General features: G+C 45.0%; 3 protein-coding genes across 6 annotated transcripts in view; 1 reads left to right on the top strand and 2 right to left on the bottom strand.

The window, feature by feature from the left end:
- Positions 1–5,291: 5,291 nt before the first annotated feature.
- On the bottom strand, positions 5,292–31,916 carry Erp27 (endoplasmic reticulum protein 27). The gene is made up of 7 exons (XM_004664441.2): positions 31,823–31,916; positions 31,198–31,298; positions 29,132–29,269; positions 14,652–14,768; positions 9,016–9,141; positions 6,871–7,068; positions 5,292–5,400 (listed from the first exon to the last, which is right to left on the bottom strand). The coding sequence occupies exons 1-7, from the start codon at positions 31,914–31,916 to the stop codon at positions 5,353–5,355; spliced, it is 822 nt and encodes a 273-aa protein (XP_004664498.2). The 3' UTR covers positions 5,292–5,352.
- A 1,157-nt stretch (positions 31,917–33,073) lies between these two features.
- On the bottom strand, positions 33,074–55,914 carry Arhgdib (Rho GDP dissociation inhibitor beta). 4 transcript variants are annotated; one of them, XM_045139504.1, is made up of 6 exons: positions 55,791–55,914; positions 45,496–45,679; positions 44,834–44,917; positions 41,088–41,164; positions 37,889–37,952; positions 33,074–33,743 (listed from the first exon to the last, which is right to left on the bottom strand). In XM_045139504.1, the coding sequence occupies exons 2-6, from the start codon at positions 45,671–45,673 to the stop codon at positions 33,544–33,546; spliced, it is 603 nt and encodes a 200-aa protein (XP_044995439.1). In that variant the 5' UTR covers positions 45,674–45,679; positions 55,791–55,914; the 3' UTR covers positions 33,074–33,543. The 4 variants fall into 4 exon arrangements, with proteins under 4 accessions (XP_044995439.1, XP_044995437.1, XP_044995436.1 ...); XM_045139502.1 differs by having other exon boundaries at positions 55,672–55,810; XM_045139501.1 differs by having other exon boundaries at positions 45,496–45,685; positions 55,791–55,808.
- Positions 55,915–70,842: 14,928 nt separating this feature from the next.
- Positions 70,843–71,145, top strand: part of Pde6h (phosphodiesterase 6H) — a 12,651-nt gene continuing 12,348 nt past the window's right edge. The window contains exon 1 of the mRNA XM_004664443.2: positions 70,843–70,893. The gene's annotated coding sequence lies outside the window, so the exon portion shown is untranslated. The remainder of the gene's footprint in view (positions 70,894–71,145) is intronic.

Raw genomic sequence — 71,145 nt, forward strand, 5'->3', positions numbered from 1 at the left:
CAGCCCCTGAAAGTTGTCTTACATAGCACCCATCCTACCTTTTTGAAGGCTTGATGAACACAGACTCACTTTGCAGCATCACCCAATAAGGTGAACGGGGAGAGGAGCTCTACGGTAAGTGAGTGTTAGGGTCATTGTGTGAATCATGTGTTCATTACACCTTTACTTCTGGGACCTCACTGACTTTTTTTTTTAATTTATTTTATTTATTTTTTATTTATTTATATTTATTTATTTGAGAGCGACAGACATAGAGAGAAAGACAGATAGAGAGAGAGGGTGGGCGCACCAGGGCTTCCAGCCTCTGCAAACGAACTCCAGACGCGTGCGCCCCCTTGTGCATCTGGCTAACGTGGGACCTGGGGAACCAAGCCTCGAACCGGGGTCCTTAGGTTTCACAGGCAAGTGCTCAACTGCTAAGCCATCTCTCCAGCCCGCTCACTGACTTTTGACTGTCTACTACTCTCAGTGCCATGGGTAGGCAGAGGCAGGGAACAATGAAATATAAATGTAATCTGATGGTTACAGCCTCATCTATGGATAGGCTACATAACATCCTGCTCTTGTACTCAGCCGAGCTATCTGGGGGAATTAGCTCTGTTTTTGCAGGAAGATTACCTGTGCTCCGTGTGGGGCCCTGAGACTGAATTCAGCCAAGCTTCCATTAACGTCTCAACTTACTTGCTGTTTAATGCATGTGTCTCCTCTCAGATCTCTATGTTGGTTCTGAAAGTTCAATGCTAGGTCAAATCATTGCTTCTTTCTTGGATCCAGAAATGTCTTCCCATTTCCCAGAAAACTCCACATTTAACCCTGTGGGATTCGCACAAGATGTCTTTTCCAACCTGTGAAGTCTTTTCCTTCCAACCATGGAGAGTTAGGGACACTCGGCTGCTCCCCAGGTACCCTGTACACCCTGGGAGAGTGGCTTGTGCCTTTGTTGTGATAAATCTGCTTCTACTTCTGACTCTGGTGTCTGTTGTCTCAGGAGACCAAGAACCTCAGGGACAACTGAGTATGACACCAAGAATAGCCAGCTATTAGAGACAGCAAACAAGCCACCTACAGCACCTATTTCCCAAGCAAATGAAGGCACCTAGAGCCCTTGCCACGCCTACTTGACCTGTGGGATCTTGTATTCTGGACACCATTCAGCCACCCTGATCACCCCAGGGCCGGGGTCCAGGAAATTCAGAACAGCTCCCATTCTCCAGAGCCTGAGCATATTAGTCAGCACAAGCAGATACAAGCTTCTTGCCTTTCCCCACCTGCTCCTTCCCATGCAAACCACAGTGATGAATGGAGGCTTTTGTCCTCATTTTTGTGGTGCATCTTCTGCCACCTGAGTGACAGTGATGTTCCCTCCATGGCCCCCATGGCATGGCATAGCACAGTCCCTTGTGAGTAGTGGGAAACTCATGATCTCTCTCCAATGGCAGTGTTTCCTGATCTGCGGGGCCTCACTACACTTGAGCAATAGCCAAAGTTAGATTTAAAAGCAGTCATCTTGGGCCAAAGAGATGGCTTAGTGGTTAAAGGCGCTTGCCTGCAAAGCCTGATGACCTGGGTTCAATTTCCCAGTACTCACACAAAGCCAGATACACAAAGTGGAGCATGCAGCTGGAGTTTGTTTGCAGCAACCAAAGGTCCTGGTGTGCCCATTCTCTCTCCTTCTGCTTGCAAATAAACAATAAGATGTTTAAAGTCATCAAAAATTAATTTCCAGTACAACTATAAAGTCCCTAATGCTAATTCATTTAAGAAAGACCCTAAAGGGGGCCCCCTTTCCCATCAGTTCTGACAATTGGAGAAATGACATTATTCAAAAAAGGCGTGTTGCATTAATTTTGAAAACTTGACTTATCATCACTCTATGGTCTCAAAATGTCCTATATGCATTACTTTATTACCCTCAATAAAGTGAAGTTCAAAGGTACACTATGGTTTTCTCAAGGTCATATACACAGAAATAAAACTCAAATTTGAGTTTCCCTGTCACTGTTTTGTCCTATGCTATTACTCGATTTGTTTTTTCAAGGTAGGGTCTCACTCTGGTCCAAGCTAACCTGTAATTAACTATGTGGTCTCAGGGTGGCCTCGAACTCACAGCGATCCTCTGACCTCTGCCTCCTGAGTGCACCACCATGCCCGACCTATTCCCTCTTTTATAGTCCTCCAAATTTTCAACATCATTTCCTAATTCTACTGCCCAGCCTCACATTGCCTTAATATCTTAAATAAAGTGTATGACAGCTTTACTAGTGAAAGCCAAGGAGTGATTCTGTCACACAAAACATCTGAGATATTTCTAGATACTCGAACACCAGGTGATGGAGAAGGGAGTGCATGCTGGGAAAGGCCACTCTCACCTTCTGGTGAATGAATGCAGTCTGTTGGGAAGAGATTACCCAACACTAGAAAGGATCCAGAAACTGCAGCAGTCTTTAGTGAATGGTCATGAGCACCTTTAGAAATTTCTTCCTTTGCTAGACATGGTGTTGCAAGCCTGTAATTTTGGGTACTTGGGAGGCAGAGGCAGAAGCTCTAGAGTTTAAGGCCAGTTGGTTACACAGCGAAGGAGGATTTGTCTCAAAAACCAAGTCTCTTATTTATTTATTTATTTATTTATTTATTTGAAAGTGACAGAGAGAGAGAGAAGAGGCAGAGAGAGAAAGAATGGGTGCGCCAGGTCCTCCAGCCACTACAAACGAACTCCGGACATGTGCGTCCGCTTGTTCATCTGGCTAACGTGGGTCCTGGGGAATCAAGCCTCAAACCGGGATACTTGGGCATCATAGGCAAGCGCTTAACCATTAAGCCATCTCTCCAGCCCAAGTCTCTTATTTCTAAAGAAGTTCCCCTCTTTGGTATTGATCTCCAGAGCTACACAAAACAGAATTGACATTGAAGAAGACAGGGGTATGTACCTGAAAGTTTGGAAGACGCACAGACTTTGGGAAAATAATTCAATTGACATCATGAAGATGCAAACATAAGGCTATGTAACATTGATATATTAATCAATCAAATAGCAGAATAGACTGCAAAGGTGTTAAGCCCTGTGGACTCAGTGCTGGCTCTCGACATGGGGGGGCACTATAAATAAAACAATTGAAAAATTGATGCCGTATTAAACTAGACATAGTTCATGGGTCCTCCTAAGGTATGGGTCACTGCCATTTTAAGCTAGACAAAGGGTAAGTTGAGAAAAGTGAAAGTAAGTGAATGAAATGACTTAAATTAAAATAATGATACAAGTTTGGGTTATCTGGAGACTGGACAGGGAGCGGAAGAGCAGTCAGAAAACTGGCTGTGGGGAGAGCTCAGTGGCAGAGTGTTTGCCTGGCATGTATGGGGCCCCAGGTTCAATTCCCAGCAGTACCACAGCAGAGCGGGCAGGGTTAAGCGTTCATGGAGAGTGGCAAGGAGAAATAGCTTGTGTGGCCAGAGAGAGAGGCAGCTGGGCCTCTGGGAGAATTCCTGACTGGAAATGCCAAGTCTTCTGGGAGGCGCCCATCCTGTGCTCTTGCCCTGGGCTGGACCTGATGACCCCTGAGATGCCGCACATGGTGGAGAGGGACACTGTACACAGCTGGTTTCCCGGTGCCCTGTCAGCTGCCAGCCTTGCCCAGGGGCTGTGGTGTTTGCCCTGAGAGAGGAACAAGCAGGCCTTTCATGAGCTGTTTCGCCCTTGGATGGCCCTCCACACACATCTGTGGGTTAATTTTTGAGCTCTTCAGCACTTAGGCACTTTTCTTCAGCGCCGAGGACCTCTTGGGGACAATGCAGCATCTGTGTGCTGACAGTAGCAGCACTGTGGGCCAGCGACTCCCGGCCAAACCCTTCCTGCGTCCACAGAGCTGGATCGCACAGCTCACCTGCAGTAACTGCAGCCCGGCCAGCCTCAGCCTGCCCTGGCTCAGGACGCCCTCCACCCCCCGCACCCTTCCCCAGTCCATTGCCTATCATCTCCCGACCTTTTACCCAAATGGCTTTGTGGCTCCTTTGCCACATTTGTACCAGTCCTCACGCAGGACGGTCTGGACCCACCGCCCATCCCACCCACGGAGGCAACAATAACCCAGCGGTGGTTCACGGCCACCAGTAAGCAGAGAGCCCCAAGGGGTAGGGTACGAACTGCCCAGCCAGGCAACTGAGTATTTACAAAATGTTTGCCTCCCTCCCTGCTGGTTATGAAATGGGTTCTTGGTGCACATGGGAAACCGGGATTGCGAAACCAGCCTGGAGTCTTTACGTAGTTGTCCTTACCCAGCATGCGCTTCCTTCTCCGTCACCTGAGAGTGACCTTACCCAGCAAGCACTCCCTTCTCCATCGCCTGAGAGTGGCCTTATCCAGCAAGCACTCCCTTCTCCATCACCTGAGAGTGGCCTTATACAGCATGCACTCCCTTCTCCATCACCTGAGAGTGGCCTTATCCAGCAAGCACTCCCTTCTCCATCACCTGAGAGTGGCCTTATACAGCAAGCACTCCCTTCTCCATCACCTGAGAGTGACCTTACCCAGCATGCACTCCCTTCTCCATCACCTGAGAGTGACCTTACCCAGCATGCACTCCCTTCTCCATCACCTGAGAGTGGCCTTATACAGCATGCACTCCCTTCTCCATCACCTGAGAGTGACCTTACCCAGCATGCACTCCCTTCTCCATCACCTGAGAGTGGCCTTACCCAGCAAGCATTCCCTTCTCCGTCACCTGAGAGTGACCTTACCCAGCATGCACTCCCTTCTCCATCACCTGAGAGTGGCCTTATACAGCATGCACTCCCTTCTCCATCACCTGAGAGTGACCTTACCCAGCATGCACTCCCTTCTCCGTCACCTGAGAGTGACCTTACCCAGCATGCACTCCCTTCTCCATCACCTGAGAGTGACCTTACCCAGCAAGCATTCCCTTCTCCGTCACCTGAGAGTGACCTTACCCAGCATGCACTCCCTTCTCCATCACCTGAGAGTGGCCTTATCCAGCAAGCACTCCCTTCTCCGTCACCTGAGAGTGACCTTATACAGCATGCACTCCCTTCTCCATCGCCTGAGAGTGACCTTACCCAGCATGCACTCCCTTCTCCATCACTCGACTATGGTTTTACCCAGCATGCATTGCCAATAGGAAATCATGTTTGGGAAAGAGAGAGTATGGGAAGTTGAAATGAAAGGAGGAGAGAGAATGAAATTTTCAGAAATAAAATGAAACACATGGATCTCTCTTCCCACCCCAACCTTCTCTGGGGTTGGAACACCTGACGGTCTTTTGTCATATTTCCCAGATGTGAATTGCCCCCTTTTATTCAGCACAAAGTAGATAAACAGAGTAAACAAAAGTATTGGGGGCATCAGAGCTCTTCCTTTGGAGTATTTTCTTCTGACTTATGATCTTCTCTCTAAAAGAAAACAATCATAAGCTTGAAGTTATGGAGCACATACCAATTTTCAACTCATGAGCAGCCATTTGATTATGCCTGAAAACCTTAAATCCACTTTCAATTTTTATCTCACCAATTTTGTTGTTGTTTTGAGAATGTCTTTCTATGTAGCCCTGGCTGATGTCAAATTTGCAGCAAGGATGGATTTATGGGGCTGGAGAGATGGCTTAGTGGTTAAGCCACTTGCCTGCAAAGCCTGAAGACCCACCTCTTCAGATCCCACCTAAGCCAGACACACAAAGGTGAGGCAAGCGCAAGGTCTCACATGCCCACTAGGTGGAGTAAGCGTCTGGAGTTTGAATGCAGTGGCTGAGGCACCAATTCTCTCTCTTTTTCTCTTTCTGTTTCTCTCTTGCTCATTCTCTCTCTCTCAAAAATAAAAATAAAAAGAATGGAGAAATGAAAGAAATCTCAAATTCAGCTTCTTTGAATCTGCAAGCCCTTCCCAAATACATTGTCTAGTTCTGTCCTCAGAACTACATGCTCACCAGCATCCACATCTGAACACCCCACCTGCATAGCCCTTTGTTCCTACTAATCCACTGAGGCTATAGAATTCTCGTTGTCTGGTACAGCTGGGGGAGACAACTCACTGGTCGAGTCCTTGCCCCACAAGCATATGAGAACCTCAGTTCAAGCCTCAGAACCCATGTAAAAATATGGGACATGGTGGCATGCTCTTGTAAAACCAGCTTGGGGACGTGGAGACAGAAGGCTCTCCTGGGCTCACTGAGCAGCTAGTCTAGCCTCACTGGTGAGCTCCAGGCCAATGAGAGATGCTGTATCTAAAACGGTGGATGGGTTGGGATGGAGAGATGGCTTAGTGGTTAAGGCACTTGCCTGCAAAGCATAAGGTCCTAGGTTTAACTCCTCAGAACCCTCACAAGCCAGATGCACATGGTGGCGCATGCATCTGGAGTTCATTTGCTGTGGCTAGAGGCCCTGGCATGCCCATTCTCTCCTTTTCTCTCTCTCTCTCATAAATAAATAAAATAAAATAATTTTTTAAATTTCTTTTGTTTATTTTTTTATTTATTGATTTGAGAGCGATAGACAGAGAGAGAAAGAGGCAGAGAGAGAGAATGGGCACACCAGGGCCTCCAGCCACTGCAAACGAACTCCAGACGGATGCGCCCCCTTGTGCATCTGGCTACGTGGGTCCTGGAGAATCGAGCCTTGAACCAGGGTCCTTAGGCTTCACAGGCAAGCGCTTAACCGCTAAGCCATCTCTCCAGCCCTAAAATAATTTTTTAAAAGGTGAATGGCATTCCTGAAGATGCCGTCTGAGGGCGTTGTCACATTTATGCATCTGCACACACACACACACACACACACACACACACACACACACACACACACACTGAATACAAATGAAGGGAAACGGACATAGGAGGAAACAAGCACCCTTTAGCTCTAAGTCACACTTACCAACAACCTCCCCTGTAGGAATCCATCACAAAAGCCTTTCACTTGTTCCACTGTCACCTCTGTTATGGACAGTGTGTCCCACTTGTCATCCAGAGTTTGGTAAATGGCCAAAGCTGGCAGCTGAGACTCCTTTAGTTTGAAATAGGATATCACTTTTCCATTCTCCCTTTTGCCACTGTCCACAAAAACAAACAGAATCTGCAGGTGGAGAAATTCGAAGGAAAAATATGTACCTGTGGCTCTGGGGGTAAAGACACTTGTGGTTGGTAAGTTACATTGATTGGAGGTATAGTATGTGCCACGTAATTCAAACCTCAATTGTGGTCAGGATTGACAATCCTAGCGCTTAGGAGATGAGGCATGCAACATTAAGCTCACTTTCATAACAAGTTCGAGTCTAACTTGGGCTACAAAAGACCCTGTCTCAAAAACAAATTCAACTGAATTAAATAAATTTTTATCGTCCTTTGTTGCTTTGACAATTTCTCCCTGTTGTAAAATTTACTTAATTAGAAGAACTTGGAGGCAGAGGTAGAAGGACTGCCGTGAGTTGAAGGCCAGCCTGAGAATAGAGAGTGGATTCTATGTCCGCTTGGGCTAGAGTGAGACTCTTTTTCAAACACAACAAAACCAGAAAAACTTGGAATTGGAAAATATTTTAGCAAGGTTCTCAATGAGGTCATGTAGCCCAGCGATTAAAGGCAGAGAATGAGTGCCTCTGATATGTCCCAGCTTTGAGCACATTACTCAGTTTCTCTGAGGCTTTTTTTTTTTTTTATTTTAGAGAGAGAGATAGAGACTTGGCATGTTAGGGCCTCAGCCACTGAAATTGAACTCTGGATGCTTGCGCCCCCTAGTGGGCATGTGTGACCTTGCGCTTGCCTCACCTTTGTGTGTCTGGCTTACCTGGGATCTGGAGAGTCGAACATGGGTACTTATGTCCTTCACAGGCACCTTAACCACTGAGCCATCTCCCCAGCCCTCTGAGGCTCATTTTTAACATTGGCACTTTTTCTGTGCACAGAGGGTGATTAAATGAGGTGGTGCTTTAGCAATTTTAGTACTGTCTTAGGCATGGAGTAAGGACTTGGTTAATGCTACTTTATGGACATATTCTAACACCCCCAGGGGCTGCATGGAACCACGGGCAGTACTATTTTTCTTCTGCACATGCATGCTTCTACAACAATAGCTAACAATAAAATAAGGTGACTATAATAACACGTTGCAGTCAAAGTTATCTAAAGCTTATGAACTGTTCATTTCTGGAATTTCCTAATTCCTATTTTAAGAGTGTGGTTGACCATGAGTAACTGAAATTATGGCACAGAGTAAAAACATTGTGGCTAACAGGTGATTTTAGTCACTGTATCTTTAAACAGTTTATTTTTGTTTCTATTTATTAGAGACAAAGAGAGGGAGGGAGAGAGAGACAGAAAGAGAGAGAGAGAGAAAAAAAAATGGGCATGCCAGGGCCTCCAGCCACTGCCAATGAACTCCAGAAACATGCACCACCTTGTGCATCTGGCTTATGTGAGACCTGGAGAATCGAACCTGGGTCCTTACACTTCACAGGCAGGCGTGTTAACTGCTAGGCCCTCTCTCCAGTCCTAGTCTCTGCATCTTTGTTTATATTTCCTCTCTGCCTATCCATGTGAAAGCAACTGAGTGAGCAAAGCAAGTAAGAAACCCCTCAGCCAGCGCTGGCAGACACCACTACACAAGCCTTCATGTTGCCAATGCCTACTTTAATGTTAAGTATTATGACTTAAGGTATTCCAGTTCTTACTTTGTAACCTCTTTTTTTGTTTTGTTTTGTTTTTGAGGTTAGGTCTTTCACCTGGAAATTCACTATGTACTCTCAGGGTGGCCTGGAACTCTCAGCGATCCTCCTACCTTTGCCTCCCGAGTCTCCCAAGTGCTTGGATTAAAGGTGTGCACCACCACGCCTGGCCACTTTGTAACCTATTAATCATGCTTATTTTATTTTCCTTTTTCGTGACAACTTCCATAAACATAGACAACATACCATTGATGATAAGGCCCTCCCACCATCCCCCGTTATTTTCCTTCTTTAACTCTACTTCTTAGCCCCACCTTCCATGGTAAAGTGATGGTGGGTATATTTAAACTTTCCCAACTCACCTCTCCCTGGAATAGCTCAGCCACCTGCCGGTATCTGCTCATGCTCTCTTCATACTCCGCGGAAGCCTTGTTCATCACCAGGAGAAGATGGCGCTCGATCATGGAGTTAAAGAGGCCAAGAACGGTCTGGCCCATTGACATGTGTTATAGAACGGGCAGAGGAATAGAGGGAGGGAGAGGACATTGGTGACAATCCATGACCAGGAGACATGAAACACAAAACACAGTGACATGGGCGCGATTAGCCTCCAAGACGGGGCTTGAAGAAATGCGGAGGCCACAGAGAACTCAACGCTGACGCTGCTAACAGACACTCCAAGGTTCAGGGACTGTTGCAGAAGATGAGGCTGGAAGACGGTAAGAGCCCCAGGGTGGGCAGAAACATCCTCCCAAACGGAGACTGACCGAGGCCTTAATTTACCCCACAGTGAACACCAGAAACCCCACGGAGGAGGGTGCTCAGAGAAACGGGAACCGGGGGAGAGGGGATGTAAGACTATAACCTACGTAAAAAACAGAGATAAACTTCCAAAAAAGATGGTTCAAAAGTTTCACTATCTTGTTTTCAGGTAGCCGTGTAGTCCTCTTTCATGATGCAGGACTGTCCTGGGTGGCACGAGGCTACTGTGGCAATGATGGAGTGTGAATTCTAAGATCAACTCGCAAGACATCGTGGCTTTGGCCTTGCTGACTCTGGGGACAGTCAGCCCAGTGCAGCGCAGTCAGGCAGCCTTAATGATGTTGCACAATCACGTTGCACAATCAGGACTGATCAGCCGCGTAGATCAAAGCCCCTTGAGAGTGGGTCCTCCAGTTCCAGCAGAGATTTCAAGCTTGCACCCTGACTAACTTGCAGAGTCCCTAAAGCAGACATACCCAGCCATGATTTGCCCCCAGGCACTACGTGAGGGGAGCAGTGTTTCCTGTGTAACGGGACAGTCTGTTATGCGCACCAGACCGCTGACTCGCCACAAAGCCTATCACTCATGGTGAAGCCCAGTTGGCAACACTCAGATTTGTCTGTGATCACATAGGGTTCAAACATGCTTCCTGTCTAGGGGCAAGGGACTGTTCTCAGCTGTTCACACATCATGACTGACCAAGTCGCCACAGTCTCGGGTTCTTCAAATGTAGAAACTGAGGCACCAGGTAGAGGCACTGTCAAGATGGCACAAACGAGACTCCCATCAGGCAGAGCCCACGCTTAACCATCTGCCTTGTACAGTGGCTGACCCTGCAAGGTCAGCAACAAGGTGACCTCTAGGACACTAGAAACATGGGCCCTTTTTGGTGATCATAGCTGATAATTGCCTATGAAGTTGACAATGAATGACTCAGAGCATGGGAACAGATGTGGGCCAGAGTGAAGAGAGGGTTTCTTTCCTCCTTCCTTCCTTCCTTCCTTCCTTCCTTCCCTCACACCACCTTGCACATCTGGCTTATGTGGGTCCTGGGGAATTGAACCTGGTTCCTTAGGCTTCACAGGCAAGTGCCTTAACCACTAAGCCATATCTCCAGCCCCAAAAGTCTACTTTCAACAAACCCTATGGCTTTCCACCTCTCCTTCTAAATACAGAAAGCACTATTGTATGGTCTGATGTATTGTGCTAGAGAGACTGAGGAAGTCATTGTTTCGCAGGATGCGGGGCAGAGACGGCTAAGCAGGATTCCTCCTAAAGCCCCACTCTATTCTGTGGAGATTCTCCAGCCCTGCTGGCACCGGGGGTCAATAGGCAAGGGAGGAGAGATTAGGGTGTTTCCTAAAGACTTTGCCTTGAAGTTAACATTAGATTTTACATTAGGGACCCTGGGTGGTAAGCAACTGAGTCTTGTCACTATGAATAATTATTATAATGAACATGGCTGTAATTGACTCATGCTACTTACTATTAGGGTGAGATCCACTCTGCTAAAACATGGGCAATTCTTGGGAAGAATGAAGAGATACCTAAAGAGTCGAGCCAGGCATGGCGGCCCACGCCTTTAATCCCAGCACTCAGGAAGCAGAGGTAGGAGGACCGCTGAGAGTCCGAGGCCACCCTGAGACTACACAGTGAATTCCAGATCAGCCTGGACTAGAGTGAGATCCTACCTCAAAAAACAAAACAAAACAAAACAAACAAACAAACAAAAACAAGAAAAAAAACTAAGGAGTTAAAAGATAAAGCTACGGCTTAGTGTCTGTGTGTGTGTTCACACACATGTGCGTGTATGTACGTGTGTATGCACATGTGTGTGCAGGTCAAAAGAACACCTTGGGGGTTTTTCCCCGGGTGCTGTCTACCTTTATTGGAAGTCTCTTACTGATCTACGACTCTCCAATTAGGCTGGACTGGCTAGCCAACAAGCCCGAGGCCTCCATCTGTCTTCCCCTTTACCATCTCAGATTACAAACACACACTAACTTGCCTGACCTTTTAATGCGGGTTCTGGAGAATGAACTCAGGGTGCCATACTTGCAACCCAGGCAATTGACCAACTGAGTAACCCCTAGCCTGTGGATACTTTAACTTAACAGACACAGCCATATAGTGTGTACATTAAAAATGCATAACAGGAGGCTGGAGAGATGGCTTAGAGGTTAAGGCACTTGTCTGCAAAGCCTAAGGACCCATGTCACTCTCCAGATCCCCCGAAAGCTAGACACACAAAGGTGAGACAAGCGCAAGGTCGTACATGCCCACTAGGTGGCGCAAGCGTCTGGAGTTGGCCCTGAAAATTCTCACGCTCTCTGTCTCTCTCTAAAAAAAATGCAGGTCAAGTGCATGACTGTGATTTTTTTTTCTGCCTAGGTGTTACTGGTACAAATTTCCGCACCAGCAACTGTAAGAAACAACTATAGTTGAATGAGCAGCTCTCCAAATGAGAAAAATGTTATGTAAAGAGCCCCAATAAAAATTGAACCTGAGCCGGGCGTGGTGGCCCACACCTTCAATCCCAGCACTCGGGAGGCAGAGGTAGGAGGATCACCATGAGTTCGAGGACAACCTGAGACTCCATAGTGAATTCCAGGTCAGCCTGGGCTAGAGTGAGACCCTACCTCAAAACCCGCCCCTCTCCCAAAAAATAAAATAAAATAAAATAAATGAACCTGGTTCTCTAAGGAAATTATTATCGGGTTTCTTCTAGATGTGACTTGCCTTCACTAGTAATGTGGAACTTAGAAAAGATGCATCCTCATTCTGTAAGATGAGAGCTTAAGAGCTCAGAATGGCGTGTCCTTGCCCTGACTTGGCTGGCCTCTCTGATACCCGAGCCATGTCTGCAGGGAACATGAGACTATTGTTGTTTTTTGTTTGTTTGTTTTTTAGCCTGGTGAGCTCCTGCTACCACCACGGACACAGTGACCAGAATGATGCTGACTGGGTGGAGAAGGTCACCAGGAGTGACCAGCATCATCAACTCGATGGGATTTAGAGTCACGCAGGAGCTGCACACCTTTGGGCGTGTCTGTAAAAACCTTTTCGGACCCACCTTAGAGGTGGATGGCTGGAGTCCTAGGCTGAATAAAAACAAGCAAAGACGAAAGCAAGCTGAGAACCAACATCCATCTTTCTCTCTCTCTCTCTGCTTCCAGACTGGAGATGCAATGTGACCATCACGCCTCCTCCTCCACCATGATGAACTGTAAAAAACAAACCCTCCCTGCCTTACGTTGCTTCTGTCAGGTCATTTTGTCACAGCAACAAGAAGAGCGACTGTCACAACAGCCTTCTTGGGTATGGCTTCCAGCAGCCCAAGGTGGGCACGCTTGGCATCCTGCTCAGAGTGGCAGTGGAATTAGCGCTCTGATGAGAGAGAGAGGATGTGAGGAAAGGGTAGGAATTTTGTCAACAGGACGAGGGGTGTTTTCTAAGGAGGCTGTTTGGAGCAATCGAAAAACCACAAGGTTCAGGTACACAGACCAGTCATGAAAAAATAAAAATAAATAAATAAAACAAACCCCACAGGGTTCAGGCAGACTGACCAGTCATGAAGAAAGCAGGGAAGGTCAGGTGCCCAGGCCGTATCTGCAGGCCCTTAGCTGTCTGAGCTCCCAGTTCCTCTATTATGAAAAGAAAGCAGGGCAGACGGACTAATGTCGCAACAGCTCACTATTGTCACCTAAGTTACTCCTTTATTATTGGCTCCCTGTGTGGGTTAGAATAAGGCCACCTGGTTCTTGAATGCTTTCCCCTATAAAATGGACATCATATTTCCTCCCTCCACAAAGCCCATGTGAGCATTGCACCGGAGAATGAGTGTGACAGGGCTGTGTAAATTCTAGAACAATCACAGTCTGCATGTCAAGTACCGTTACTGGCGGAGGCGGGGGAACTCTTAAGCTGCTTTGGATCACAACAATTTCATATCCCATCAGAAGCTGGATGTCCCACTCCACTGTGGCAGAGTGTGGGAAGCTCAGAGATCATCAGAACGGGGGGTGGGGTGGGGTGGGGGGGGAGGGTACAGCTTCTTGCCTCCGAGGAGGAGAGACCCGGACAGGAACCGAGACACCGTGAGGTGTTAGGCACAGGCGAATCAAGACATATTTTGTGTTTGTTTCCAAACCAGTGACTGTTACTGAGCCACAAGGAAATACATGGAGAAAATGGGACCAGATGTTAAATGTTTGTCGAAATTTTACAACGTTGTGACAATCTAAGGAAGTAATCAGTGCATTTTATTTATGAAAATTTCCTTTTCATAATAATTTATCTGTATTGTATAATTTTTTTGTTTTTTTTTTTGAGATAGGGTCTCACTCTAGCCCAGGCTGACCTGGAATTCAGTATGGAGTCTCAGGGTGGCCTCGAACTCACGGCGATCCTCCTACCTCTGCCTCCCGAGTGCTGGGATTAAAGGCATGAGCCACCACACCCGACTGTATTGTATTTTTTTTTTTCAGGCAAGTCCAATAGACTGACCTTTTCTTATGTGATACAGTGAGAGTGAGAGCGAGAGAGTGCATGAGAGAGAGAGAAAGAGAGAGAGAGAGAGAGAGAGAGAGAGAGAGAGAGAGAGAGAGGGAGGGAGGGAGGGAGAGAGCATGCCAGTACCTCCAGCCACTGCAATCAAACTCCAGACGCATGTGCCACCTGATGCCCATGTGTAACCTTATGCACTTGCATCCCCTTACACGGCTGGCTTACGTGGGCCTTGAAGAGTAAAACATGGGCCCTTAGGCTTTGCAGGCAAGCACCTGCACCGCTAAGCCATCTCTCCAGCCCCTGTATGGTATTGTATAAAAGTATCGGCGACTGACATGTTAGAGGGGAAAATAAACAGCTTCAATATTGACTGCAATCCAGCTTGAGAAATGTGGTCCAGAGCTTTCTCAGGGAAACAGTGATCGTCACTGAGTATACGCACATAGCAAAACACTGGAAATTTTTGCACCAGGTATCTTACGTTTGCGTTTTGGCTCTCTCCCTCTCTGTCTCTCTTTTTTATGAGTTGTGTGATAAGTCTTTGTGAAATTTTCTGTCCCTGTGTCTCTCCTTGTCAAATCAGGACAAGTCAGCTGTCCTTAAAGGGTCACATAACACACGAGGCATGCAACGAAGGACGGTTACTGACAGTGAGGAGCTAGCTGTCTGCTGAAGTCCCTCCTTGACAAAGGGACTTAAGGCGCTGGTCACAGAGACCCTGTTTACCATCGGGCTGTACTCGGTCACCAAGCGGAGGCTGTTGGTCTCAATGAAACGGCTTAGTTTCGAGGTGTCCATGTTCTCAAGGTCTTCGCCTTCTATTCGTAGCTGTTCGTTATCAACCTGGGAAGCAAAAACCTAGTGGTGAGCAACTAAGTAGAAGACTTTGTCTTTCTGCGGTCACCCACACACGCTATTCCATTACCGTGTGGTAGGCACTGACCATAGCTCCAAAGACAGACAGATGACGAACGTTTCCTGTCCTGGAGCCATGCTTGTGTTTTATAAAAGAGTTATTTAAATTTTATTTGTGCACACGCGTGTGCATGTGTGTGCAGACATGCCATGCCAGGGATTCCTGCCACTGCAAACACACACTCACACTTGTACCACGTTTTTGCATCTGGCTTACGTGGGTGGCTTGGGAATTGGAACCTGGGCCAACAGGCTTTGCAAGCAAGCACTTTAACTGCTGAGCCACCTCCTCAAACCCCAACTTATTGTTTGTGTAATGTAATTACTGATATGTATAATGATGCCTTTTCCATGGGTGGTGCCTGTTCCAAATTCCAGTTTTCTTCATTTTTGGCCCATTTTTTAGTTGGTTATTTCTTACCATTCCTTTTTCCCTCCTTTGACTCTTTTGGCTGAGAAATTCCACAAGAGTTAAATATTCCCTTAGGGATTACATTATATAACATGCAAAAAATTTTTTGTTGTGTTTTTGATTTTTTTAAGGTAGAGTCTCATTCTAGCCCAGGCTGAGCTGGAATTCACTCTGTAGTTTCAGGGTGGCCTCGAACACATGGCAACCTTCCTACCTCTGCCTCCTGAGTGCTGGGATTAAAGGCGTGCGCCACCATCCCCAGCTTAACATGCAATTTTTAATTTACCAGAATCTAGTCATATTAGTTGGCAATTTGACCCTCTTTGTGGACCTTTAAACATTCTAACTCTGTTTATGTGTTAAGGCCAGCTCTTCCCTTACCCCGTACTCAAGACTTGTGGGTGATTATTCTTGAGTCTTAATAGTAAATCTCAGAAGCCATTGCTATTATTGTTATTTAGTCAGCATATGCTTACATTTACAAACACTTTAGCTACTGTTCATTCTTTAGTAATGTATGAATTAGCTCTATTAAATGACAAAATTCTCTGTTTGGCTGTTTATATTTAATTCAGTTTTCTTTTCAAAATGTCTTTTAAAAATATTTTACTTATTTATTTGAGTGAGAGAGAGCAAAGAAAGTACAGAGAGAGACAGAAACAGAGAATTTTCACATCAGGGCCTCTAACCACTTCAATAGAACTCCAGACACTTGTGCCACCTAGTGGGCATGTGCAACCTTGCACTTAGTGCATCTGACTTACATGGGATCTGGATAGTTGAACATGAGTCTGTAGGCTTTGCAGGGAAGCACCTTAACCACTAAGCCATCTCTCCAGCCCTCAATCCACTTTTGCTCATGATACAAGATAATGCTACTAAAACCATGGCAATTGTACCTATAGCTAAAATTATCAGAGCCAACTCTGGAACAATTTTGTCCATTTTCTGTAATACTTTGGAATGATTTTGAGATCCTTGGTCATCTCCTTATCCAGTCTTCCTTACATCTACTATCATATGTCGGCATTACCTAATCGGATTTGCCTTGGATCATATGCTTTTTATATTCAACATACTGTCTCCCATGCTACCTAGCAAAATCAAAGGTAAATCTCATTTTGGTTTATGTAGGAAAAGGTAAATTAAAATCACATACAGTGCTGGAGAGATGGCTTAGTGGTTAAGTGCTTGCCTGTGAAGCCTAAGGATCCTGGCTTGAGGCTCGATTCCCCAGGACCCAAGTAAGCCAGATGCACAAGGAGGCGCATGCGTCTGTAGTTCATTTGCAGTGGCTGAAGGCCCTGGCGCACCCATTCTCTCTCTCTCTCTCTCTCTCTCTCTGTGTCACTCTCAAATAAATAAATAAAAATAAACACAAAATTTAAAACAAATAAATAAATAAATTTGAATCACCAAAAAGCTCAATAAATTCCTTGGTTTAATTGTATTAATCCTGGACATATCTAGCCCCCTCCCCATTCTCTCTCTTCTGCACTCAGTTTTTTTTTTTTTCCCTTACTGCCCTCCTTCTATTACTCTTTCCCTCTCTAGGAGACAGGCACTTCTACTGAAGTTCAGGGCAGCCTGGTCTTGAAATCACGATCCTTCTGCTATAGAATCAAGTGTTGGGACTACATGTGCACACTGTTCAAACCTTTGAGGCATTCTTTTAAAGGTATTTATTGTTATTTTGCTTACATGCACATGACCCTGTGGCACCCCTTTTGCTAGCCTGTAGTGGGTGCCATTTGCTGGTGGTGGGCTGGAGGGGGACTTGGAGTACCCATGCCACCCTCTTTCACCTGCTGTTTTCTTTCTTAAAATAGTTTACTTATTTATTTTGAGGTAGGGTCTTGCTCTAAACAAGACTAGCCTGGAATTCACTATGCAATATCAGGGTGGCCTCAAACTCACAGCAGTCCTCCTACCTCCGCTCCCAAGTGCTGGGATTAAAGGTGTGTGCTACCACACCCAGCTTATTTATTTTTAGAGAGGGTGAGAGAGAGAGAGAGAGAGAGGAGGGGGGGGGAGAGAGAGAGAGAGAGAGAGAGAGAGAGAGAGAGAGAGAGAGAGAGAGAGAGAGAGAGAAAGTGCATGCCAGGGCTTCTAGCCACTGAAAACCAGCTCCAGATGCACATGACACCTTGTGCATCTGCCTTCGTGGGTACTGGGGAATGGGTACTGGGAACCTAGGTCTCTAGGCTTCACAAATAAATGCAACTGCTAAACCATCTCTCCAGCCTCCCTGGTCTTGTTTGGAGCCTGAGTCTCTTTTTATTGCTGGGGTCTCCAGAAGATTCTCCATTCTCTGATCCCCTACTGCACTGAGGCCATGTCCAGTTATTTTACTTGGGATCTGGAGATTTTTTTAAACATATTTTTAAATGTTTATTTATTTATTTGAGAGAGAAAGAGACAGAGATTATATATATGTGTGTGTGTATATATATATACACACACACACACACACATGTATATGTATGTATGTATGGAGAGAGAAAGGGGGGAGGGAGAGAATGGGCGCATCAGAGCCTCCAGCTACTGCAGATAAACTCCAGATGCATGTGCCACTTTATGCATCTGGCTTACATGGGTACTGAGGAATCAAATCTGGGCCCCTAGGCTTCACAGGCAAGCACCTTACCTGATAAGCCATCTCTCTAGCCGGATCTGGAGATTTGAACTGGTGGTCTTAGACTCCCTCAGGGCCTGAGCCATATCTCCAGCCCCAGTCACTCTCTTACAATCCGTTTGTTCAAGGATTATTTGTTGAGCTCCTGTTACATTCTCCAAGCACTGAGGCAGCCAAGCATTGCCATTTAGACACTTGGCATTGTAAATGCTCCTTGAGACTATTTTACAAGTTAATTTATGCAGTAAATAAGGGCCAAGGTACAGAAAATATTTGTGTTTCTAAATAAGAATTTTGAAAAAAAATTTCCAAACCACTAGCTAGTTTGTTATTTTTATTTATTTATTTATTAGAACGAGAGGGAGGGAAGGAGGGAGAGAGAGAGAGAGAATGGGCACGCCAGGGCTTGTAGCCACTGTAAATGAACTCCAGACCCATGTACCACTTTGAGCTTACGTAGGTTCTGGGGAATCAAATTTGGGTCCTTAGGCTTCACAGGCAAGCACCTTAACTGCTAAGCCATCTCTCCAGCCCTAGACCACTGGCTATTTTGAAATGTGAAGTTCTTTGGTGTATATAATTGCTTTCAATCCACAGTGTTCTCAGTAAGAGACTATTTGGGAAAGAAATATAAGAAGAAACCAGGCGTGGTGGCGCACGCCTTTAATCCCAGCACTTGGGAGGCAGAGGTAGGAGGATCTCCGAGAGTTCGAGGCCACCCTGAGACTACATAGTGAATTCCAGGTCAGCTTGGGCTAGAGTGAGACCCTACCTTGAAAAACAAAACAAAGCAAACAAGAAAAGAAATGTAAGCAGAGAAGTTGTATGTGGGGGGGGGGGGTCCCTGCTTTCTGTTCCACTCTTCACCCCAACTTAGTAAGCATGAGTAAAAGGCAGTCAGTTGTTGGGGGGGGGGGTGCATGCCCATAATGCCAGCCCCCAGCAGGAGAAGGCAGCAGGATGGCTAGGAGCTCCAGGCTAGCCCAGGAAACAGAGGGAGACTTTGTCTCAAATAAAGAAAAAAAAAAAAAAATCAGAAGGAGTACACAAGTGAACACTTGGAGCAACTGCTGTCCTTCTGTAACATTATGGCTGCCAAAGGCCTGCCTGCCAACTGGCACGTCTCTCCCATGCCTCAGGCTTTGCTACTTCGTCACAGCCAGGGCTCTGGCTGATCGCTTTTCTAGGAACACTGAAACCTGAAACCCGGCACCTTGGCACAGCTGACCCGGAAGCACCCTCCTGCAGGCATGCCAGGCGGCCGGGGAGTTTCCCAGAAGGAGAACAGGAAGTGCCCGCGGCGCCGGTGTTCCCGGAACTCGGCCAGCGGATGTGCAGCAGCGATAAGGTTCCTCCCGGCAGCGAGGGCGCGGGCAGAAACCGACCCCCTTCCTGTGCTCTCTTCCCAGGAAACCCACCGATTCTCTCATTATTCCTTAAACTATTCAACTCTCCTGTCTGGGGGTTCCTGGAGGCCACATTTGAACAGGAAATCTGCCTTCCGTGGAGGAGGTCATTCGGGTAATGTCCTGGGAAGAAAATCCCACCCTGGAACCGAGACTTTGGAACTTTTTTTTTTAAGAAAATATATTTAGGGAGTTTTTGGAAAGGATTTTACTTTAGATATCCTCTTATTTCTCCCAAGGAAAGAGACACTGGGGGGGGGGGGAGCAAAAGGGTAGTTGGGAAGGATTGTCACTTCAAATTTCCCCCAAGTTACCTAAAGTGATTTTTGTTTAAGACACTATATTATTCCAAGAGATTCCACCACACATTTTCTGCTCTTTACTGTTTAAGCAATATTGTTTTTTGAATTCCCATAGATTCTCTAAAAACTGAGTTTTTTCAGAAAATGTGTTAAAACTCATCTTAGTTTTCTTATTTATTTTTATTTAATTGATTTTTTTTGTTGTTTGTGTGTGGTAGGGTCTTGCTTTAGCCTAGGCTGACCTGGAACTCACTCAGTAGCTCCAAGCTAGCCTAGAACTCACAGTGATTCCCCCTACCTCTACCTCCTGAGTGCTGGGATTAAAGGCTTGGATCATCACACATGGCTTTATTATTTATTTTTCATGCAGTTATCTCATGAAACCCAGGTTGGCCTCCAATCTGTTATGTAGCTGAAGATAACCTTGAACTCCTGATGCTCCTGCCTCCACCTCCTAAGTGCTAGGATTATGGAGGTACACCACCACACTTAGGCAATCTTAGCGTACATGACAGCTTTAAAACTATAGTTATGACAGTAACTATATTAGGTAGCATGGAGTAATCATTTTTCAAACAATTGCCCATCTCCCCCCCTCTCTCTCCTGTGTGTGTGTGTACTGCTCAGTCTCCACATATTTGCTAATACATTATTTAGTTTTTTTTAAATTATTTTGATTTTGAGACAGTGAGAAAGAGACAAAGAGGGAGAGAGAGAGAGAGAAAGAATGGGTGTTCCTGGACCTTCAGCCTGCTGTGAATTAACTCTTGATGCACGCGCCCCCTCATGTGCATGTGCGACACTGCATGCTTGGGTCCCTGTGCGTCTGGCTACATGGCACCTGGAGATTTGAACATGAGTTCTTAAGCTTCGCAGGCAAGTGCTTTAATTGCTAAGCTGTCTCTACATCCCACATTATTTAGGTTTTTTTTTTAATATTTTTTGTTCATTTTTTATTTATTTATTTGAGAGTGACAGACAGAGAGAAAGACAGATAGAGGGGGAGAGAGAGAATGGGCGAGTCAGGGCTTCCAGCCACTGCAAACGAACTCCAGATGCGTACGCCCCCTTGTGCATCTGGCTAACGTGGGACCTGGGGAACCGAGCCTCGAACCGGGGTCCTTAGGCTTCACAGGCAAGCGCTTAACCACTAAGCCATCTCTCCAGCCCATTATTTAGTTTTTTGAGATGCTGTCTCATGCAGTCCCGACTGGCTTTGAATTTCCTGTGTAACTGAGGATGACCTTGGAACTCCTGATCCTCTTGCCACAGTCTCCAAAGTTCTAGGATTTCAGACATGCACAATGACCACACCCAACTAAATACATTCATAAAAATGTTTTAATAATTTGACACATATTGCTTCTTGCATTTCCTTTTTAAATTTTTTTTTAAATTAAAAAAATTTTTTTTTGTTCATTCTTATTTATTTATTTGAGAGTGACAGAGAGAGAAAGAGGCAGATAGAGAGAGAGAATGGGTGCGCCAGGGCCTCCAGCCACTGCAAACGAGCTCCAGACGCGTGTGCCCCCTTGTGCATCTGGCTAACGTGGGTCCTGGGGAATCAAGCCTTGAACCAGGGTCCTTAGGCTTCACAGGCAAGCGCTTAACCGCTAAGCCATCTCTCCAGCCAGCTTCTTGCATTTCTTATCAGTTTATTTTACATATTGATTTTTTTTCTGATTCTCTGTGTCTGGTAAGTGTGTTTCTTATAATACACAGCGAAAAATAACTGTACAGAGGGTAAACAATGACTTACTGTGTTTCTATGACTATCCTGTTGGGTCAAAGTTAGGCTAACTATATTTCTTAAAATAGAAGTGACTGGGGAAACCCAAAATAGGATAAACATTCAAATAATATCTAAAATGCCATTTCAGGACAGGCACATGGTTTATTTATCCTGAGAATTATATCCCTTTTAGGATAGCAATAAGCCTATTAGAGAATGTGGAAGTTTTCCCTGCTGTTATACCCACAAAGACAGGCTATGTCCTCAATAGCCACATTGTTATAAGCAATTTATTACTGTTCCCCAAATTTTACTTAAAGTCTTCCTGAAAAAATGTACATATATATGAAATCAGTCTGTGTTATTTTCAGAGAATATGTTCCATACACACAAACTCAGTGTTTGCTGGTCCTTTAATCCTTTAACATTTCAAGCACTCAGTAATAAGAAGTCATTATTTCATAATATTTCTAAATATGTCCTTACTATTGAAAATCCAGGAAGCCTAACTTCTGGAATTTCTCTACAAAAATCAATATTGCGTAGATTGTCTTGAGATATAAGGTTTGATTGATTAATACCCAAGGAAGTGGTTTAGCATAAAGTTTTTTTTTTAATTTAGGCTTCAGAATAAGGAGTATTAAATAAATGAACCTAATGTAAAAAGTAAAGCATCTCTTTGGGTTAAGTGCTTTAGAAATCCACTGTTATTCAGTAGAAAGGATAGGATTTCGGGTCAATTATATGCTGGGTATGAAATCAGACATACATTACTTCATAGTTTTGAAAATTTGTATACTTCAGTCAATCCAATGGAATTGTATTTTCCTCATTGAAAATGCAGGTGTTGGAGCCCCATTCCATGGCAGGAGTCCAGCAGCCACCTGGACTACACCCTGGACTACACCCTTTCTTTCTGCATTAGCAAGAGGAAGGGGGAAAGCATTCCCAAGCATTCCCAGTATTGTCACGTGAACTGTTGACACCACGCTATGGATAATGTCCAAAAGGTTCCCAACATATTTCCCAACCATAACAAACTGGTTTTCACTTTGCTGTTTTTAAGGCGCAGTCATCTTGTTTTTAGGTCGTAATGCTCTTGTTTTTGAAGTGCTTACTAAATCCCCAGTGGACACTGACATGAGACACAGACAAAAAAGTAGCTGTATCCTAATGCACCTTTCACATGTAAACTTGTTAACCATTTCCTTATGTGTCTCTTAATAAAAACACCGTGCTGGGGCTGAGAGGCAGAGGCATTCCCCCATAATGGCCTCTCCCCAGCCGGCCTTTCTACTGACATGTCTTCAATAAGCTGAGGCCACTTCTCCTTTTCCTGTGCTGTGCAAGGCAAGTGTGCTTTCTGAGATGTGCACGGGCAATATTCATTTCATCTCACTTTTGTGAGAATTATAGTGCTAATAATAATTGAGGCACACACACACACACACACACACACACACACACACCCAGCAAGTGTTCACACACAGCTACCTGTGGATTAGAGTGAAAGGAAGGTTTCAGAACGTTTGCAGTAGGTTCATGTTTCCCAATGCTAAACACTTTTTTAAGAATCTTTTTTGGCTTGTCGAGATAGGGTCTCATTCTGTAGCCCAGGCTGACCTGGAATTCACTATGTAGTCTCAGGGTGGACTCGAACTCATGGTGATCCTCCTACCTCTGCCTCCTGAGTGCTGGGATTAAAGGCGTGCGCCACCACGCCTGGCGCTAAGCACATTTTTAAAATACATCCTTTAAAAGCTATTATGAACTCCTGAAATAATAACCTTATTAAAATATGTACCAAACTTTGTGAGAATGTAAACTGAGAAAAATGTTTATCTACTAGCTGGCGAAAGAAACTTGAGCCTCTCCCAGCCCTGCCAATAAAGTGGCTCAGGAACAGGTCTGTTTTTCTGGTATGGCCCATAAATGATCAGGTCCACACAAGTCCCAAGGGTTCATTCAGAGTAGGTCTGTCTCAATGGGTAAACAAAAACAAACCTAAGGAAGGTTGAAAAGCTCAGAGAAGCCTTCAGCAAGGCTTACACAGAATAAATAAATAAATAAATCATAAGCAATGTTACATGAAGGCTTACTAAGCCTGCAGAGGCACTGAAAGCAACAGCCTGGTGTTTCTTCCTCTCGCTCGCTGTGTCTTGGTTGTACTAAGACTGTTGAGTTAGTCTCTTAAGATCTACAAACAGGGCTGGAGAGATGGCTTAGCGGTTAAACGCTTGCCTGTGAAGCCTAAGGACCCCGGTTCGAGGCTCGGTTCCCCAGGTCCCACGTTAGCCAGATGCACAAGGGGGCGCACGCATCTGGAGTTCGTTTGCAGAGGCTGGAAGCCCTGGCGTGCCCATTCTCTCTCTCTCCCTCTACCTGTCTTTCTCTCTGTGTCTGTCACTCTCAAATAAATAAATAAATAATAATAAAAAAAAAGATCTACAAACAGCAATCAGGGAAAGAACATATGTGGAGCTGCAGGTGATTGAAACTTTTTTATTGTATTGTATTGTATTTTTGTTTTTTCGAGGTAAGGTCGTGCTCTAGCTCAGGCTGACCTGGAATTCACTTTGTAGTCTCAGGGTGGCCTCGAACTCATGGCGATCCTCCTACCTCTGCCTCCCGAGTGCTGAGATTAAAGGCGTGTGCCACCATGCCTGGTCCTTGTTTAAGGTTTTGGTTTTTATGTTTTTTGTTTGTTTGTGTTTTGTTTTTCAAGGTAGAGTTTCACTTTAGCCAAGGCTGACCTGGAATTCACTATGGAGTCTCAGGGTGGCCTCGAACTCATGGCAACCCTTCTACTTCTGCCTCCGAGTGCTGGGATTAAAGGCGTGCGTCACCACACCTGACTTTATTTTTATGTATTTTTTAGAGAGAGAGTGTACATGCAAGAGAGAGAGAGAGAGAGAGAGAGCAAGAGAGAGCAAGAGAGAGAGAATTGGTGTGCCAGGACCTCAGCCACTGAAGTCAAACTCATGTCATTTAGTAGTCATGTATGACCTGTACTTGCTTTACCTTTGTGTGTTTGGCTTACATGGGATCTGGAGAGAGATCCAACCTGGGTCCTTAGGCTTCCCAAGCAAGTGCCTTAACTGCTAACCCATCTCTCCAGCCCTGATGAGAACTTCTGTACCAAACAATGGGTGTGAAGGAAGTTCCACGAACCTTCCCCGTCTTTCAAAGCGAAGCTTTCCACAGAAAGGCCCATCTCAGTTCTATTTCCCAACTGTGAACACTCACCAGGGCACTGTGGCGCCGGGGGTGGGGGGGGGCTGGGGGTGGGGAAGAATTACTGAAAGGAACGCCCACCTCAGACACATTTGGGGAGGTGATCTCAGCTTTCCACACACTTTGTGTGTGCCCTCTAGTTGCCAGACATGGTGCTGATTTGGGGAGTGCAAAAATGAATGGGCTGTGGTGCTTGACCTTGAACAGGTCATGTTGCAACAGGGCAGCCAATGAGAGAGACACATGAGTACATGACATCACTCTAAAGAGGTTAGTGTAATGGACATAGTGAGACATGTCTAGGCCAGTTTGGGGGTCCCCATGAGGCCTTGTAGTGGTGCCTAGACCTAACACTGGGGTATATGCAGGCAGTGAGGTGGCCGATCCTGGGGGCAAAGAGGGCATGGAGGACTGTGGCATTCTGAGCAGAGGGGCAGCCTGGGGAGGATCATGGGACTGGATGACAGTCATGTGGAGAGTTGGCTGCAGGGAAGGAGCAAAGGCCAGGTGGAAACCTTCTGGGAAGAAGACCAGAGAAGCGGGTAGAGTGACTAGGTCACGAGAGACTGTATGCGATGCTAAATGCTTGGTGTTGACGGAGGCTTAAGAGAGAATTTCCCTGCTCAAGCTTCCACTTGAAATGCATCAGGGTGCCTCTAGCCTAGAAAACGCTATGAAGTGGTAGGAGATTACTTAGGAAGCAGTTGAAACAGCATGTGCAATGATGCCAAGAGCCTAAATGAGGAGAGGATAGAAAGAGTGAAGGGAGAAATATTCAAGATAGGAGGCGCAACTGGCAAAAAGTGACAAAGATTAATGCCGACAACTATTCTGTCGAAGTGAGTGCTAGATAGAGGGAAAATGATTCAGCAGGTAAGATAAGAAATTCAGTTTTATTTTTCAATTGTTTTTGTCTATTTTTATTTATTTATTTGAGAGTGACAGAGAGAGAAAGAGGGAGGGAGAGAGAGAGAGAATATGCGCACCAGGGCCTCCAGCCACTGCAAATGAACTCCAGACATGTGCACTCCCTTGTGTATCTGGCTAACGTGGGTCTTGGGGAATCGAGCCTCGAACTGGGGTTCTTAGCCTTCACAGGCAAGCGCTTAACCACTAAGCCATCTCTTCAGCCCAAGAAATTCAGTTTTGAACATGTTAAGATTGTAGTGCTTATGATGGTATGAACACAATCATCTCCAGGAAGCATTTGAATCAAGCGAGAAATCCAGGCTATAGGTAAACTATTCCAAATCCTCAAAAAGCAGATAGCAGTTTAACATGGGGGATGGGGGAGAGACTTAAGCAGTGGCTTAAGGAGAGCTCATCTGTTCGTCCACCCATTTGCACATTCGTTCTCAGCAGTTGCTTCCTGAGCACTCATCATGGGCTGCTTCATGGCAGACCCTGCTCGAGGCTCTGTGGGATTATGCTCTCTGCCTACCCCGCGTGGGTTTTACAGCATGCACGGAGATGTGCACTGAGCTAGGTGGTAATGTAGAGAAAAACAGGGCCTCAGAAAGACTAAGAAAGCCAGAAGAGGGTCAGGAGACACAGGCACTTCGAATACAAGAAAAGAGAAGCCAGGTGTAGTGGTACACCCATGCCTTCCCAGGACTTGAGAGGTAGAAGCAGGGAGAGAAAGAGAGAGAGAGGGAGAGGAAAGAGAGAGGAGAGGATGAATGAATTACAGACAATATTAATTCACACCATCAAATATGGCAGAGGTTGAGTAAAATAAGATCCACAAAACATTCTTTGGGCTCAGGAATGCAAAAACTTGGTGACCCGAATGAACGCAGCTATAATGAAGCAAGTCGCAAGCTGGGTAAGTGTCTACTGCAAAGGAAGCTTGAGACTTAAATGCACTTAAAAATGGGGCTGGAAAGATAGCTTTGTGGTTAAGACGCTTGCCTGCAAAGCCTAAGGACCCAGGTTCAATTATCCAGGACCCACTTAAGCCAGATACACATGGTGGCACATGCATCTGGAGTTTGTTTTCAGTGACTGGAGGTCCTGGTGTGCCCATTCTCACATTCTGTGTCCCAAATAAATAAATCAGAAAAAAAACTGAAGAGGGGCTGGAGAGAGGGCTTAGTGGAATAAAGCACTGTGTAAGCATGAGGACTTGAGAACACAGGTTCCCTCGCCCTGCATAAAGGCTTGAAGGTGCTGTAATCCCAGCACACCTGTGGCGAGATGGGAGGAGGAGACAGGAGACTCCAGCAGCAGCTCACTGACCAGCTGGCCCAGACAACACAGCAGTGGACAGTGGTGAATAAGAGACCACGGCTCAGACGAGATAGAAGGCGAGGGTGGTCCTGGAAGTTGTCTCTGACCCCTATATGCATGCAAGTTCTCTCTCTCACACATACATACATACAAAGACAGCAAGTGAGAGAAAGAAAGATGATATGGACTCTAAGGGAAAGGATGAACCTTTGCTCTTTTTCAGCCATGTGCTGTTGATATCTTTATTGTTCTGCCAACAATTAAAACTCAACAACCAACAATTTCTGTTTCTGCAATGTTCTCACCATTCTTAGACGCCCTGGCCTTAAACTTTATTCCCTTTCCATAATTTTGATGTCTGATACTTGCTAATCATTTAACTCTTGTATTTTTTTTATTATTTATTAGAGACAGAGAGAGAGGGAGAGAGAGAGAGAGAATGGGCATGCCAAGGCTTCTAGCCACTGCAAACAAACTCCAGATGCATGCATCACTTTGTGCAGCTGGCTACGTGGGACCTGGAGAATCAAACCTGGGTCCTTAAGCTTCATAGGCAAGCACCTTAACCACTAAACCATCTTTCTTTAGCTTAATTTAACTATTCTAATCATCGATCTACCTTTTTTTCTTTTTATTTTCCTCCCTCCCTCCCTCCCTCCCTCCCTCCCTCCCTCCCTCCCTCCCTCCCTCCCTCCCTTCCTTTCTTTCTTTCTTTTAGACACAACCACTGAAGTCCAGGCTGTCCTTGAAATCCCAGATGTCCAGCCTCAAGCTTCTTGACTGCCAGGAGGACAAGCCTGCGTCACCAAGTCCAGATGCTCTGCCCTTTCATTTGTATTGCTGCCTCTCCACCACAGACTTACAACTTGGTAACTTCCACATCATCTGTCCTGCCTCCTTAGCAAAAGCTCTTCTCATGTTTGTGGCTAATAACCCATCTTACTCTCTGTTTCCAAAACAGTCTTGCTACAATGCATTTCTGTTCATGCCATCCCCACTGATCTCAACGCTCTGGGGGCTTCCCCGTGTCTCTCGAATTAAGCAGAGAGCTATGCTGGCAGTACTCTGCTTTCTGTGCAGTTGGCTCCAATCAAGCCTCTCTGGCTTACATCGCCCCTTCCCGGTAACATGGACTCTGGGATCCAGAGGAACTGGCATGCGCATTGATTGCTAACTAGAATCATCTTCTCACCCCAGCCATGATGCTTGCTCACACTTCCAACTTTTACTTCACCTTTGCTTTATAACTTAGTGGTCTTTTTCACATCCCCTCCTGCAGAATTCCAGCCCATTTTTATCCCCTGAATACTTTCCCTTCATGAATTCTCTCTGTAATGCAGACATTAGCACATCATGTTTGTAGTTTCTGATGAATTTTAAGATCTATGGGAGCAGAGAATTTATTTTTTTCAGGGTAGGGTCTCACTCTAGCCAAAGCTGACTGGGAACTTACTCTATAGTTCCAAGCTGGCCTTGAACTTACAGCGATCCTCCTTCCTCTGGCTCAGGTGTTGGAATTAAAGGTGTGTGCCACCCTGCCCAGGTCAGAGAATAGATTTTTCACAATGTTTTTTTTTTTTGAATACTCTGCATAGGACATACAGCAGTTGGATAATTTATAAAATGTTTGATAAACATACCTCCCCAATATGTAAAAATACAAAATTGCAGGACTAGAATAGTATACTTGTCCAGCATGGGTGGGGGCAGTGCACACATCTCTAATGCCAGCACTTGAGAAACAAAGGCAAAAAGATCAGAAGGTCAAGATCATCTTTAGTTACATAGTGGGTTAGAAGCAAGCTTTGAGATCCTGTCTCAAATGCAAACACACACACACACACAAACACACACATACACACACACACACACACAAATGCACATATATGTATATATTACAGATACACATACACAAATGCACATATATGTATATATTATATACACATATGGATACACATACACATGTATGTCTATATGTATGGCTGGTAGTGCTTTAAATGATCTTAGAGATAATATGGCCTCATCCTTTATTTTGAAAGTATTAGAACTAATTGAATTGAAGCTAATAAGCTCTATGTGACTTGGCCAGCCTCCCTTGGTGGTTAAGGGAACAAACAGCACCTATGGTCCCACAGCCTGGCTCTCAATTCCTGCCTGTCTCCACTGCATCCAGGCACCTGTTTGGCCAGCCTGGCTTGAGTCATCATCCTTGTCAACAATGTCCCTGAACTTGGCTGCAGCACTTGTGTCACAGACACAAAGTTCTTTCCAGTCTCGCAAGTTTATGAGTCTGCAACACAAGGCAAAACTAGAGAGGGCTGCCGTTTCCCACCCAACATACCAGACGGAAGAGGCAAATGGTGTTGCTGGTGATGTTGTAGTGGGCCAGGACTTCAGAACTGTTGCTGATCCCAAAAAACACGTCCTGGAAATGCTGCGCCATGCTGTGAAATATGGACACTATTGGTCTTTCTAAATCCTACAAAACAAGAGAAAAAAACCCACAGACATAATTTTTGAGGGAAGAGACATGGAATGGAGAAGAGAAACATGCCCACTGACACCAGAAATTACAGACTTGACTCAGTGTATAGTGAAATGTTACCCTTAGGAATGTAGGCTAAACTGACACTGCATTTTGGAGTTTTCCTGGCTGTGTGAGTTAATAGGTAACTATCAAAATGGTGCGGAAGCCTGAGAGTTTTGTGTGGCCCTGTTATAGAGCTTGGAGTTTACTAGCAACTGGGAGTGATTTCAGAATCTAGAGGCCTGTGAAGGTGGGATACGGTGTCTTTCATATGTGTTTTGAGAACAACTGTGGAGGAACAAGAGAATGTAAAATTCAGAAGTAGGTGCTGTCAATATGGCCTGAAAAAAAAAAAAAAAAACAAAAAACCATGCAAGCTGTGAATGTTCATCGAGAAAGGTTTGTGCAGAGCAGTGAAGATGGGGCCCTTCCTTGAATCCTTCATGAGCTCTGCCATGAAGGTACTGTTTCATGCATCTAACTCCATTCCAGCTTCGGATCAGTGATGGTTCCTGTCTATCCACAGCCAATTCCCTGCCATCACAGGACTGTCATCTAACAGAAGACCCAAGCAATGAAGAGGAATAAGCATACTTTTTCTGGTCCTCCTGAGGTAGAAGGAGATGGACAGAAAGAAAGATGATGATGGCTAGCCTTGTGTCTAGAGCCAAGGAGAGGGAGTTGGAAAATTGCTCTGCAGACAGGGAGAGTGCTATTCCCAACAGGTGTGGACACTGGTTCATGGAGGCTCTCTGGACTCTAATTTGGTGCCTCAAATGGAATTGCTAAAGGACCCAATGACAGCACCTGGTGACTATTTATGTTCTTTGCACTCTTCCAGTTTACTTTCCTGCCCTTCTCTGTGAGGGTAACTTTTTTTTTTTAATTTTTTTCTCTATCTTGCATCTCATTGCAGCCCTTTCCAGCAGTGTACACAGAGAGGGATGGTGAGTTGAAATCAATGAAAGGAAGCTGGAGAGTAGAGGCTGTGAGAATTGCCAGATGCAACAGAAGGCTACATGGAAGCCTGACTGTGGCATGGCTGCCTTTGAGATGGCTTCTGGAAGGTGGAGGTGAGTATCTTGGATAAAACAAAGTCATTGGGCTGGAGAGATGGCTCATTGGTTCAGGTGCTTCCTGAATAGCTAAATGACCTAGGTTCTATTCCCCAGGACCCTTGTAACCCAGATGTACAAGACAGAGCATGCATGTGGAGTTTGCTTGCATCAGGTGAAGGCCCTGGCACACTCATTCTCTCTCTCTCTCTCAAATAAATGAAATAAAAATAAAAAAAGGAAAGTCATAATGAAGAAAGACCAATAAGGGCTTACCCATTTGACCCAGGGCCTTGCCTTAGAATACCTCATGAAGAGCCTAGGACCTAAATGGTAAGTTTAGGCTAGACATGGTGGTATCTACCTATTACCCTAGTTATCAGGAGGCTGAGACAGAAGGTTCATGAGTTGGAGGCCAGCTTAAGCTATGAGGCCCTGCCTCAAAAATAAGCAAGTAAATAAGTAAGTGATTTTACTCCAGCTCCTATCAATTTACAGGGCTCTATAGTACAGACTAAGGATATTGAGGACAATGGCAGGGTTTGATGAAGGATTTTTTTCTACACACACTCACTTTGCTTCAGAGCATCCATAGGTAAGGAAACCCTGCCAGCAAGTTCCTAAGTCCTGAAGCAAGTATGAGAAAGAGCTAATACAGAGCACGGGATGTTTTAAATGAGGTGATCTCACAGGACAGGCTAGAAGCAAACTCTGAGCCCTGCTCCTTCCAATGCCACATGACTTGGCCAACAGATCACTGCCACGGCTCCCCTAAGGTAGGACATGTCTGGTCATGAAGGTGTAACGTGGGGTATCAGGACACACCTGGAAGAAGCCTATGACGGCTATCTCAGAAGCAGCGATAAAGTCCACGGCAGCTGGGACATCGGTGAGCCATATGGGTCCCTGGGTATCACTGGGACCATCTAGACAGACAGAAGATTGGGTAGAGAGTATCAGGGTCCCCAGAGGAGAAGAAACAGTTCTAAATAGTGAAAGCTTGTCATATGCCTTTCTTCTCTGTACCAATGCCAAGGAGACACTACATATATATATGTATATAGTTGTTGTTTTTTCAAGGTAGGGTTTCACTTTAGCTCAGGCTGACCTGGAATTCACTCTGTAGTCTCAAGGTGGCCTCAAACTCGCTGCGATCCTCCTACCTCTGCCGCCTGAGTGCTGGGGTTAAAGGCGTGCACCACCAAGCCTGGCTTATTATATTTTTTATTAACATATGGAAAGTGATCTTACCTTATGGTCTCTTTCAAGGACTTCTCTCTGCTACGTAACATGGGTTGTTACTCCAAATTTTTCTGGAAGTTTCCCTAGGTTCAGAATGGAAGTCCCCAGAGTATTTCCATGTTTCCCAGTCTACCTAAAACAACACTCTTCCTTATGGCCATCCAACAGCTATTATTATTTTGTTTGTTCAATTATTTATTTTCATTACCTGAGACTTCCTCAATGTCTGCCGCGACTTCTGGGATGAGTCTGCATGCAGTAATGAGTAAGAGAATCAGGTATCTGCACCGGGCAGCTTCCATGGTTCTTCCGCCTCAACTCTGAAGGTTGAGTTTTGGGACTAATTGAGGGCAGCCTGCTATGTCAGTTGGCTGTGGGCTAGTATTGCTCTGGGAACTTTGCAGCTGGTCTAGGGGAAACCTTCAACTTAAAAGATAACAGACTAAATTTAGTGGCAGGGCTTCAGAATAGAACCAACCAGAAGAAAGCCACTGGTTCATTTAAATCATAATAAAAAATATTAAGTATTTTATATCAGATATGGATTTAAGCACTAAGGATGCAAAGGGATCTGTGATCTGATCCATATCTGTCAGCTTAGATTGTTAATGGGAGACAGGGAGGAATAAATAGATCATTTAAGTATAAAATGAGGAGCGGGGAAGCCTAGAAAAACTCTCAGATGCTCTGAGAGTAGAGATCAAGACCACTGAGGACAATGTTTGGGTTTGGTGAAGGATTTCTGCCTGCGAGTGGAGTTCTAGGTAAATTAGTTTTTGTTGTTGTTGTTGTTTTGTTTTTTCCTGAAAACAAAATGTGGAAATACAAGGCTTCCTGGGCAGAGCCAAAACACTGACATGTAAACATAATGTGAGACAGCATTTTTAGTCAGTGAGAATTATGTAAATGGGGCTGGAGAGATGGCTTCGCAGTTAAGGCGCATGTCTGTGAAGCCTAAGGACCCAGGGTCCCACGTAAGCCAGATGCACATGGTGGCACATGCATCTGGAGTTGTTTGCAGTGGCTAGAGGCCCTAGTATACCCATTATCTCTCTCTCTCTCTCTCATAAATAAATAAGTGAAAATAAAATCTTGAAAACAAGAGAATTATGGAAATGGAGTGACAGGAAAAGGCATGTTGGGCGGAGGGAGGGCCAGCATCAATGGCTTTTCTAGGCTAAACTAAATTAAGCATAAGCGCTTTTATTTCATTCTGTAGGTAGTAAGATGTCACTGCGACAGCTTTAGCAGGGGAAAGGCAGCCTTTGACTTGGCCCATAAATTTAGAAGTTCCCTGTCTGTATGCTAAACACTCATTGGCATTGCCCTGTTAACGTCTGTTGGCATGCACGTAAAGAATGCTGTAGTGTGAATCCCACCATCACCCACCCATGGGGGCCTCGAAGTGAGAATTCCGGGCACCATGTCTGTTTGAAGGAGGAGCGCAGAGGCATGAAGGTCTCAGTCACACATACAGTGGTTTTATTCTTATTCTCTTGTGCTGTTTACAGTGTTTCTCATGGAAGAAGGGCCCCAAGTGGCAGGGAAGCTGAGAAGGGAAGCTGAGAAGGGAGTCCCGGGGCTGGACAACCCAGGACAGGGACGAACTACTGACCGCAAGGCAGAGGGAGTGGTAGTGGGAATTTGTCCATCTCCTGGTTTCTAGCTGCTCAAATGAGGACAGGAGAGCAGGAGATCGTGGGGGGTCTGGCCCCGCTGGAGGCAGGGGGGCGATCCTAGGGGTCTGGCACCGTTAAAGCCTGGTTTAAAGCCTCATGTGCGGGAAGCACTGGGAGAGGCAGGGTGGGATAAGATGTGTCACTGAGGACACGTGATGGGTGAGAGAGAAGGGACCCATCCATGAACAGAGAGACAGGGTGATGGACATGGCCTGGAGAATTCTTCCTGGTGGAGTGAGTGCGGGGGTGCTCAGTCTGTCCAGTCCTTCTTAATGGTCAAGTTCCACTCCCAGGTGAGGTGATCTTGTCTGTCGTCATCGGTGAAGAAAGACTTGTTGTGGTAGGTGCCTCGGGCCATCATGCCCTTAGGAGCCTCCTCTGTTGGAGTGAGGAACTCATATTCCTGTGGCCGAGGCCCGTAGCTGCCAACCATAAACGTTGCTTTATCCACTGGGAAGAAAGAAAAGTCCATTAAAATAAGAGTTGATAGTGGAAAAACACTCAAATAGGAGAACTTGGAGTACAGCTTACAGCAATAGAAGCCAAGAGAAATCATTTCCAAGCCTGGCTGAACATTAGTTGCACCTGGGGTAGTTTTTCTTACTCTTAAAATAAATTTTTTTGTTAAGCTAGGTGTGGTGGTGCATAACTGTAATCCCAGCCTGGAGAGGCTGTAAGAGGAGCATGTATTTGAGGTTACTGTGAGCTACATAGGGAGACCCTGTATCAAAAACCAAACCCCTAAAGCAGATATATTAAAAATATTTTTAAGGGCTGGAGAGATGGCTTAGTGGTTAAGGCACTTTCCTATACAGCCTAAGGTCCCAGGTTCGATTCCCCAGAACCCATGTAAACCAGATGGCTCATACGTCTGGAGTTCGTTTGCAGTAGCTAGAGGCCCTGGTGTGCCCATTCTCTCTCTATCTCTCTCTCACTCAAATAAATAAATTAGAAAAATATTTTTAAAATCAAAGTGCCTTTCAATGGGACACACTTTACCCCCTCTCAAAGGCTATGGTTTAATAGGCTTCAGGGGATACCAAAGATCAGATCTTTAGAAAAATATATCATAGCTGATCTGATTCTGATTATTAAAAAAGCTGGGTTAGCTGGGCATGGTGGCGCACACCTTTAATCCCAGCACTTGGGAGGTAGAGGTAGGAAGATCATTGTGAGTTCGAGGCCACCTTGAGACTACATAGTGAATGACAGATCAGCCTGAGCTAGAGTGAGACCCTACCTTGAAACAAACAAACAAACAAAAAAAGCTATGGGCTGGAGGGATGGCTTAGCAGTTAAGGCGTTTACCTGAAAAGCCAAGGAACCCAGATTTGATTCCCTAGGATCCACGTTAGCCAAATGCCCAAGGGGGCACAAGTGTCTGGAATTTGCAGTGGCTAGAGGCCCTGGCATGCCCATTCTCTCTCTCTCAATCTCTTTCTCTCCCTCCCTCCCTCCCTCTCTTCCCCTCTTTCTCTGTCAAATGAATAAATAAATAAAATATTTTTAAAAATCTGTGTCATCAATGCCTTAAAATGAAGACCAGTACTCTATTTTTATTTTTTTTATGTTATTTATGAGAGAGAATGAGTATGGGCACACAAGGCCTTATACCACTACATGTGAATTCCAGACTTATGCACCACTTTGGGCATCTAGCTTTCTTGGGTACAGGGCAATCAAACCCAGATCATCAGGCTTCATAAGAAAGTGCCTTTAACCACTACGCCATCTCTCCAGCCTGAGAGCAAGACTCTTTTAATGGAGATATAGCAGATCACACTATCAAAACAACAAACAGACTGAGATGTGAGTTCTGGTTTCAGTCCTTAACTATCCAAGCCACGAGACGGTTGGGGCCTTCTTTCTTCCTGTGTGCAATGAACTTGAAGGCCTTCCTATCTGCTGCCACTCTGTGAACACATCCATTGGAAGAATTACTTGAAAAGCTGGTGATCACACTACTCATAACTCAGAGATAAGGTCATCCGAAGGAAGGTGAAAAAAATCTAAAAAGTGGAGAGGATGGCGCAAGTGGTCAAAATAATAGTCAACCAAGCGTGTGTGTAAGTGAATCACCGGGTTGTATATTCAGACAAGTGGGCATTAGAAAGTGCAAGTGATGGTGAACAGCTGAGAGATAGGACATAGCTGCCCTTTTAAGTACTGCCATTTTTTCTAACTTCTTATTTATTAGCAAGGGGGTGGGAGAAAGAGAGAGAGAGTGAGAGAAACAGAGAGAGGAAATGAGAGAATGAACATGCGTACACCAGGGTCTCTTGTCACTTCAAACAAACACAGATGCATGCGTCACTTTGTGCATGTGGTTTCATGTGGGTCCTGAAGCATCGAACCCAGGCCTTCAGGTTTTGCAAGCAAGCATCTTTAACTGCTGAGCCATCTCTCCAGCCCTGGTGCAAACTGTGGAGAACAGCTATAGCCAGCAGAGGCTGCTTGTGGAGGGAGTCTATGTCACCTTTGTGCTCAAAGGAAATAAGAAACTGGACTAGCTTTTCATGAGACCAGACATTGGAAAGGACAATCAGTGTTCTTCAGATCCACAGTCCTCTCTGGAATTTTAAAAACACTTTTATGTATTTGTTTATTTGAGAGACAGAGTGAGAAAGAGAAAGAGCCAGACAGAAAGAGAATGGAAGTGCTGCAAACGAACTCCAGACACATGGGCTACCTTGTGCATCTGGCTTACCTGGGTTTTAGGGAATCGAACCAGGGTCCTTTGGCTTTGCAGTCAAGTGCCTGAACTGCTAAGCCATCTCTCCAGCCCTCTAACCCTTTCACTATTCTACTATATCGGAATTTATATTAACCTATTTGAGGCTTTTGAATTCCTATTTTTAATATTTTATTTATTTATCTAAGAGAGAGTGAAAGAGGTAGAGAGAGAGAGAGAGAGAGAGAGAGAGAGAGAGAGAGAGAGAGGGAGCGAGCGAGCGAGAGAGGGAGAGGGAGAGGGAGAGAATGGGTGTGCCAGGGCCTCTAGCCAATGCAGATAAACTCCAGACACATATACCATCTTGTACATCTGGCTTTTGTGGGTCTTGGGGAGCTGAACCAGGGTCCTTTGGCTTTGCAGTTAAGTGCCTTAACTGCTGAGCCATCTCTCCAGCCCCTGGAATTTTATTATTTGATTGACTCTTATGTCATACGTAATTTCTCCCGTCTCCTTTGTCAATTGGGTGGGGACTGGCCTAGGCTTTACTGTTGCCACCTCTGAGGCAGAAAGCCAGGCAGGCTGGCAGGGACTGGGCTTGAGGGCACTACTTCCTGCCCCTGGTAGTGGAAAGAAACCAGATCCAGGTCCAGGACCAGAGCGGAGTAAATACGTTGTTCCATGTTTCAATTATGCACCTTTTCTCAACCCTCTTAGAAAGAGATTGTTTTTTTTTTCTTTGCTTTCAAGACAGGGTCTTGCTCTAGCCCAGACTGATCTGGAATTCACTATGTAGTCTCAGGGTCACCTCAAACTCTTGGCAATCTTCTTACCTCTGCTTGGGATTAAAGGTGTATGCCACCACATCCTGTTTTTTTTTTTTTTTTTTTTTTTAAAGTATGTTTGTTTATTTGCGTGCAGAGAGGGAGAGGCAGAGAAAGAGAGAGAGAGAGAGAGAAAAAAAGAGAACAAATACACCAGGGCCTCCAGCTGCTGCAAACAATCTGGACATGTCTGCCTCAGCATGCACCTGGCTTTACGTGGGTACTGGGGCATCGAACCAACGGGGGCCAATGGGCTCTGCAGATAAACACCTTAACCACTGAGCCATCTCTCCAGGCCTGTTTTTTTTTTTGTTGTTTGTTTGTTTTCTGAGAAAGACTCTCATGTAGCCCACCGTGGCCTCAAACTCTATTACCTATCCCCAACATGAGAATTTTGTTGCTTTTTTTTTTGGCAGGGGACTAGGGAATTGAACACTGCCTCCCGGCCCCCCTTGCTCTTGCTTCCCACGGTATTCCTAACTCCTACTCCTGATCATGGATCACCCAGTGGGGGTTTCCTATCCGCCAGTTCTCTGGCAGGCTTCCCATTGTGAACTGCATTTCACTTTTGTAAGCAGTTCTATGTCCTTTGCTTCTTTAAAGCTTATCTTGGGCTGGAGAGATGGCTTAGCAGTTAAGCGCTTGCCTGTGAAGCCTAAGGACCCCGGTTCGAGGCTCGGTTCCCCAGGTCTCACGTTAGCCAGATGCACAAGGGGGCGCACGCGTCTGGAGTTCGTTTGCAGTGGCTGGAGGCCCTGGTGCACCCATTCTCTCACTCTCCCTCTATCTGTCTTTCTCTCTGTGTCTGTTGCTCTCAAATAAGTAAATAAAAAAAATTTAAAAAAAACATTAAAGCTTATCTTGTTTACTCTTCCCACAGATGAGCAATAAAACTGTACTCCACGTTCTGAATTGTAAAGACCAGGGACTTGCCGCGTTTGAACTAGGTGTCATGACAATAATGTCTAAGTCAGAGTCCTGGTGTGCATTTTGCTTTTGCTGGATCTCCCGAGGAGTATATGTGACCGACAATTAATGGCCAGAGGCTAAAGCATCAGACAGAAACAGTTCAGGACAGTGTGAGGTCTGGAAGCCCTTACCTTTTAACCCAGTTCGGTAGGTATGCTGGACATATTTCAGGCCTGACACAATATCCCTGTTCACCTGTAGTTGGGCAAGATCCAAGGAATTCAGGTTAGAGTTAATTTCCCCCTCCCCCATCTTTCATACTTCCTCTGCCTAGCTAGCCACAGGTCTTCTCTGAGCGTGAGAGGAATATAGACTTCATCAGAATACATGCTACCATGATCCCTTAGTGTGGTTGCGAGGCAGAAATTGGAGACAGCTTCCAATCTAGGTCTCATTCTTGGCTATGGTAATTTTTATTTTATATGGGAGAGAGGAGTACTAAAAAATTGTCTCATTTTTTTTTTTCACTCATACTTCTTTCTCAATGGCTAAGGAAAAGTTCAAGATTTTTCTCCTTTCTGCCAGTCAAAACACTGCTGTTGTCTCAGGGAAAGTTATACAAATACCAATGGAAAATATTGTGTAACTATTTGAATACCATATCCTCAGAAATTATCCACCTAGCATATGACCAAAAAAAAAAAAAAAAAAAAAAGACCCAAGGAGGTAATGGAAAATCAGGCGTGGGAGATGGTTATGTCTGCCATTTACCCAAGATTGGAGTCTTGAGATGAGGTGATGGACCACCCCCAAACAACCTTTCTTATAAATGATGTCTGAAGCACACTGGCAGACATTGGGGGTGCTTGTCACCGTGATGTTTCCCGAGACTTTCAAAGAAAACCCACTGAGACAGGATGAAAACGTAGACAGCCAAGCATTATGCTTTTTCCATGACTCATTTTACCTGGAACTGAACTGGATTGTCCGTTAGTGTCATGCAGTGGCCATGTCTATATAAACAAATTAGGGTGGACATTGAGTCACTGAGGGTTTGGGTAAACTGTTCAGCAAGGGAGTGAATTGAAGGCACCTTCAACTAATTTTCTCCAACAATAATTACGGCCATCGTCATGTGCTGGGTACAGCCATGAAACAATGTGTTAGTGGAACATTTTGTCCAGTTGATGGACACATGGCAGAGCAGTGAACATTGCTGTCTTCGATTCTAAACCATTGTTAGGCTCTATTATGGGTTATAAAAAGAACCAACAACAGATGGGACCAAACAGCTTCACTGGAGAGATTACCTCTTCGCCTAGATCTAGCTCACAGGACCAGGAGAAATGAAGGCACTTTTTTTCTGCAAGTCTGCAGCGTGACCCTTGGACTTGGTGGGAGATGTGATCAGATAGGAACAAGACCTCAGAACAGGAACCACAGTGGGACAGCAACAAGAATTTGAAGGCAAAACGTCTGCTCCTGGGGCATTACTCGAGTGCATCCATTTCATACCAACACACGGAGGAGGGATGAAACTCGAATGCTCACAATCTCCTCTTCTCCTGCCCACAACCCCCTCTCTGCTGAGTCTTCCACCCCAGAAGGAGGAAGTTTTGCTGACATGAATCAAACAGAACTGTGGAAGTCAGAGGTATTCCATGTCCTTGGTAGACAGAGGAAAAGGGAAGCGAGACCAAACCAACCACCCTGGGCTACCGGTTCTAGAGTACCGTAAACTATGGGGGGGAGAAAGAGAAGAACACTACAGTGGATAACAGAGAGTGACGGGATCGTGAGGTGTATAACTGGAACTGTAAATACAATTTCCTTAGATGTTTGTCAAGGGATATGGGTGACAATTCAAACTTCATTTCAATTATTTTGATACTTGATTCTTCTAATTGAATCTCCAAGCTGGCACAAGCCACAGTGCGGTTTGACTTTACTTGGGCTACACAAGAGAGTGGTCTTGAGCCAGAGAGATGGCTTAGCAGTTACGGCACTTGCCTGCAAAGCCTAAGGACCCAGGTTCAACTCTCCAGGTCCCACGTTAGCCAGATGCACATTGTGGCACATGCCTCTGGAGGTCATTTGCAGTGGCTAGAGGCCCTGGTGTGCCCATTCTCCCTCTCTCTCTCTCCCTCTGTATCAAATAAATAAATAAAATTATAAAAAAAATTTAAAAAGAAAGAGAGTGGTCTTAATCTTGGTGGAGCCAAGGACAAACTTCTAAAGTGGATGGGACTTGAAGACCTTTCTTTCCTTTATGTGTAACTCGGACCCACACAAGTATGTCTATAGACCTTCCCTTACTGCTCGTATCAGAACTTCCTGGCTGTGTTTAATGTAAGTACAGGTTTTCTCAGTTCGACAAGGCACCGGTACAAGTGATTAAACGTCAGGGTGACGTAGAGCTCATTGCAGCCCTGTTCAGGTATGACTCTTCACCACACCCCAGGTGCTCCAGTAATAAGCAACAGGATGGGGAGCAAAACCGTTACCCACAATTCAAATGCCAACTCTAGAGTAGATGTCAACAAATATTTGCAGTATGGAAAGGTTTTAAGGCATATTTATATGTGGTGGGGAGTGGTTATCCAGCCACCCTGAATCATATCCTGCACCCAGGGGGAACTTGGGCCCGGCAGCAAACAGAGCAGACGGAGTCCTTCGGAGCAAGCCTTGTCCAGGGGAACATGACTGAGTAGGAGCGAGGGATAGCCAATGCAAACAAACTATGAAAAGCCAACCAGGGCATTGCTGGCTTACTTTGTTTTGAAAGCCAAGGTTATTTTTCTGGTAATTGTAACTACTCACCAGGATATATGGCTATTCATCACCTAGCTTTTCGATTATCTTGTCATTTGCTCCACAAATATCCCTGTAATTTCCATCTATTTTGTAAAGACAACACTGCTCAGATTTGCATCGCCGTCAAGAGACGAGAGAGTGTTTCGTTTATGGGTGCATTGATTTAACTTTTTTGTGAATTCCTTAATGGGCATTTATAAACATCTTCCGTTTGTAAAGTTGTTTGAAATAGTGGAAAGAAAGAGAACGAAAATTCCCCCTTCCTCTGAGTGCTCAGATTGTGTAAGGCGGGGATGGTGCAGCCTACAGCGGCTTGTCTCAATACTCAGAGACGCAGTGACCCTTGCTTAGTGGTGAAAGGAGAGCCCGAGGCATCCTAGCTGAGAAAATGCAGGAAGCAAACCTGGGTCTCCACAGGAAGAGCTTAGAGGCAGGGACAGGTTACACCAGACCCAGGACTGGGGCAAAGGGTGGGGATGGAGAGGTCAGGGGGAAGGGGCCCACAGGATCATGCAAGAAACGTAGTCACTGATTATAGGTTAGGTTTCTAAGAGCGCAACATGGGAAGATACTTACTTTGAAGTTAATTTTGACTCTATATTCAATGCCTTCCTTTAGCACATAGGTTTGCTTTTTGAGGGCTTCCAGATCCCCTGTAAAAGAAGAAGATTTAGAAAGAGTTTAGTCTCCTCAGGACACTCCTGGATGAAGTTTAAGTTTCAGAGCCATTTTCTGGGCTCATCCGAGTTACGTGGCTTAACAGCTACCTTAATTCAAAGTATCAGAGGTGAGGGTCTCCACACAAACACATGCATAAGCACATACATAACACAACACATGTGTAGAGACGTGCAAGCATGCACACAGGCATACACGTACATTGCCTGGAATCTTATAGCTCAGTAATGAGAGGAACGTGCTAAAGTTCTCCCCGCAAGTTTAAGAACAATAATAAAAATACACATTAGGCCTGGTGTGGTGGTGCATGCCTTTAATCCCAGCACTCGGGGAGGCAGAGGTAGGAGGATCTCCATGAGTTTGAGGCCACCCTGAGGACCCAGTGAATTCCAGGTCAGCCTGGGCTAGAGTGGGACCCTACCTCGAAAAACAAAACAAAACAAAAAATTAGTAGTGGCTTATGAATATATACTATTTTTTTCCCCAGAACTTCTGATTTGGACTGAAGAAGATAAATCTTTTTGACTTCTCAATATAAAAGGAGTTTAAATCAGCCATCCTAAAGAAAAATGAATTGACTTTTTATTCTGTATTGAAAATTTGCATACAATCAAGTGGTCATATGGAGAGGTGATTAAAGACATTATCCAATAAAGAAATATTAAAAAAAATTATATGGGGGGCATCAGCTATTTGTTTAGGTAGATTGGATAATGTATAAAGTACTTTTAGCTTTAAAAATGTGTTAATTTTGGTACTTTTTATTATCCTAAATAAATATTCACTTCAAGCGTACTTTTGCATATGCCTTTGCAATGTCATATTATTGTCATATTAATAGAATTTATCCTTTTAAAAATTTATTTAGAGCTGGGTGTGGTGGCACACGCCTTTAATCCCAGCACTCTGGAGGCAGAGGTAGGAGAGTTGCTGTGAGTTCGAGGTCACCCTGAGACTACATAGTGAATTCCAGGCCAGCCTGGGCTAGAGTGAGACCCTACCTCAAAAAAAAAAAGAAAAAGAAAAAGAAAAACTACAATTGTATTTATTTGGTGTGTGCGCATTCGTGTCCGTGGGTGAGTGCAGGTGTGCCACAGTGCGTGTGTGCAAATCAGAGGTCAACCTTGCGGCTGGTCCACAACTTTCCACCTTGTTAGAGGCCTGGCAAGTCATCATCCACTGCTCCGCTCTTGAGAATTGGGGGAAATTCTCCTGCCTCAGTCTCCCTTCTGGACACTGGCACGCTTGGATTACAGCAGCCTGCCGCAGCTTCTGGCTTTTCCCTGGGCTCAGGGGATCCGCACTTAGACACTCACAGGTGTGAAGCAGCAAGAACTTACCCACTCACTGGGCCATCTCCCCAGCCCCCACATTGGTTTAAGAAAGATCATTTAATTTATATAAAGCTTCAGTTCAGCATCTGTCCCTAATTTCTGTGCCCTGGTGAGGGAGGTTGTCATGCTTCCTGCTTTCCTCTGTGTGACCAGTATAATTTGACATTCGTGTGTGTGTGTGTGTGTGCGCGCGCGCAGCTCTAGCCAAATGCTTTAGTTCATGAACATCATTCTATGTATTTAGCTTAGTAGCTTCTTCATGCTAGAAACCATATTTGAGGGTTCTCTGCTAGGGAGGGAGGGAAGGAGACCAAGCTTTCCTACAACAACTCCAGGCCCTTCTGAGCAGATCTCCTTAGGGTTTGCTGACACTTGATCTTGCAAAGGGACAGCTGCTCCTGGCCAGGTTTGGTAGGAAGAGGTCGGAGGCTGGGTGGGGGAGAGTGAGTCCCCCCCCCCGCCCCAGGGAGATGCTGGAGCGTGGGGGGCCTGGGAAGTGTGTGCTGTCAGCTCTAACGATTTCAGTTGAACAGGAAATGTGTCTTCTGGGCCTCTCAGTTCCTCCCTGTGACAGAAAACTCCAAATAAGGTAAAGTGTGCACATTTCCCGAGAGACGGAAGTGGCTAGGTCCCTGCTAGGCACACTGATTCCGCAGTCCTGCCCGTTCCTCTTTGCTGGAGACCAGCTTTTGAATTGGGCAATACTTTTTTTTTTACCCTCTTGACATCTGGCTTCTGCTCTGCCCCTTTTTATATCCCTTCCAGGTCCCCCATTTTCCTATTAAACCCGCTTTGCATGTTATCTCTGTATCTTCTTAAAACCTGTCTTAGGAAAGAACTTGGCCCTAAGTCACAAAGCGAAAGAAAAAAAATCAGAGCGTTATTTTGAGGGCAAGTTGTATATGGAACCAAACCAGGCTTTTGAATTTAGTGTGTGACTTAGGAGGTCTTGGATTGCTTCATCCCTTCAGCTAAGAGCTAATAGTTAACATAAGATTAATGCTTCCTCTGACTATAGAAATATTACAGCTCCAGCAAGATGCAGCTTGCTTCTTTGCATTTTCATCCAGGCTGGGGAGACAGCTGAGTGGGCTACATGCCTAATCCTGAGTTCAGACCTCAGCACCCATGTGACATGCCAGGTGTAGCGATGCACAGGTGCAATCTATGCCTGCACTAGGCAGGAGGACACGAATGGATCCCTGGAGCTCAGTGACCAGCCTACCCAGCCTAATAGATGGGCTGCAGGCCAGTGAAAGACCCTGTCTGAAAAACACATGGGCAGTGTTCCTCTAGATGGCTCCCGATGTTTCCTCTGGCTTCCACACTTATGTGCACTACACACACATGCACACACACACACACACACACACACGTATACCACATCAATACACAAATACACATACATGCACGTACAACACCTATGCAGATACAGGCAAAAACTTTCCACCTACAATGCTTCTTCAAATAATAGCAATTTCTCTATTATGACATGGAAATAAAAATCTGAAATAGGGGAGAGATGGCTTAGCAGTTAAGGCACTTGCCTGAAAAGCCAAAGAACCTTGGTTCAATTCCCTAGTACCCATGTAAGCCAGATACACAAGGTGGCACATGCATCTGGAGTTCGTTTGCAGTGGCTGGAAGCCCTGGTTAGGAATTGGATTTCTACACACACACACACACACACACACACACGTGTATATGTTGTTTTTTTTGAGGTAGGGTCTCACTCTAGCCCAGGTTGACCTGGAATTCACTATGTAATTTCAGGGTGGCCTTGAACTCATGGCAACCTACCTACCTCTGCCTCCCAAGTGCTGGGATTAAAGGCATGTGCCACCATGCCTGGCTTAAAATATATTTTTATCTATTTACTTGAGAGAGAGAGGCAGACAGAAAGAGAGAATGGGCACACCAGGGCTTCCAGCCACTGCAAACGAACTCCAGATGCATGTGCCTCCTTGTGCATCTGGCTTACTTGGGTCCTGGGGAATCGAACAGAGCTCTGTAAGCTTCACAGGCAAATGCCTTAACCACTAAGCCATTTCCCCAGCCCCCCCTTTTTTTTTAAAAAAAAGTATATTTTATTTATTTACTTGAGAGAGAGGTAGATAGAAAGAGAGAATTGGTTTTTTTAATTATTACTAAATATGGACACTTGAAGCCTAATCATTGGTGGATTGCTCCTAATGTGATTGACCTGTGGGAGGAGGCACCTTAATAGCATTTTCTTAGGTGTTGCCCCAGGACTACGTTTTCCTTGTGTCATCTTAGACCTGCCTAGACAGTAGAGAAGTGTCCACTTACCAGTAAGGTCCATGGTGATTGGCCCTGGCGCGTTGTCACAAACCAGGGAAAGCCGGGTAACAGTCACATTGGGGACTGTTGGGTCTGTAGAGTACAGAAAGGAATGTAAACACAGGGAAGAGGGGACCAGAGTACAGTGGGTGCCTTTCAAGGAGTAGAGAAAAAATATTAAGGGGGAAAAAAAATTCCATCTCTATGTGGAGCGTGATAGAAAGGGAAGTGGCTGGTCTTGATGCCCTCGCTCCCTGCAGCATGTGATTTCTGCACATCTTATCGGCATCGGATGCTTAGCAAGGGGCTATGATATTTGATCTATTCACTGAGCATCGCCTGGGCATGAGCTGTCCCTGCATGTGGACGGATGGATGGTTAGGCAAGGACTGTGGAAGGGAAAGAGGACACATGAATGGTTGTCTGGAATTTCTCCTAATTCTTTTTGTTGTTGTTGTTTTGTATTTTTTTTTTTTTAACTTGTCTCACTGCTCACTTGCAGATCATCCCCAGAGAAGACTTAATTATACAGCCCACGACTTGCTCGGGCCTGGGTAAATCGTGTTGCAGCCACCTAACCCTGCAGCCCTTTGCTTCTGCTCCTGAGTGGTGACAATCCCTGTCTCATCCCCCTGTACCTTCCCCCTGTCCCATTGCCTGAGCACACGTACCTGCTACCACAGGAGCGTCGCCCAGCAGGGTTTTCTTGTACTTGGCCAGGCTCTCGTCGTCTTTGTCCATCTCCTGCAGCTCCTTCAGGGACTTCTGGGGTGGGGGCTTGTAGTTGAGCTTGCTGTCTATGTCGTCCTCCCCTTCCTCCAACTGTGGCTCTGCGTCTTTCTCAGTCATCTTGATCTGTTTCGGGGAGGAGACCATTGACCGTCAGCCAGTCAGTGACTCTGAAAGATATGCTCAGGGCTCCCGTTGTCCCATCTTCACCCTAATGGACAGCTGGGGTACTCAGTGACTTTCTGATTTCTCTCAACTCAGTCTTGTTATGTTTCGTAGAATATATACTATATTCCGGTCATTTCTTTCTTTACAAATCTATTTATTTATTTGGGGAGAGAGAGACTGAATATGGTAGCACCTGGGCCTCCTGCCGCCTCAAGTAAACTCCAGATGCGTGCACTAACTTGTGCATCTGGCTTTACGTGAGTACCGGGGAATTGAACCCAGGCTGTCAGGCTTGGTAAGCAAGCATTTTTAACCACTGAGCCAGCTCTCCAGTCATCCCTCGACTACATCACTGCCAACTTGCATGGATTTTTCTTTATGGAGATGGATATCCTAGCCATTGAATAAAACCATTAGGAAAGAAATACTCCTCTCTCTCTTGTTCTCTCTCTCTCTCTCTCTCTCTCATAAAAAAGGGCTGAAGAGATGGATTAGCAGTTAAGGCACTTGCCTGCCAACCTGAGAACCCGTGTTCAACTTCCCGGGTCCCACGTAAGCCAGATGCACAAGGTGATACAAGTGTAAGGCCGCACGTGTGCACTAGGGGGCGCACACGTGTCGAGGGCAATCGCAATGGCTGGAGGCCTTGGCATGCCGATTCTCTCTCTCTCTCACACACACACACATGAAAAACTTGACAAAGGAAAAAAGAACTCACTTTACGAGATGTAAGAATGGTTCACAAGCCAAACCACCAGTCAGTCACTCCCTCAGAGAAGCACCAGATTTAGGTTGTTCCTAAATCCCCCACAACATGGGAATTTCCAGTATTTTATCATTTTAATTGAGGGACTCATTAGATTCTATATCTCAAGATTTCTCTGGTTTTTTATTTTATTTTTTGACATGTCACAGAAAAAGCAAAAGACTGAAATTCCTCTAGAAAAAAATTTTAAGTACAAGTTTTTTTTTTTTCAGTGGCCTTTCATCCATTTCTTATTTCTGGGTCCATTTCCCTTTGAGTCTCTTTTCCTGCCCTCCCCTCACTCCTCTTTCCTTCCCTTCTTTTATTTCCACTGCTCTAAGATTTCATCTATGGGGACCATAGCTCATTTCTTCTTTGATTATTGCCTACTTGCACTTATCTTACGTAAAGCCACTGAGGGTGGGGGAGAACAACATCTGGTAAAATTATCCACATGTGGACATGTGTCAACACAGGTCTTCAGAGTCAAAGTGAACTGTACAGGTGAAATAGTGTACCCTTTCTTTTCTTTTCTTTTTCTTTTTTATCTTTGAGGTAGGGGCTCACTCTAGCCCAGGCTGACATGGGACTCACTCTATAGTCCCAAGCTAGTTTTGAATTCATAGTGATCCTCTTACCTCTGGCTCCCATAGTCATAGTTCATTGAATCCATAGTTCATTGAATCATTAAGAAAATTGAGATTCAGAGGTTGGGAGAATTGTCTGCATTCACACAGCAGTAGCCTTTGGGCTCTTGGGCTAGAAGCAATGGGAGTGGCTTTGGGAAAGGATGTCATACTTTCTGTTCTCTTTCTGCTCATAAGCCAAGTTTTCACTTCTCCCAGAGACATACCTAGAAGACTGTATCTGCCATAACTTACCCAGAGTGACTTTGTGAACTCCATGCAGGCCAAATAAGACTGAAGATATTTCTAGTCAAAAGTAGTTATAATTTTGAGTTTCAATGTTACTTACGATCATTGGAAACAGGAAGATGAAGATAAATTAAATCAATTTTATACTTACTACTTATTTTTACAAAATAAAAAAAAATTGTTAAAAAATTTAAAAATAAGGGCTGGAGAGATGACTCAGAAGTTAAGACACTTGCTTGCAAAGCCTAAGGACCCAGGTTCATTTCCCAAGTACCCGTGTAAAGCCAGATGCACAAGATGGTGCTTGCATTTGTTTGCAGTGACTAGAGGCCCTGCACGCTCGTTCTCTCTCTCTTCCTCCTTCTCTCTCTCTTTCTCTCAAATAAATAAATGAAATACTCAGAAAATTAAAACAAAATTCACTAAGGGATAATCTTACCTTACCAGAACTATGCTGGTATAAAGCTTTTGTACATTTCTGTTTCCAGCACAAATATAATGTGAACTACTCAGCAGTGGTTTCATAATTCCATTTTCAAAAGGTAGAATTACATTGTACCTTTTAACAAGAGTATTTTTAAGGTAGGGTCTCACCCTAGTCCAGGTTGACCTGGAACTCAGGGTGATCCTCCTACCTCTGCCTTCTGAGTGCTGGAATTAAAGGTGTGCACCACTACACCAGCTACATCTATTTTTTTAAACATACTTTGTGTACTTCTAAACATCTAGAAAGACTAGATGTTTAAATAAGGACTTAAATTTGCCCACTGTATATGCAGTACTGGATGTTCTACTTATAATATTTTCAATTCAACATTGGTTTTTGGGGGGGCACATAACCACACTGTAAGTTGAGGAGCATTTATATTGCAGGGAACTTGTTTTAGCAAGAAGGAATGCACATGGTTATGAATGGATGATGGTTAGAAATTGGTGAAAATGACGGCAGATGTGCAAAGGGCCTGTGAGAAATGACTTAGATATTCTGAGTGTAAAATATTCCCTGTGCCTCAAGTGTTTGTGATTAAGCTTTCTCCTGTGCCTCCAGCTAGCGGAGCTCTGAGAAGGCAGAGCCTTGTGGGGGGAGGTGTGTCATGAGCTTTACTTTCTAGTTACTGGGTGTGCCCTGGCTCCTTCACGCTGCTCCCACCGGCTGCTCGCGTGTAAGGATGTGAGCTGCTTGTCTGCTGTGCTCTGCTTTTCCCCACCATGCTGACAGTCCCCCTCAAAGCTGTCAGCCTGAAACACTGTCCTCCCCTAAAAAAAGGCTGGGGGGATGAAAAGATGACTTAGCAGTAAAGGCATTTGCCTGCAATCCAAAGGACCCAGGTTCAATTCCCCAGGACCCATGTAAGCCAGATGCACAAGATGGCGCATGCATCTGGAGTTCGTTTGCAATGGCTGGAGGCCCTGGCACACCCATTCTCTCTCTCTCTCTTGCTCTTAAATAACTAAATAGATGAAAATAAACAAAATTAAGAAAAAAAAGAGAGAAATTTTAATGGAACAAAAAGAAAGAGAGAGAAGGAAAAAGGGAAGGGTAAAATGAAGGGAGAAGGAGAGGGCAGGAAGGGAAGGACAAGGTTGTCCTATAGCTCATCAGACCTCTACTGAGAAAACAAGGCAAGTATCATAAGCTCTGACTAGCTCTGAAAGTACCATTGCAATGCCTAGGTGCACTTCCCGTACGGAAAAGAAACTTGTCTAGGCCTGTTCCTACGGTAATTCCTGTCTCAGCAGAACAGCAAGTATCACTGGAAGTTGAGGCTCTAGAGAACACCAAAAAAACAAAAAAGAAAAGAAAATACAAAGTGACTAATTCAGCTCATATTTCCAACAACCATCAGAGAAAAATGAATGGGCTTGTGAGAAAAATAAAGAAGGATGCCGTAGCCGGCTGTTGTAAGTTGGGGCCAGTTAAGGACACTCTTTGTGGGGTCGATCAAAAGCAGATAGGACGTATCAGATGAGGCATTTTCTCATGGGTCGCCCTAGAAACCTAACGTAACCGGTTGTGGACACCACATAACTAACCTGGCAGAACATCAGCAGGCTATTCATGTGGGAGAGGGCGTCTCAGCAAACACTGGAAGAACTTTCCCAGAGCATAGCACAAGGCTCTGCAAAGTGAGCTGCTCAAAGCCTGACTGTCAGACTGTGACATTGCACCAATCACCTGTGCAAGTTGACCTCACTAACCTGTAAGCGTGTAGCCCTTCAGCTTCACACCCTAATTAAAAAAAAAAAAAACAACTTTATTTATTTATCTATGAGAGAGGCAGAGAGAGAGAGAGAGAATGGGCTCACCAGGGCCTTTAGCCCCTGCAAACGAACTTCAGACACACGCACCACCATGTACATCTGGCTTATGTGAGTCCTGGGGAATCAAATCTGCCTTCTTAGGCTTCACAGGCAAGCGCCTTAATTGCTAAGCTATTTCACCAGCAACACACCTCAAATTTTAAAATGTCGAATGAGAGAATGAGGAAGGAAGGGAGGGGTAAGTGGAGGGGAAGAAGGAAGCAGGAGGTACCGAGAGAGAGGGAGGGAGGAGGAGGGTAAGAGCAAAAAAGGAGGGAGGGATAGGAGAAACAGGAGGAAGGGAGGGAGAGATAAGAAGAGAGGCAAATCATTGAAATGATTTGGTGAAATCACTGCATAAGAAAAAAGAGTCATGAGGCCATATTACCCCAGAGTAGCTTATTTCTGAATGCTGAATATTACAGTGTAATAATACAGCAAGTAAAGAACTGAGAAAGAAGTTTTTTGTTGTTGTTGTTTTTGGCTTTTTAAAAGAATTTTTTTATTTATTTATTTGAGAGTGACAGACATAGAGAGAAAGACAGATGGAGGGAGAGAGAAAGGATGGGCGCGCCAGGGCTTCCAGCCTCTGCAAACGAACTCCAGACGCACGCGCCCCCTTGTGCATCTGGCTAACATGGGACCTGGGGAACCGAGCCTCGAACCGGGGTCCTTAGGCTTCACAGGCAAGCGCTTAACGGCTAAGCCATCTCTCCAGCCCCTTGGCTTTTTTTTTTTTTTTTTTTTTTGTCTTTTAAGGAAAAAACAAGGTCACAACGAGCTGGTGAGCATATTGTACTTCAGTATGTATGGATGTCTGAGATGCTGGCCGGAGATGGGAAGGGAGAGCGGCTGGGCCACCAGCCACACTGAAAAGGCCCCGCTGGCTCGACTGGTAGTTCTTAATCTTTCCAAAGATGACAAGTCTCATTTATAAAAATCTGATAAGCATCATAGGGTCTCAGAGATGAAAAGAATAAAAGCTAGGAAACTATGCCAAGTGTTCAGAGATTCACGGACTCTGGAATCCTCCACGGCCTTGCAAGCTCTCCAAGTTAGGGCCATGACCTTGACCCGGTAACTCCCAGGCAACTGGCAACGGGAAGCGTGGGCGTGGCACAGGCCGCTTGCTGCCCCCTCGAGGCTCTGCATGCATGTCGAGGCCGAGCTGATCGGATCCAACTGCACCAAACATCGGCTACACAGAAGCAGGTGGTATCAGGTGGCATCTATGTGTCTGGGAGTGTGGGCACTGAGCCTGGCAGAGGCGTGCCCTGTGTTCAATCTATATGATTTTGGGTGACCACTGAACAGGCCCCATCATGACTGGAATTTACTTCTGGCTTTCTAGCAGAGACTCCTTGAAGAAATGTTTCAGCAACCAAGAGTCCTTCTCTCCTTACCTTGGCAGGTCCATTGCAGAGCCATCTGTCGCTGCTTCATTCATTGTGCATAGGAGAGAATAATTATCTCGGTCTCAACATTTGAAATTATTCATTATTGAAGTTGTTATGTGAAATTCTCCAAAGAGGCTGAATTTTAAATTCTATATTGCACGTTTTCTTTGCCTCATTTGTGAAATTACTTTTTTTTGTTGTTCATTTATTTATTTATTTGAGAGCGACAGACATAGAGAGAAAGACAGATAGAGGGAGAGAGACTGAGAATGGGCACGCCAGGGCTTCCAGCCACTGCAAACGACCTCCAAATGTGTGCGCCCCCTTGTGCATCTGGCTAACGTGGGACCTGGGGAACTGAGCCTCGAACCCGGGTCCTTAGGCTTCACAGGCAAGCGCTTAACCGCTAAGCCATCTCTCCAGCCCTACTTTTCTTTCATCCAGTACCCCTTTGTGTAATGAAGGATACTATGACAGTTGCTGCAAATACATAAGCAATGCCTATCACGAGCAATTACATGCTTGGTGTTTTCCATGTATTATTTCATGGACACATCAAACACCGTGAGGGGAGAGACACCGTTAGTGGCGTGTTACAAAAGCAGAAAGGAAGACAGGAGATAGTGAATCCAACCCAATGCCAGGCCAGTGCATGCTTTTCTGGACCACTAATACAGCCCCACATAGGAAACAAATCTTGCTAATTCAATGATGTGACCTCCATGTGGGACAGAACATGGCCTTTGAGGACAATGGACCAGAACTTCAAAGCCTGGCTCTACAAATGATTCCTGATAGGACCTAAGCAAATTACCTCCCTCACTGAGCCTCAGTTTTGCCACCAGCAAAATGGGGGTAATGATCCTTCCTTATGGGATCGAAGGGTTAGAAGCAACATGGGTACTAACACTCTCCTAGACAACAGCGGATGTTCAATAGACCTTCGTCCCTTTTCTGACACTGCTGTGTGTTTTTGTGGCACTTGCAGCTCAGCCACCTACTGCCTAGGTACCTGGGTAGAAGTTGGCCACATCTGCCCTTTCTTCAAAGCAGAGTCTGTTTCTTTAAGGAGCAGGGAAGAGACCAGAAGTCTGGGACTTGCAAGGATTATTCATAAACGGAATCAGATGTGAAGTGAGCGATAACCACTATTTTTGTTTTGAACTCTTCCATATCAACAACTTCATTTTAGATTTTTATTTATCTTTCCCTTGCCTGATGGAAGCCAGGGGTCACACAGGGAATGATGATGAGATGTGTCGGCACATGGAGAGACCAGCTGATGGAAAGAATTCCCTCTGGCCCTAGAGGAAAATGCAGAGGGGATTTAACTCAGCTCCCAGGGCTGGAACTGATAGTGTGCTAAGTTGCGTATTTGGGTATGAAGATGAAGATTATTCAAATGTTAGGCAGGAGAAAGAAAGAGAGAGAGAGAGAGAGAAAGACACCAGAGCAGGGGATTTCCAGTAGGGCTGAGTTGTCTCTGAAAACTGCTAATTTCTCAGAAAGTCAGGGTTGTGTTGTTTTTGGTGCTGTGTCTGGTTTATTTCTCGGGACACCCTGAGGCCCGCCCCCCTCCCCATACACCTGCGTTTCAGTATTTCTAGCCACACGGATCCCTTCTGACCACCCTTAGGCTTCCTTGGGCCAATTCAACTGCCTGAGCATCCAACACGGCATAAATGCAGTGGAACAAGACCTTGTCTAGTGTGGAGCACCGAATGCCATCTTCCCTCAAGAGCAGGGAGCATTGTTTCTAGCAGCAGAGTTCTGTGACCTTTCCTTTCGTGTTGGAAAGGACTTACTATTTCCTGCCCGTGCCATCCACAGTGAGTTCATCTCACCTGGTTTTCTGATGCAAAAGGAGAAAGAAGCACTTTGTGAAGTCACTTTCACAATTAATTATTAATAAATGAATCGATAGTAATTTTCAAAGAAAGCAGCATTCTAGAAGTTGCTGTTAGGCAAAAGACTGTATCTTTGTGTGTGATGCACACCTGTGCCCCAGTGCATGTATGGAAGTCAGGGGACAACCTCAGGGCTCATTCCTCAGTCCTCACCTTGTTTGCAACAGGGTCTGTCGTTTGCCAGGTTAGCTGGCCTGTGAGCGGTGGGGGACTCTCTTGCCTCTGCCTCCCATCTCGCTACGGGGACACTAGGGTGACGGACACGTGCTTCCACATTGCCTTTGCACGGGCTCTGGTACTTGCACTGACATGGCAAGTACTTACTTAACCATTGGGCAAACTCCCTGAAGACTTCATTGGAATAACTCAATCTATTCACCAAGGCTTTAAGTGAAGCATGAAATGTTAGAGTGGAAAGTCAGTTTTCATGACCACTTGAAATTAGAATATCGCACCTGCGGAGAAGCCACAGTGGATTTATTTTTATTTTTATTTATTTGAGAGCGAGAGCGAGCGAGAGAGAGAGAGAGAATGGGCACGCCAGGACCTCCAGCCACTGCAGATGAACTCCAGATGCATGCGCCCCCTTATGCATCTGGCTAATGTGGGTCCTGGAGAATCAAGGCTCGAACCAGGGTCCTTAGGCTTCACAGGCAAGCGCTGAACCACTAAGCCATCTCTCCAGCCCGCCACAGTGGATTTTTAACCAGCGCTGGCTGAGGAAGCCAGATTGTAACATAGCACTGAACAACTTGGGGAGGGCCCATGCACTAGACGATTGCCCGTGACATTTCAGGAGCATACGAGACGTGAGGCATGCGACTGTAGACTCTAACAGGATTCTGAGCCATGCACAAAGACACACACACAGAACATGGAATTAGAGGAAACTTCCTCCTTGGGAATTTGCTCAGATGCCATTCTGAGGCTGTGTAGCTGTCAATTCTTGTTTTGTTACAAGTGTATGACTTTAGTCAAACCATTTAACACTTCTGGACATTGATGCACTTCCCCTGTGCTCTTATGATGAAAACTGGATTTTCTCAACACTGAGCATGGCATGTAGCAGCCACTGAACTAATGTCGGTTCTCTTTTCTTTCTGTGCTTAATTGTTGCTCCCCAGGGCTTTTCTCTTCCTGCTAGCTGACTTTTGTAATATATTGTGTTCCCAGAGTTTTTTTTTTTTTTAATTTTTTTTTTCCAGTATAACTCTACTGTGCTGAGCATCCAACGCAAAGAGAGTTGTTGTGATGCTGCTCAGTGCAAACATCCCTAGAGGGAAACACACACTCTCCACCGCCGGGAAGAACCCGACTCCAGTGCCTGGAAGATGTCTACAAAACTTGGGTCCACTAAACAGGGAGGTTCCTTGTGGGAAGGATCCGGGCACCGTGGATAGACAAGGAATTATTCTCTCAGAAGTCCAAACATCTCAAAAAAGAATAGGAAGAACTCCTTACTAAACTTGCGCTGTGATTGGAATTGAGCGGGATGTTTTCTTAGAAATTGTGCAAAAAAGAAAATGGCAAAATTAATGACAATGGCTGGTGACCAGAACCACTGCAACCCCCCACCCCCCTGGCCCAGCCAGCAGATCACCACTGGCCTCTTGATTTCTGCTTCCTCATCCCGGCAGTGAGGCTTCAATATGCCAACTCCTATTTCTAGTGGGTTTGCTCTCCTCACGGAGGGGTGATTGCCAGGCTAAGTGGGGATAACCCACCCTCTCATTTGGAATACAGAGCTTCCCAGGGTTTATAGACTCATGCCCCAAGTTACCCTAGGTTCTGTGTTTAGACCATGCAGGCTGGAAATGCATTAAAATGGAGAAAAAACATGTTTCAGGTCACCTCTAAAGCACTTGTTAATAACACCAATATTCAAACCTTCACAGCTTGAAGGTGCACTGGCCAGTACTACGACTGGACTCTTAGATACTTCTAGAACCTCTCTTTAGCATATATATATATATATATATATATATATATATATATATATATATATTGCATCTTCCACATTTTCTCAGATGTCAACTTTGTTTTGGGCAACAACATTGAACATGCATGTGCCCATTTCACTGCAGAACTTCACAGTTTTTGTTAGTGGTAGAAATTCTATCACTGCCTAACAGGTAAGTAAGTAACTGTGCTCTACTGTATTGCCAGCAGTTAAGGGAGGACTTTATTGTGTATTTCTCTAAAAATCACCAGTCAACTCTTCTGAGGAAAACACTTTAGTATTCCACAGCTCTGAATCATTTTATTTTCTTTTTTCAACCAGGCTTTTTAAAGCCTGCTTAAAAACAGGAAACCGCACATCTCCACCCTAGCACAAGCCGGCATCCACCAACACAGTCCCTATCAGCACGCATCTACAGTCTTTCTGTGTCTGAGCCTGGCCAAGTGCCAGTTGCTATCCTGTAGGGAAATACTCCAGTGACCCCCCCCCTCCAGGTAATACCAGAACCCCTCTCCAGAACGGGGGTGGGCTCTGCCCTCCTCCAGCTTCACCCCCAAACCATAGCTACCATTCCCTGATCCGACTTCTCCTTTTCTGCAGAGCTGTTTCAGCTGCCTCATTGGTGGTTTTATCCTAAGGCTTGGTTTAAAGAATTGCCCCCTCTTAAAACCCAAACCAGCACCGTCCAGGGCAAGGGCATATAGTTCAAAGATTTCCTATGCTGTGCCCACCTGTCCTCCCCCATCCCTGGGCATTTCAACTCACATTCAAGGCTTCTTGTTTCTGTCCGTGCTGCCTCTATCTCTCAACTCTGACTTCTGAGTACTGGCAGTTAAGACAGGAAGGAAGTTAGTGCGAAAAAAAAAAAAAATGTTTTAACCTACTTGAAGAGGAAACCCTGGGCTGTCTCAATCCTGTCCTGCACCGACTATCTCTTCATCAGTCAACCCTGAACAGCATTCTTGCCAATTAATGGCACATGTTTGAGCGAGCCAGCCCATGTGACTGGGAATGCATGAGTGTGCATGCTGGGGGATGGAGCTGATAGCATGTGTGTTATAAAAAAAAAAAATTGTGTGGATTTCTCTGAAAACCAAGTCACTTCACAGCAGAAGCTCGGAGAGGCAGGCAGCTCAGAACCAGCCTATAAATTCCTATCGGCGGCACTTTGTACCCCTAGCTTCTGTTCTTATAAGGTTCCCGCCAGCATCTTTATTGGCAAGATAGTCTGCTGGCAGCAAATGCAATTATGAATATTTGAATGCATATAGTTGCTGCCAAATTTAAGCTATTTGTCCTCAAACAGAATTTTGGAGTATTATTTGTTGGTTTTAGCTTTGAGATGTAGCTTTGTGTCATACCACCAACAACGAAGTGTTGTTTATTATTATTGTTATTATTTTTGCTATTTTTCTCCTTTCAAATCAAACAAACAAAAGCTAAGACACTTCCTTTGATCAGGCCCTGGAATGCAGGTTACAAAATAAAATACAATTTCATCAGTTCATCATTTTAGATATAGATTTTTTGGAAATCTATGGCAATTGAACAAGCGCTAAAAGTGACTATGTCCCATATTTGCGAAAATGGTTTCTGAAGTCATTTAAATGGGAGCAAGCAGCAGAGTCCAAATTCAGACCATTTCAGGAAATGAAGTTTTAAAGCATGCATGCATCAGTCTCTACATTCCTATAGCTGTTGTCTCACTATTATCTATTAATCTTAATATTAAAATTAATTAATATTAATTTGATTGATGTGGGTACTTTTATTGGCATACTTACGACTGAGTGTTGGAGCAAATGTACTTGGAGAAGATGGCATTTGTTTGTTTCATTCAGATGTGCCACGTGCTCGTTGGTTTGTTTTCTACGTGGTGTAATTGAGCATATTTTGTCTTTAGAGTGAGGGGAAATGCAATGAGTGGAGGGACAAGCCGTGTTCTTTGGTGTGAGAAAACAACCTTTTCCAGAAAAACAGAAGGGAAGGCAGTGCCTGTGTGCACGCAGGAGGCGGGGGCTGGGGGCGTTGCATGCCTGTAATTCTATCACTCAATTTTAATTCTTTTTCTGAGGTAACGGCTTGTTTTTAGCTCAGGCTGAACTGGAACTCACTCTGTAGTCCTAGCCTGGCCTCTAACTCATTGCCATCCTCCTGCCTCTGCCTCCCGAGTACTGGGATTAAAGGCTTGGCTATTTCTCAGGAGGCTGAGGTAGGAGGATTTCTTGTTCATGGTTAGTCTGGGTTACCTAGTGAGGCCCTGTATCCAATAAATAAACAAAGTAAATAAAAATAAAACCAGTACATAATTAAAATTAGTAAAGGTACTAATAGCCAAAACCTGTTCCATTCTATAATTTCCAAATTATATTGGTAAAAGGTAGCTCTTTTTTTTTCTTTTTTTGTTTTTCGAGGTAAGGTCTCACTCTAGTCCAGGCTGACCTGGAATTAACTCTGTCATCTCAGGGTAGCCTCGAACTCATGGCGATCCTCCTACCTCTGCCTCCCCAGTGCTGGGATTAAAGGCGTGTGCCACCACGCCCAGCTACTTTTCTTTTTTTTTTTTTGAGGCAAGTCCAACAGGCTGTTTTTTTTTTTTTTTAATGCGAGAGAGAAAGGAGAGGGTGGAGAGAATGAATTGCTGCACCAGGAACTCAGCCACTGCAATCGAACTCCAGACACTTGTGCCACCTAGTGGGCATGTGTGACCTTGTGCTTGCCTAACTTTTGTGCATCTGGCTTACATAGGATCTGGAAAGTTGAACATGGGTCCTCAGGCTTTGCAGGCAAGTGCCTCGATCTCTAAGACATCTCTCCAGCCTGGTAAAAGGTTGGTCTTGCAACAAAGCATACATTATAAATAAAAGCCCATGATGATTGACACAGAAGGAAAAGAGGAGGCATATGAATTTATTTGACAGTGTTTGCTAAGTATCTCTTCTCTTCCAGTTCGTGGTACAGGAACTAAAGCCCAATCTCAGCCATTTTGTGGGACTCACGTTCTTGTGAGGAGACAATTTAACATAATACACAACACATTGATTGGAATATTTTTTTTTAATTGGAAATGGGAGAGTCAAAGTCTACCATCACTGCTGTCTTCTTGTGCTAAGGGGGAAAACATCCCTTGTAAGGCAAAAAACAAAATAAAAGAAAAAAATTAAAATAACCCTCTTGAGCTGAGCCCAGAGTGTTCTAATAGTTTTTGTTGATGTGTTACTTTATATACTTATTTACTTATTTGAAAGCTATGGACAGGGAGAGAGAGAAAGGCAGAGAGAGAGAGAGAGAGAGAATGGGCATGCTAGGGCCTCTGGCCACTGCAAACGAACTCCAGATGCATGTGCCCCCTTGTGCATCTGGCTAACGTGGGTCCTGGAGAATTGAGCCTAGAACCGGGGTCCTTAGGCTTCACAGGCAAGCACTTAACCGCTAAGCCATCTCTCCAGCCCGACGTGTTACTTTAAGTGTGGAATGCATATGTGTACCCGTAGACTAGGTACCACTGCTTATGGAGAGACAGCATTCATAATTTCATCCAGTTTGCAGAGGCAACCAAAGCTTTAAAAGAGTGTGAACGCCTCCCGCATTTTGATGATTTAATCCATGGCCCTGCATACATTCTATACCAAACAGCAGATATTCAGCAAAACTGTGAGGACCTTCTACAATACCTTTTGGCACCACAGTCAGTGCAGGGGTCTACCCCAGATCATGACTTCTCGTGTTCTTCTGTGGCGGGTCATTACTCCTCACATGTTTTTACAGGTGGGGAAAAAGGAGCCAGTTCCTGAAAGAATGTTGAACTGGCAGACACTGCTTGTCGCCCATGCTGACAAAGGTAAGTTGTAAGCCCAGACTTCCTTCCTCTTATGTAAATCATGAAAATATGAGAAAGTGCCAGACTTGGAGAAAAGAAGTTTACTTCTAAAAATCACACAAGTCCTGCCATGCCAAGTGATATCAATAAACCCTGGAGAGCTGCTTACGAGTTTTCAGAACAACAGTGAAATCCGGGAGGTACTTTTGGATGGCTTCAAGTGTACAACAGAAAGGTAAATTCTGGGCAGATCTTCTGGGGGTGAGGAGAGCAATATCCTTGGCATAAAAACTCACTGTTCAATTTAACATGCAGTAATTTTCCAGGTCCCGTACACAAGCACAGAGATAAATATGATGAAATCCTAGACACCCCCAACTTGCCAATGGGAATATGAGGAGATAGAAATAAACAAACTAAACACTTTCTGAGCATAAGAACAAAGAAAGTTTTATGGAGTAAAAGTAAGGATATCAGCTGGGTGTGGTGGTGCACTCCTTTAATCCCAGCACTCGGGAGGCAGAGGCAGGAGGACCGCCATGAGTTCAAGGCCACCCTGAAACTACAGAGTTAATTCCAGGTCAGCCTGGACCAGAGTGAGACCCTACCTCGAAAAAACAAATTTTTTTTTTTTTAAATGTAAGGATAACAGGAAAGGCTTCTGGGAGAAAGGTCCAGTCGTGGACGGGCACTCAGTGTTGGGTGGTCAGTGGGGAAAGGTGGGGGGTAGAAAAGAAGTCCCCCCGAGGGCATGAAGAAGCATGAGCAAGCATTGCACCCTAGAGCAGCCAGGCTCATGCAGGAGATTCACGGAGAATTTGCCTTTCCTCTGCAGCGAGCGTAGGATTGCTGGGATAGTTGGGCGCGGTAGACAGCTGTGGTCCCAGCAGCTAAGAGACAGAGGTGGGAAGACCTCAAGCTCCAGACAGTTTTTGACTCCATACACAGTTAGTTCCAGGACAGCCCCGGCTAGATCCCCCTGCCTCACAAAACAAAACAAAACAAAACAAAACAAAACAAAACAAAACAAAACCACACCCCAAATCAAACAAACAGAGCTAGGGAGATGGCCCAATGTATAAAGCACTTACCATGTACGACAGAGTACCTGAGCTCAGATTCCCAGGATGCCACACTAAATGCTAGCATCTGTAACCCCAGTGCACCTAGCAAGAGGAGAGGTGAACACAGGTGGATTTCCTGGGTGCTCCAGGTCAGCTAGCCCAGCATTAGCAGCAGCAAAGCATGAGAGATCCTGCCTGGAACATGGTAGAAGGTAAGTACTAAATCTGAAGTTGTCCTCTAATCTCCACATGCATGCCATGGCACATCACACACACACACACACACACACACAGAGCAAAACAAAACAGGTGCAGGACTATAAGGTGCCCATAACATAAGAGTGGGATGTGACCACAGAGCAACATGCTTAGGGTGTAGAGCCTAACAGACTTCACTAGAACTCCAAAGAGGGACTTGGCCTGACCCCCATCAGTGACGGAGAACCCCTGGGAAAAAATAAAAGGGGATGGTCAGTTTTGTGTTGTACATAGCTTACCCTGGTAAACTGATGTGGAGGGATTTGATGTGTGCAAGATCTATTGAGTTCATTTTAGGGGCGAATTAGAACACTCGTAACAGGTAGGTCAGACTTGAGAAATATATAGGAGAAGTAGGCAAGATTAGGTGATTGATAGGGTGGGAAATATGAGGGTAAGGATGGGTCAGGGGTCTCAGCAAACTTCTTGTCAAGTCCTTAGTGGTCCCACCTACTGAGGCAAAGCACAGGATTGGTGGAAACAATGGCTTCAGCTTGGACACGCTGAGTGTTGTATTTGAAGACTGATGTCTCTAGGGGATGCTTTCTGACATAGGGAGGCACATCAGCTTGGATTTCAATACCCTGCATGGTGACATAAGCCAGGCTACGCACAGTGTGGACTATGTGCCAGTGAACGAGCGGCTCTTGAGAACTTGCTAGAAATGTGACATCTTGGGCCCCGTTCCAGGGTGACTATTTCAGCAGATTCCAGCCAGGAATTTGCTCTGGAAATCTCCGTGTCTTAGCTGTGGAGCTGGAGAAACACTGGGAGAGTAAACCACAGAGATGGATGTGACCACCCACAGAGAGTGAAGAGACAAGTAGAGAGGATGCTTAAGCTTGGAAAAGAATCCTTTTAGTTCTACCGACATCTACCTGCTATGTAGACCCTCTGATAACATCCTGGCCCTACCCCACCTCCGTGCCTCAGTTGGTCCCCTATAACGGCTTCTGTATGTTTCCCATTTCCATAATCGCCTCTAACCCTCTATGCTCACAGCTTTCCAGTTTCTTGCGACCATTCATCCATTCAGAATAAATGGTGTCTTGGTCAGGTTCTGCGAGTCCTTGCTCCCCATTGATCCCGATCACCCGTCTTGATCACACTGGATAAGGCTTGGTCTGCGTGAGCAGCAGAATGTGGCACAAATGACTGAGTTTCACTGTGAGACTTGTTATGATGGGCATCGCGCCTCCTCTCTTGCTGTCTGTTAGATCACTCATCCTGGGCACCATTGACAGTTGAGCCCTTGCCGTGTTCTGAATGTGAAAGGTCTCCCACAGCCTTATGGGTTCGTGTCTAAGCCTTTAGTGGTGCCTCTGGTGGGTGGAGCCTTGCTGGAGGCGATGCTGCCCTGGCTGTGAGCCTCGACGTGTCTTATTCTAGCTCCTCTCGGTGTTCATAGCTAGCTCACTCCAGATACTTCCACTCAGATTAGGAGATGAGGAATGGTGCTCTGCTGACTATCCTGCTCACACTTTCCTCGCCTGGATGAAGCTTCCCCTAGAGACCGTCAGCTGAAAGAAACCTTTTCTCTCATAAACTGCCTTTGGGTGGGTCTTCTGTCACAGCAACGCAAAGGTTACTGCTACACCACCTATGGAGTGGCCAGTGAGTAAGAGACTCAGGCTTTCTGCCAACAGCCATGCCAATGAGTCATTCCGGAAGGGACTCGCCTGGTGCCGGGTGACCATGGCCACAGCTAAAAGTCTGGGGCAACTTCATGAAACACCCCGAATGGCAACCACCAAGTTCTGTCTCTGGACTGACTCTCAGAAAGTACAGGCTAGGGGCTGGAGAGATGGCTTAGCAGTTAAGGCCTTTGCCTGTGAAGCCAAAGGACCCAGGTTCAATTCCCCAGGACCCACGTAAGCCAGATGCACAAGGGGCATGTGTGTCTGGAGTTCATGTGCAGTGGCTAGAGGCCCTGGTGTGCCCATTCTCTCACTATCTGTCTCTCTTCTCTCTCTCTCTGTTTGCAAATAAATAAATAAAAAGATTCATTTAAAAAAGTACAGGCTAACTATGAATATTGCTGGAAGCTGTTGATTAGGTGAGGGTGTGTTTTGAAGCACTAGATAAACCAATGCACTCATGATGTGGTTCCTTGCAATACTCTGAATTCATCTCTTACATTGGCCATTCATTCTTTACTCTATTCCAGTACCCTGTTTCCCCTTACTCATCTTCTCACATTGTTTCCCGTTTTGGAAGCCATGCTCTTTGCAGGAATGTACTGCTTCTCGAGTCCTCACACCTGATCCATTTCCTTTCTTTTTAAAATTTTATTTGAGAGAGAGACAGAGACAGAGACAGAGACAGAGAGAGAGACAGAGACAGAGACAGAGACAGAGAGAGAGACAGAGACAGAGACAGAGACAGAGAGAGAAACAGAGAGAGACAGGGAGAGAGAGAATGGGCACGCCAGGGCTTAAGCAACTGTAATCAAACTCCAGGCACTTTTGCCACCTAGTGGGCATGTGCAAACTTGCACTTGCCTCACCTTTGTGTGTCTGGTTTATGTGGGATCTGGAGGGTAGAACATGGGTCCTTAGGCCTTTCAGGCAAGCCATCTCTCCAGTCCTCCATTTCCTTTCTTTATCCAGGCTTCTGCTCTCATGCCAATCCCCCAGAGAGGTCCTCTCTAACCATATACTAAAGAACTGCCCTCTCCCATCCTCTTGGTTCACTGTTACTTATGTCGTGAAACATCTCAAAATAGTCTATATATTTCCCCCAGTTATTCATTTGTCCTTCAAAATGGCTTTCTTATTATTGTTTTTTAAATAATCATATACCACTCCTCCCACACCCATTTCTAATCCCTGGAAATTACTAACCTATTCACTTTATCTATTCAGAGTTCTCCAGGGGCAGATCTTGTTAAAGTCATTCCTCTCTCAGGGACTGGAACTGCTCCCACACACAGTAGACGATCAGGAAACACCCGTAGAATGAATGTAAAAGGATACTACTTCGAGGAGAACTCACATTTAGGAAGGAGGAAGATATAGGTACCCAAGCAGAAAGCAGAGGAGTGGCTGGAGTAGGCGTGGCCTAGGGGCATAAAGAGGGCACTGTCAGCTGACCTAGGCTACCTTTAAATTAAGCTTTAAACAAATATTAGTTTGATTGCTACTAAGTTGAGTTTGCTGTTCATCCTTAAAAATTTTGGAATGACAATTCTTTTAAGCTCCAGACTTTTGAAATACTTATGTTTTACAGCAAATGTAAGAGAAATGTGGTCTCCTCTTTTACTTAGTCCACCCCTACCCATGTAAGCATCTTCATTAACTATGTAGAACATTAGTGCAGACAACTGATATTGGTATTTCTCAGAACTTGCTCATATTTCTCTCCCTCTCTCTCTCTCTCTCTCTCTCTCTCTCTCTCTCTCTCTCTCTCTCTCTCTCGGTTTCACTGTAGCTCAGGCTGACCTGGAATTCACTATGTAATTTCAAGGGACCCTTGAACTCATGGTGATCCAGCTACCTCTGCCTTCCAAATGCTGGGATTAAAGGCATACACCACCAAACCCAGCTTCTCTCTCTCTCTTTTTTTCTCTCCCTTTCTGTGATGATGGGGGGGGGCAGCTGTCTATGATCAATATAAAAAAAGTCTACCATCACCAAAAGACTTCATTTTTTTATTTTTTATTTTTATTTATTTAAGAGAGATAAAGAGGCAGAGAATGAGAGGATGGGCATACCAGGGCCTCCAGCCTCTGCAAACGAACTCCAGATGCATGTGCCACATTGTGCATCTGGTTTACATGGGTCCTGAGGAATTGAACCTGGGTCCTTTAGCTTTGCAGGCAAGCACCTTAACCACTAAGCCATTTCTCCAGCCTTTAAATAGTCATCCATCCCTCCTCCCACACCCATCTCTAACCCTGGAAATCACCAACTTATTCACTTTATCTATAATTTTTAATTTCAAAAATATTATTTACATTGAATCATTTATGCTTTAGAAATTGGATTTTGTCTTCATTTGGCATAATTCCAAGCTGTTACATGTGTCAGTGCTGTGCTGTTTTTTATGGTTTGGCAGCATTCCATGGTCCAAATGTGCCACAGTTTATTTACTTATTGTAAGAAATTTGGATGGTTTCCAGTTTGGGGCTGGTAGGAAGAAAGGTACTATTGTATACAAGTTTCTGAGTGAAACTAAGTTTTTACTTCCCCAGATAAATGCCCAAGAATTCAGTTGCAAAGATACACAGTAAATTCATGTTTAGCTTTACAAAGGAAAGAAAAAAAAAAACCTGTTAAACACAATGGCTGGACCATTTTACATTGTGTTGGCAGTGTGTGAGTGGTCCGGTCTCTCCATGTCCTCACCATTATTTAGTGTGAACAGCTCCTTTTAGATATTCTCACAGGTGTGTCTCGTTTGTCTTAACTTTTATTTCCTTGGTGGATGAAGGTGACAAGATTTTGTGTGCTTTTCTTTTTTTTAAATAATTTATTTGTTTGCAAACAGAGATCGAAAAGAGATACAGGCAGATACAGAAATAGTGGACACATCAGAGTCTCCAGCCTCTGCAAATGAACTCAAGATGTATGCACCACTTTGTGTATATGGCATTATGTGGGTACTGGGGAATTGAACTTGGGATGTTAGGCTTTGCAGACAAATGCCTTAACCACTGAGCAACCTCTCCACCCTCATTTTGTGTGCTTTTCAACTGTACATCCTCTTCCGTGAAGTTCTACTTAAAAATATTTATTTATTTGCAAACAGACAGACAGACACGCACACATATATATATGGAGAGAGAGAGAGAATGGGTGTGCTAGGGCCTCCATCCACTGCAAACGAACTCCTGATGTGTGCACCACCTTGTGTATCTGGCTTACGTGGGTCCTGGGGAATCGAACCTGGGTCCTTAGGGTTTGCGGGCAAGTGCCTTAAACGCTGAGTCATATCTCCATGCCAAGTTCTACTTTTGTTTATGCTTATTTAATATTTTCCTTTTTGCACATGTATGTGTGTGCAGTGTTTATGCATGTGTGTAAGGATGTCCACATGTGCGTGTGAATGCCGTGTTTGCATGCACGTATATGTGAACCTGTGTCAGAGGCAAGAGGTTAACATCAGATATCTTCTTGATCTCATTCCACTTTATTTATTTATTTAAAATTGCTTGTTTTCTGGACTGGGGAAATGGCTTTGCGGTTAAGGTGTTTGCCTGCGAAGCCTAAGGACCCCAGTTTGATTCCCCAGAACCCACATAAGCCAGATGCACAAGGGGGCGCATGCATCTGGAGTTTATTTGCAGTGGCTGGAGACCCTGGTGCACCCATTCTCTCTCTCTCTCTCTCTGCCTCTTCCTCTGTCTCTCTTTCTCAAATAAATAAATAAAATATTAAAAATTTTTTTTGTTCTTTTATTTTTGTATTTGAGAGAGAGAGAATGGATGTGCCAGGAACTCCAGCCGCTGTAAATGAACTCCTACTCCAGACACATGTGCCACCTTCTGCATCTGGCTTACATGGGTCCTGGGGAATCGAACCAGAGTCCTTTGGCTTTCCAGGCAAGTGCCTTAACTACTAAGCCATCTGTCCAGCCTGCCTTCTTTCCAGTACCATTTGTCTCTTAGTCATCAGCGTTGTTCACAGAGCAGGCATATTTGGTTTTCCCATGTCAAATTTCACTTTCTATGGCATGGGTGATGCATTCCCTGGCAGGTCTGATGCCTCCGCAGTAAGTCCGATGTCCTGAAGATTTTCTCCTGGGCCTGTTTATAAAAGCTTACGGTTTTACATCTAAGTCTGTGGCCCATTTTGAGCTAATTCTTGTACAAGGTATAGGTGCAGGAGTGAAATGGTGGGTTCATAAGTGTGACATCTTGTGGTCAGTCACTGTCCCTGGCCTGGTGTCCATACTCCAGCTCCATTGCTGGACAGGCTACTCTCCTCCACTGACGTCCCTCTGCACCCTGGTCCAAAGTGAACTAGGTGTGTTCTTGTGTGTCTACGCGTGGATTCCCTCCTGTCTCATCGACCTGCAGAGCTCTTAATAAATTCTTCTATTAACTTTGATGAGTATTTTTTATTTTTATTTTTATTTATTAGAGAGAGAGAGGAATGGATGGAGGGAGAGGAGAGAGAGAGAATGGGCATGACAGGGCCTCTAGCCACTGCAAACAAACTCCAAACGCATGCGCCACCATGTGCATCTGGCTTAAGTGGGTTCTGGGGTACTGGAGCTGCGTCCTTAGGCTTCTCAGGTGAGCAACTTAATAGCTGAAGCCATCTCTCCAGTCTTTGATGAGTTTTTTAAACAACCGTTGGCTGATTTGGATTTTGTCAAATGCTTCTTCTTCTTCTACCTGTTTAATGATGGGTGTTGTTGGTTGAGTTTTAAATATCTGGCATGCCTTGCAGAATTGGAATATACCCCATTTGGTTACTGTGTATTTTCTGCATACATTGCTGTATTTTACTTGTCAAGGATTTTTGCATATGAACTTGTGAAAGTACTAGTTTGTGCTTTTCATTTTTTTTTTTTTTACTTTTTAAAACATATTTTATTTTTATTTATTTATTTGAGAGAGGGAAAGATGGAGAGAGAGGAAGAGAGAGAATGGGTGCACCAGGGCTTCCAGCCACTGCAAACAAACTCCATATGCTTGTGCTACCTTGTGCATCTGGGTTACGTGGGTCCTGGGGAATCAAACCTGTTGAACCTGGGTCCTTATGCTTCACAGGCAAGCACAAGCACTTAACCAACTAAGCCATCTCTCCAGCCCCCTTTTTTACTTTTTGCCTGGCATTAATGTTGGGGAAAAAAAAAAATCAGACCTCACGTCTTGAGTTGAGAAGTGTTCTTTATTTTCTAGAAGACAATATTCTTATTGCAAGTATCAAGTTACTTTTATTTTTTCAAGATTAATAATGCAATCCTGGAGAATCACAGTGTGAGATGGTCAAAGAGTGAGGAGCCAGGCTGTCACATTTAGTGTGCTCCTTTCCGGCTTCCACCGTAAAGTGGTCAAAGTTCAAAACCCAGGTGAGGAGATCCCAAGTATGGAGACATCTGACTTTCGTGTGCATTTTCCCACTCAGTGGTGCTTTAAGGAACATGAAGGAAAGATTAGTGATTAGTACTGCGGTAAGCAGCTTACAGTGCGGCTCAGTTTTCAAGTACCCAGTCCCTGACTTTTAATTAGTCACCTGTATGTAATTAATAGTACTTTCCTATTTGCCAGAAAGGATCAAAACCTGATGATTATAGAAAAATGGAGCATAGATTTAAAAGAAAAAAACATCAGCTTACTATAGTTAAATTTTAAATTAGCACACATAGAACTTACTTTTTGTGGTTTGCATGAGTTGTGTTTTTTTGTTTCTGTTTTTTTTTTTTTTTTTTAGGTAGCAGTGATTATTTATTCAAAGTTGTAGGACAGCTGGGTTTGGTGGCACACGCCTTTAATCCCAGCACTCAGGAGGCAGAGGTAGGAGGATCGCTGTGGGTTCAAGGTTAGCCTGAGATTACAGAGTGAATTCCAGGTCAGCCTGAAATAGAGTGAGACCCTACCTCGAAAAACAAACAGCAACCAAACAAAGTTGCAGGACAAACTAGCATTTCTTTGAGAACTATGGCTAACAACAAAAAAAAAAAAAAAAAAAAAGGCAAAATAATGTCTCCCAAGTAACCTACTATCTCACCAAGGCTGGCAGAATGCCTGTTAGTCCGTCAGCATCACTGTGTGTTCTGTGGCGTTCACAGCCCACACAGCTCCCTTAAATGAAAACCAAAAATAAATCCAGTAGATATTGATTATGTGGAAGGTGCTATTCCAAGGCTGTGAGGTGGTGAGAAATCTCCTCACACACACCAGAAAAGAATGTGCACGCCTTACAAAAGATAAGAAAGGGGGCTGGAGAGATGGCTTAGCGGCTAAGCGCTTGCCTCTGAAACCTAAGGACCACGGTTCAAGGCTCGATTCCCCAGGACCCACGTTAGTCAGATGCACAAGGGGGCGCTCGCGTCTGGAGTTCGTTTGCAGTGGCTGGAAGCCCTGGCGTGCACACTCTCCTCTCTCTCTCTCTGCCTCTTTCTCTCTGTCTATCTGTCACTCTCAAATAAATAAATAAAAATAAATAAACAAAAAATTTTTTTTTAAAGATAAGAAAGTTCCCAGGAGTGCATACCATTTCATCTGTGTCTGTTTCTAGCTTTTAAAAACATGTATATGTGGGCTAGAGAGATAGCTTAGCAGCTAAGCACTCACCTGTGAAGCCTATGGACCCCAGTTCGAGGCTCGGTTCCCCAGGTCCCACGCTAGCCAGATGCACAAGGGGGCGCACGCGTCTGGAGTTCGTTTGCAGAGGCTGGAAGCCCTGGCGCGCCCATTCTTTCTCTTCCCCTATCTGTCTTTCTCTCTGTGTCTGTCACTCTCAAATAAATAAATAAAAAATGAACAAAAAACATTTTAAAAAATATGTATATGTGATTTATTTTTGACAGATTATATCCTTAATTAGCGACCACTGCCTTCAGGAAGTAATTTAAGCCCTTCATCAAGGAAATGAAGAAATAACATTGGAGGGTCTGGCAAGTAAGTGTCTGCACATCCATGTCCTGGTCTACAAGAATAGATGATACCAGGCGTGTTGGCACACACCTTTGATTCCAGCACACAGGAGGCAGAGGTAGGAGGATCACCATGAGTTCGAGGCCAGCCTGAGACTTCATAGTGAATTCCAGGTCAGCCTGGGCTAGAGTGAGACCCTACCTCAGAAACAAAGCAAAAAACAAAAAGAGCAGATGAAGATAAGAGTGATCTGCAGGGCTGGAGAGATGGCTTAGCTGTTATGCACTTGCCTGTGAAGCCTAAGGACCCAGGTTCGAGGCTCGATTCCCCAGGTCCCACGTTAGCCAGATGCACAAGGGGGCGCACGCGTCTGGAGTTCGTTTGCAGAGGCTGGAAGCCCTGGCGCGCCCATTCTTTCTCTCTCTCTCTCTCTCTCTCTGTCTGCCTCTTTCTCTCTCAAGTAAATAAATTAAAATGAACAAATAAAAGAAGGAATCCTGTCAATTTAAAAAAAAAAAAAAGAGTGATCTGCAGACTAAGTGGAGGGTCACAGCCTTGCGGGCCCTTCACAATGCTTGTTTCTTTCAAAACTGTTCTAATTTTAGTAAAGACCACTGCGAACAGCTCTAAAGCTCCTTAGCTGATCTCGTAATCTTCTTGAGGCTGCGCGTTAAGAATCTTTCCTTGTCTAGGAAGGATGAATTGACGCTTCCTCTCTTTAATCGTAAGGAGGGCACTTCTTTAAAAGGTAGCAATTTGGGGGGAGGCACACTGTAATTCGTAGCCAAAGTGTGATCATGAAAGGCAAGAGGCGTAGGATAATGTGAAGTTAATTGAATATGTGAGGTGGTCCCAAGCGTGGGCCTGGCTGCTGGCCCCACCATTAACTTTATAAGTAATCTTGAGTGAGTCACTTAATTTCTCTATGATACGCATATCAAAAGAGTTTAATGGCCTAGGAGCTAAGGTCTATTTAAACTCATATAAAGTGATACACAAATTAATACTAGTGATGAAATGCGATTTGAGGGTAGAACCAAGAGTTCCAGGGAAATGGACTGCAGCCTGGACATTACCAGTTTTGAGAATGGAAAATCCAGCCATCTTTTCCCAGACGGCACTGGTGCAAACGATCACTGATCTTGACATTACTGGCTTCAAGTCTTCCCGCCCTCCCCCAGGCTCACCTGGACTTAGTCTCAGGCTGGCCTCGAACTCACAGTGATCAATCCTCCTACCTTACCTTCCTGAGTGCTAGGATTAAAGACATGCCACCATGCCTGGCTAAATTTCCATTTGTGGAGGAAGTGCCTTCCTACAGTGCCAGCTAGACAGAGGGGCTGTTCTTCATGGTCACAGCTCACATGCTCAGCATTCTCATTGCAGCAAGGCAGCCTGAGTTCACTGTGTTCTCTCCTGTTACCCAGAGTCTTGTGATAATTGTGTGTGTGTGTGTGTGTGTGTGTGAGAGAGAGAGAGAGAGAGAGAGAAAGAGAGAGGGAGAATATGAATTGGTATGCATGCATCAGAGCAAAGGGAGGAATAGGAGTTAGTGAGGACCAAAAAGTGAAACGGAAAAGCACACACACACACACACACACACACACACACACACACACACACACAGAGAGAGAGAGAGAGGGGGGGGGGAGGGAGGGAGAAACAAAACCATTGACTCAATCTGAAAATATGGGGGGGCTGGAAAGATCACGCAGGCAGTAAAATGCTCGTCATGAAAGTATGAGGTTCTGGGCCCAAATCCTGAGCACTCGCAAAAACCTGGACACAGCAGTGTGTGTCTGCCATCCCCGTGCTGGGGAGGTGGAGAGAGGAGACTCCCCGGGGCTGGCAAATCACTGAGCACCACGTTCAGTCTTTCCAAAATAAGGTGAAGAATGATTGAAAAAGGCATGTGATGTCGACTTCTGGCTTCCACATGAATGCACACGCATTTGCACACACGCTTGTGCACACATGTGTATATACTGTACACACCAACATATGCTTCACCCCCCCCCCAAAAAAAAAAAACCTAAATGAAAAAGCCCTGAAAATCTGGGTTACTAACGTCAGTCTTGTAAGAGCATTTCATTATCCGAAAGCTCCTGAGCCTGTCCCGGTCTCACCCCAACTTCCTGCGTCTTTGCATCCAGGCGGGTGTTGTAAGCTTATGACCGTGGGATTAGGTGGTGTGAGGGATAAATCAGGGTGCAAGGGTCACTGTGTCTGCTGGAAGCCAGCGGCCGCACAGCTTGAGGGAGCAGCATTCAGCTCTGTGCGTCAAGTCTCAACCTGTGGTGAGTTTGAGCTCAGTAATAACTAACGGGTGTTGGGAGGTGAGTCCATCTGGCTCTGAACCGGAAAAAGAGAACATTCTGGACCCACGGATCTGGCCTGCTGCTGGGGTTGAAACTGGGAGAGAGAATATGAAGGAAATGTACCTAAACGTCTTCATAATGCCATGTGACAAACTCATGGGTGAAACTGGGTTATTACAAGGTGACTGCAAACCTTGATTACTGAATCTGTCCACAAGGAGCCCAAAGGGA

Source organism: Jaculus jaculus, chromosome 22 (assembly GCF_020740685.1).
Source record: "Jaculus jaculus isolate mJacJac1 chromosome 22, mJacJac1.mat.Y.cur, whole genome shotgun sequence".
Classification (NCBI taxonomy): Eukaryota; Metazoa; Chordata; class Mammalia; order Rodentia; family Dipodidae; genus Jaculus; species Jaculus jaculus.

Coding starts and splice junctions, on each gene's coding strand:
- Erp27 (XM_004664441.2), bottom strand. CDS start 31,916: ATGGAAGCTGCCCGGTGCAGATACCTGATTCTCTTACTCATTACTGCA. Junction 31,299..31,822: donor AGACATTGAGGAAGTCTCAG/GTAATGAAAATA, acceptor CTGTCTGTCTAG/ATGGTCCCAGTGATACCCAG. Junction 7,069..9,015: donor CTGAGCTATTCCAGGGAGAG/GTGAGTTGGGAA, acceptor CTCCACCTGCAG/ATTCTGTTTGTTTTTGTGGA.
- Arhgdib (XM_045139504.1), bottom strand. CDS start 45,673: ATGACTGAGAAAGACGCAGAGCCACAGTTGGAGGAAGGGGAGGACGAC. Junction 41,165..44,833: donor AATCACCATGGACCTTACTG/GTAAGTGGACAC, acceptor CTTCTTTTACAG/GGGATCTGGAAGCCCTCAAA. Junction 33,744..37,888: donor CTACCGAACTGGGTTAAAAG/GTAAGGGCTTCC, acceptor CTTTCTTCCCAG/TGGATAAAGCAACGTTTATG.